Here is a 72,089-nt window from a genome sequence, read left to right as displayed (position 1 = left end):
GTAATCCCACCTATACTGTTGAGTTGCTGCCAGGGATCCCTCTCCTAGTTTACTCTGACTCCCTTGCTGTTTTCTGATTCTTTGGCTGGGACAGCCCTTACTGTCAATCTTCTTTGTACTTGACCACTCTGTTCTTTGTTTAATGGTGAGGGAAATAAGATGGTTTCCAACAAAAGAAACAACTAAATAAAGCAGAGGAGTTTATAGAGCATAGATTCCACATGGGTAGAATAATTGGATTTTGGCCACAAAGGATCACAGATAATGTTGCTTACCAGATAAATGGATTCTGTATAGGTTTATATACCTGAAACATTAGTTCCAAATCTACCTTTGGTGAATCTACTGGTATACCCCTCAGTACTCACTGTCTGGTGTACCCCTCAATACTGACTGTCTCTGTTACCAGAATATGAAATATATAGGTGTTTCTAAAGAATCCAAGCCAAAGAAATACTCTAGAACATCACAAAGAGAAAATACAGCAAATAACACGGTAAGAGTGATAAACTCTATGCTTTTAAGAGTGAAATCCTCTTTGGGACTAGAAGATATTACTGCTCTTAGATGGGGTTAAGGGATGCCCTACCTTTAAACCAATATTCTTACAGAATGAAAATTAGAAACCCTGAAGCCAGGCCTTGTCTGAGTCAATGGAGTAGAGGGCTGGGGTTTTCTGGAAACTTCAGTTCTGCTTAGTTCTGCTAAACAAAACTCTCATAATTTATTCCTTCTAAATTCCAAAGGAAGGTAGGGCTTAGTTAAAATTGTGCTTGTTGAGGCTAAATAATGTATAGTGGCTGAAAGCAGAGAATTTAGTCAGACTCTTTTGTCATAGTCCTGGCTTCACCACTTACTGGCTGTCTAATTTTGATCAAACTACTTCGCTGTTCTGCCTGTTCCTTTTAATTACCTGGAAAATTAGGATAATGATATTATTTACTCTTAAGTGTTTTTTTAAAATTAAATGTGATAGTTAATCTAAACATTCAGCATAATGTGTAGCACATGATAACTTCTCAGTTAAAGGTTAGCAATTATTGAGATGGGATGATGATGATGATTTGAAAACTTGATACGGGTTAAAAGTCCTGATGAAAACCTGAGTTTTAATACATGTAGAACACATATGTGATGAGCACTGGGTGTTATATGCAACTAATGAATTGTTGAACACTACATCAAAAACTAATAATGTACTTATTATATGTTGGCTAACTGAATATAATAAGAAAAAAAGAGAGAAAAAAAGAACACATACTTTATATGTTGATGTATTTTTGTCCTTTTGAAGGGACTCTGGATTTTTAGCTTGTTCAGGATACTTTATATGGCTTCACCCAGCAACTACTCCATTGCTCCTGTTACTGAATTTCTCCTCATCTGCTTCCCTAACTACCAGAGTTGGCAACACTGGTTGTCCCTGCCCCTCAGCCTCCTCTTCCTTCTGGCCATGGGGGCCAATATCACCCTGCTGATCACCATCTGGCTGGAGGCCTCTCTTCATGAGCCCATGTACTACCTGCTCAGCCTCCTCTCCCTGCTGGATATCGTGCTCTGCCTGACGGTCATCCCCAAGGTCCTGTCCATCTTCTGGTTTGATCTCAGGTCCATTAGCTTTTCAGCCTGCTTCCTCCAGATGTTCATCATGAATTGCTTCCTTGCCATGGAGTCCTGCATATTCATGGTCATGGCCTATGACCGCTATGTGGCCATCTGCCACCCACTGCGATACCCATCCATCATCACTGACCAATTTGTAGTTAGAGCTACCATATTTATTGTGGCCCGGAATGGCTTCTTTTTTCTTCCTGTTCCAGTTCTTTCTTCTCGGCTCAGATACTGTGCAGAGAACATCATCAAGAATTGTATCTGCACTAACCTGTCTGTGTCCAGACTCTCCTGTGATGACATCACCTTCAACCGGCTCTATCAGTTTGTGGCAGGCTGGACCCTACTGGGCTCTGACCTTGTCCTTATTGTTCTGTCATACTCCTTCATCCTGAAAGCTGTGCTAAGGATCAAAGCTGAAGGTGCTGCAGCCAAGGCCCTGAGCACATGTGGTTCTCACTTCATTCTCATCCTCTTCTTCAGCACAGTCCTGCTGGTTCTGGTCATCACTAACGTGGCCAGAAAGAAGATTCCCCCAGATGTCCCCATCCTGCTCAACATCCTGCACCACCTCATCCCCCCAGCTCTGAACCCCATTGTTTATGGTGTGAGAACCAAGGAGATCAAGCAGGGAATCCAGAAGCTGCTGAGAAGGCTGTAAGAGGTAAAATGGATCAGATACACCTTTGGAATTGTTAGTAGATCTCAGGAATTATTTTTATGTTGGAAAGGAAATTTTACTTTTTAAACCCAGAATGGATTCTGATTCTTTTTATCTCAGACAACAATGAAAAGATTCTGTGAATCCTTGTTTCCTCCTGCTTCAAAGGAAACCATCTTTCCTGGATTCTGTGGTCACTTGCAAATTTGCCCTGACTGACTCCTTAACTGAGGGTCTTGCCAAGCCTTAGCCAAGTGGAGCTGGATTGGAGTGGGAGTGTTCGGCCCCAAAGGAACAAACTTTATAGTTAAAGAAATCTGCCTGTCCCGATTTGCAAAGAACACAGATGACTCTCCTGCCTCCTGTTTCAGACATGGCTTTTGTGTTGTGAGGGGTTGATTGGGCTGAAGTAAGGACATTCAATCAGAATTTTGGTTTTTGGGGTTGAGTGCTTTATTGTGAATATCCCTGACTCTCTTTTTTGGCACCTGTGGCAGATGTGTCATCTCCTGGCTCCTCGGATCCTTAATAGGGGTTGACCCTATTAAGGTTTTCCATTTGTGCAACTTCCCTGGGAGCATCTTCTCCTACTCACCCTCCCTCCTTCCTCCTCTTTCTTTCTTTCTTTCTTTCTTTCTTTCTTTCTTTCTTTCTTTCTTTCTTCTTTCTTTCTTTCTTTCTTTCTTTCCTTCCTTCCGTCCATCCTCTCTCTCTCTCTCTCTATCTCTCTCCCCTTTCTCTTTCTCTTTCTTTTCCTTCCTCCCTTCCTTCCTTCCTAAGATTTTTTGTTGAGATTTTTATTTGTAGAGGAGGTAGAAAATCTTTTAGGGTTTTTTTTTTGGGGGGGGGTAGACTTGTATTGTTTGAAGTGTCTTATGTTCTTTACCTCATTATCTTCATGACTCTGTAATCCTCACTTTATCCCATATACCTCCTATAAGGAACTTAGAATGCTACATCACATTTCAGGCACCATCCCTCCCCAACTATGACCTGTGCATCCTAGGCACAACTCAGCTGTCCAGTTCATTCCTTCTATTGCCATGTTTGCTTCAGCCTTCAGCCTGGGCTGGTATAGCTGTTGACAGTTTTTCCAGGATGACATAGAAGCTCTAGACTCTGATTTTCATGAATAAATGTGTTCCGCTATTTTTCTATCCCCTTCATGATGCCACATGTTAGTCCAATGTTTCCAAGGAACATTTTATAATAACTACCTGTCTCTTTTGTGGATGAAAATTAAGAGTTTGTAGTCTGTTATTTTACCAAGCATCATTTGAAGAACATTCCCATTGGACTATCCTACTTTCTTTTGTGTCAAAACTTTTCTTGGGGTGCCTGGGTGGCTCAGTCAGCTAAGTCATGATCCCAGGGTCCTGGGATTGAGCCCTGCATTGGGTTTCCTGCTTCTCTCTCTCTCTCTGCCACTCTCCCTGTTGTGCTCTCTTTCTCTCTCTCTCTCTCTGTCAAATAAACAAGTAAAATCTTAAAAAACAGAAAAACTAAAAAAATATTTTCTTTGATGAATGACTTATATTTAAATTTAATATTTCTGTACTATTTTAAAAAGTTATATATTTTGCAGCAATTATTCTCTTTTCTTCCTTAGAGACCTCTATGTTTTGGCTCTAACAGACTTTCAGACTTACCTCAAACTTTCTTTGTTTCCCCTACTGAGCTAAAGTAAACTGCTCACTTTTCCCTGAACATCCCCTCTTTGTGTTTGCTGTCTGTCTTTAATCATTTGACCCTTTCAACACAAACCTTCATTTACTAGTATCATCACTGCTGAACCCTATATTTCCCACGAGGCTGAAGTCAAGCAGCACTTTGCACAGGGGGACTTCTTTTAATGACTCTCACCTGGAATCGCTACTCTAGCATCTTTAGTATCTATATGACTTTCTCTGATAGTGTCATGAGTTTCTTTTCGGTTGAGAGAGTATTTTATTCATCTTTTTATTCTGCATGTTTAATTTTATGCTTCCTTATGTAGAGGAATTTAGAATAAAGATACATTTTATTAGTGCATATCTTGTCCCTCCTGTCCTTTGAAAACTACTAAGGAACAATGATCAAATCTTATAGTAATATGTGTTTTTATAGTACCTAATACAGAGACTATTTTTAGCCAACAATAAATGGAATTTATCTCACCCTCAGGTTGGAATAATCAGAGTAATTGGGATTTGATTCTTAGATAGACCAATCTGGCCAAATTTGCCAACTCAGGTTTTATGAGCTTTGGCTAAACTTGTTTCTTTACCTTGAAAATGGTGATAATGATCCTTATCTCTTACCATTGTCTTGAAGAGTAAATAGACTAAGTATGAAAAATTTTTCTCAGTACCTTGAATGTACATACCTTAATTACATAGACATTAAATGAATTGTTATTATTATTTTCCTAAGCACACTGCTTTCCCTGCTGCCCTCTGAATATGAAGCAGGTTATTGTTTCACACCTCATTTTCCTTGAAGTAGCAGATATTTGTGTCATTTTGTCTTCCTCTAGCTCTATAGTCATTTTATTACTAATACATTTCCTTGAGAAATCTTTTACATATGTGAAGGTTACTTTTGAAACTCCAAACTATTTGGTGCTGCATAAATCTGTCAGTCAGGCATATTCTATTCATATCTATTTCAATCTGGGTATGCCATAAGGCTACCTACAAGTGTACCTTCTGGAACTGCAAAGGCCGCCATGGGTGATACGTGGCTATGAAACCATCCAGTGCTCACCTCCTTTGAGGCTCTCTGGCTTCCAATGTCACCTGTCCCCCAAAGCTGCCTCCACATTTCCATCTGGGATAGTGAAGGGAGAAAGGCTCTGGCACACTGGTCATGAAACAGCAGTCTGCTTTCATCACACCCAGACAGCTGTTGTAGTACATTATCTTACTGACTTGAGCCCACATGGTATGCAGTTGCTCGATTGCTTTGCAGACCCTGCCCAGGGCAGTAGAAAGGAATATCACTCTCAGTTTACCTGTAAAATAACCAAAGAAATAAACAGAGCCTAAATTCTGTACCACTTATTTTCTACAGGTCCCGTAGAGTTCTTACTTTAGTCCAATTCCCCTTTTCTAGGCTATAAGGCTCTTGCAATTTCTCTCAGAACCAGCTATGACTTGGCACTTCATCTGAGAAAAGCTGCAAAGCTATGATTCTCTGCTTTGGAATTGTTCTCAGTAGAAAAGAGTGATGGTATCATTCTTTGGTGTCATCACCTTTGTTTGTATGCCTTTCTCTTTTCTGTTATGATTTCATCTGTGTGTATTATATTTCCTAATTTAGACTCTTCCTGAGTGAGGCCTTCTGATTCTGGCACATGGATGCTACATAAACCAGATGGTAGCAGGAATCTGGGATCTTCCCTTCTGTGCAGGAAGAGGTGGCAGGGTTAGAAGAATAAAGTAGAGCAGCATTATCTCAGTCCTAGGCAATAATCAGAGGCAGTGGTAGCATAGATAGTGAGGTGAGGGTGATATCAAACCCAAGATTCCCTTTGGAAGACATAAAGACAAGTTCAAAGCAAAAGAGGCAGTGTCTTACCCAGCTATGGGCCATCATCTGAAATGTGATGACAAACCCAGTCATGGGATTCAGACCTTGTGGAAATGAGAAAGAGAACCGTGTCCAGCCTCTTCTCCAGCTCCCTCACTCCTATTTCTGGTACCTAGAAGCTTTCCACAGCATTTCCCCTTTACTGCTGTGTATACTCAGATGAAGCCTATACTCACCAATAAGTTAGGTTTTCATGTTCTTATCATGCCCTCTCATTAATAATAATTTTTTGAAGTGTCCATTCCTATTTCCAATTTTAGTATATGTGCTGCCGAAGCGAGCACTTCATTCCTATTTCCAATTAAGCCACTGCACTGGGGGTAATAGAGGAAATGATATGTCCATAACATGCTAGCTGCATGGCCCATTTTTGTACAGTGGCCATAATGAGATGACCCTAGTTTAAGGATAATATTAAACTCTCATTTAATCATAATTTTTCTAAGAGTACACTTAAGACCTGAAATAAATTTCTCTCTGTTCTAAGTCTAGAAATATTTGTTTTAAAAATGTATGTGCTCTTCATTTAGAAGCACCCTTCTCCCAAAAGTTTTCCTCAACTCTCTCCTTGTTCACTGCTACTCCTATATTAGATTTTTCTTCTCTGTTTTCTCTGCTTTCTTCTCTGCCTCCTCTCCTGAGAATATGTACCTTAGGCTCTAGGTTCAGATGGCTAAAATAGTTTTAACCTCTGTGGGCTGTGGGGAGGGAAGAGAGAGGATGGGCCGTAGGGCCTTAAAAATAGCCTCTGGAGCCTCTGAAGGGCTTGGGTGGTGCAGTAAATAGTCATAAATAACAGCGGTAGAGTACAGCCTCCTCAAGCTGGTAGGTCTGGTTTGGAGGCAGGAAAATCATGAAGATAGGAATGACGCAGCATGTTGGCCTCCAGGTATTCAGTATTCAATACAAGCAGGGAGAAGGAATCTTCTGGTAGAATTGTAGCAGGCCTGGTGCTACAGATTCCGATTCTATCAAGTGGTCTGAATCTGGTTCATCACTGCTTTGCACCATGGGGTTTGAACTCATGAACCTAAGATCAAGACCTGAACTGAGAAAAAGAGTTGGACGCTTAACTGACTGAGCCACCCATGTGCCCCTGTATCACTGCTTTTATTTAGGAGCAAAATTTTTCTAGTATAAGCTATACCCTTCCCCTTTAGAAAAGCTGAGAGCAGGGTGAGTGCTCTTGAATTAAATCTATATCTTCATTATTGCTTATGGTAGCTAGAGACCCAGAGCTGATTTCCTCAACTGCAATCCTGGTTCCCTACAGAAGATTGCCATAGAAGCACTAGATTGGATAGGACCGGTAATCCCAGTTGCCTTGATTACTCCCTCTTGGCCATATGCTTTCATCCTGCCTTGTTTCCCAGTGCTCCTTCTTGCTTCTCTCACTGGGACAGAAATGATTTCTATTATTCATGTTACCATGCTCCCCAGAAGACTGAATGTGGAGTCAATTCCTTATTTTTGGTTCACTGTAAAGGAAAAAGAACATAATGACTGACTGGAAATGAAGCAGATGAATTTATAGGAATAGATTTGTTTCTTTAGGGTAACTGGAATCTAGTCACAGGTAAGTTTGTATGGTCTAAGAGGACAAACAGTTTTGTCTAGATTTATGTTTGAAGCTATAGCTGTAACCTTGAGTCTACCCTCTGAACTCTACTGCTTTGTCACCCTTTGTTAACAAAACCTAGTTCCAGGACCCGAATATATCTTATGTGGAAGAATGGTGTTCCTATAGACCACATTTGGAGATATCTAGATATTCTGGTATTCTTTGTTGACTAGTGACACTAACTGCAAAAAAAAATTTAATCACCTCATTGGTTTAAGTTAGGGGTCAGGGCAAGAGTGACAATCTAACTTGAGTCAGGGAGGTAGGGGTTGCTGGAAAGTCCTAATCTCTGATAGAAGCATCTATGTTATCTAAGCTGGGAGCTCTGGATGTGTTGATTATCTCTGTCCTTAATCATTCCCATCCTGAAGTTTGAAAGATCAATTTACTAAATAATCTCTAAAGGAAATTTGATGGGGAGTATTAAAAAAGAAAATAAACTATAAATTTGAGCTGACCCAGGGTCAAATGAATGGAATTTCCATAAATAACCCAAGATATAGATACTATTTGCCAATACAAAAAGTGAATTCATGTTAAGCAAAATAGAAAGAGGAATGTTTAGTTTCCCAGAACTCTAGATACAATGTCCAATACAGTATACATCCAGTCCACGTGTGGCTATCAGTGCTTGAAATGTGGCTAGTCAGAATTAGGATGTGCTGCATGTATAAAATGTGCCTGATTTTGAAGACTTAATGCAAAATCAAAAAGAATGTCAAAGCTCTTTAACAGTTTTTCAGATTGATATATGTTGAAGTGATAACACTTTGGCTATATTGAGGTAAATAACATATTATTAAAATTAATTTCATGTATTTCCTTTGAGTTTTTTAAGGTAGCTACTAGAGATGCAAAATTATGTATGCAGCTCACAGTGTATTTCTATTGGAATTGCTGCTAGAGATTCTATAGCAAATATGGAAACTGATAGGCAATATTGTTGATTAGGCAATATAGAAAAACAAATTTATTTTTTCCAATTTCAAAATCTGCCTTCAAATATTTACACTTACTTTACCTTCTTACCTGTCAGGAAAGACAGGGAAGTTGGCTTTAGGAGGGTTGAACACTGATTAGGACCACTGCCCTTGTTTTGTTTGTTTGTTTGTTTGTTTGTTTTCTTTTCAGTGTAATAGAATTCATTGTTTTTGCTCCACACCCAGTGCTCCATGCAATCCGTGCCCTCCTTAATACCCACCACCCGGTTCCCCAAACCTCCCACCCCCCACCCCTTTAAAACCCTCAGATTGTTTTTCAGAGTCCATAGTCTCTCATGGTTCACCTCCCCTTCCAATTTCCCTCATCTCCCTTCTCCTCTCCATCTCCCAGGACCACTGCCATTGTTGATAAAAACTGGCTTATTTTGGGCATCCTCAAAGCATGGAAAACAAAGTGTCACTGAACATGTCACTCAGCGTTCTGAGATAAGCCTTAGCATGGCAGCCATATAAAGTTTATCTCAGAAATGTCTTAAATGCTCATAACGGGTTAGGGTGTACCAGGCCAGGAGTCCATGTGAACCTGGGTTCAGTGTTTGTGACTGGGTTTGTGACTGATGGATAATCCACACGGAATCAGATGAAAACAGCAGTTGTTACTATCCCTCACTCTTTGGTAGTAGTGTTGGACTAAAACTGCTGACTCCTGCAATTTCTTGTTCTTATCCCTACTGCTTGCCCAAGATATTAGAAGACTTTTTCATACCTTCTTGTCTCAAAGTATATTCTTTTTTAGACTTCTCTAAGATGCTATTTCCTATATAAATGATAGCCATGACTCTACTGAAGTCTTTTTTTATTGTGTTATGTTAGTCACCATAAAATATATCATTAGTTTTTGATGTATTGAAGTCTTTAGGTATTTCATGTGGATGCATGTAGTCCTGATTTCTCCTTTCCCTGTGATGTCATCTCTTGGAAGAGGAGCAGGGGTATGTATTTGTGTAGGGCCTATGGTTGATCTGCTCTATCAATAGAGCCTGCATATGTGTCTTGGTATAATAGGTAGTACTAGTATAGGAGGTAGCTGTAGATTCAGACTTCATAATTTCAAAGCATGGCTACACCACTGTGATTTTAATAAAATGACTTTACTTACTTTTGCCTTTGTTTCCTCCTATGTAAAATTGGATTATCAATGGTGTTTTGTTATAAGGAGGATGATCGTGTAATTTATCAACCAAGCTGGGAAACTATTAAGAGTGTGTAAGGGCTTAAATGGGAATTATCCCAGGCAAATAGGAAATATGGTCATTCTACTATCATCCTACTTACAGGATTTTTTTTAAAGATTTTATTTATTTATTTGAAAGACAGAGATCACAAGTAGGCAGAAAGGCAGGCAGAGAGAGAGGAAGGGAAGCAGGTTCCCTGCTGAGCAGAGAGCCTGATGAGGGGCTCCATCCCAGGACACTGGGATCATGACCTGAGCCGAAGGCAGAGGCTTTAACCCACTGAGCCACCCAGGCGCCCCTAGTTACAGGATTTTTAACAGGATGGATGAGTTCATATTTATAAAGTACTTAGGAGGGGATTATACAAAGTGAAATAAGTCAAGCAGAGAAAGACAATTATCATATTGTTTCACTTATATATAGAACATAAGGAATAGTGTGGGGGACTAGCGAGGAAGGGAGGGAAAACTGAATGGGAAGAACTCTGAGAGGGAGACAAACCAGGAGAGACTCTGGACTCTAGGAAACAAACTGAAGGTTACAGAAGGCAAAAGGGTGCAGGGATGGGGTAGCCAGGTGTTAGGTATTAAGGAGGGCACGCACTGCATGGGCCACTGGGTGTTATATGAAACTAATGAAATGTTGAACACTACATCAAAAACTAATGATGTACTATATGGTGGCTAACTGGACATAATAAAAAAAAGAATAGTGCCAGACACTTAACTATTATTATTTTTAAGTGGTTCTATGAAAAATAAGTTACTTCCCCATGGGTATTCTTATTGTTTGGATGGATTTATTCTTGTCTTACCCTTTAAGGTTTTCTGAAGTGTCAGTAATGAGTAGGACACTTTATATGGCTTCACCCAGCAACTACTCCACTGCTCCAGTCTCTGAATTCCTCCTCATCTGCTTCCCTAACTACCAGAGTTGGCAGCATTGGCTGTCCCTGCCCCTCAGCCTCCTCTTCCTTCTGGCCATGGGGGCCAATGTCACCCTCCTGATCACCATCTGGCTGGAGACCTCTCTTCATGAGCCCATGTACTACCTGCTCAGCCTCCTCTCCCTGTTGGACATAGTGCTTTGCCTTACTGTCATCCCCAAGGTTCTGGCCATCTTCTGGTTTGACAATAAATCCATCAGCTTCTCAGCCTGCTTTCTCCAGATGTTCATCATGAATAGTTTTCTGACCATGGAGTCCTGCATATTCATGGTCATGGCCTATGACCGCTATGTGGCCATCTGCCACCCACTGCGATACCGATCCATCATCACTGACCAATTTGTGGTTAGAGCTACGATCTTTGTTGTGGCCCGGAATGGCCTTCTTACTATGCCTATCCCCATACTTTCTTCCCGGCTCAGATACTGTGCAGAGAACATCATCAAGAATTGTATCTGCACTAACCTGTCTGTGTCCAAACTCTCCTGTGATGATGTCACCTTCAACCGGCTCTATCAGTTTGTGGCAGGCTGGACCCTACTGGGCTCTGACCTCATCCTAATAGTTCTGTCCTACTCCTTCATCCTGAGAGCTGTGCTAAGGATCAAGGCTGAGGGTGCTATGGCCAAAGCTCTAGGCACTTGTGGTTCCCACTTTATCCTCATCCTCTTCTTTAGCACAGTCCTGCTGGTTCTGGTCATCACTAACGTGGCCAGGAAGAAGATTTCCCCAGATGTCCCCATCCTGCTCAACATCCTGCACCACCTCATCCCCCCAGCTCTGAACCCCATTGTTTATGGTGTGAGAACCAAGGAGATCAAGCAGGGAATCCAGAAGCTGCTGCGAAGATTGTAAGAGGTAAAAATGGGTGAGAGCTAACCTGGAGAATTGAAATTGATGATAGGGAATAGTTTTCATGATGCATAGGAAATTTAGTTACTTCAGGAACAAGTTTGGATTTTTCATTCTCCAAATTTTCAGTTGATTATGGGGATATTCTTATCCTGACTCCTACTTTCCCTGCACTGACTGGAACCTTAGTTTTTTTGCATTCTGGAGTTATCTGGAAGTTTCTTTAACCTCATCTGTGTGAGAGAGACTTGTCAAGTTATATATAAGTACAGGGACTTAATTAGAGTGAATCTCTTTTTCAAATAAAGAAAAAATAGTATTCTAGTCACTTTCAGTGCCTCTCAGTTTCCTCAATTGCTTAATACTTAGATACGTATTAGACCACTTGGTTCTACCTGACACAGTTCAAACTGGTTTTGTGTCATGAATGGATCTCCTGTGAAGTTACAGAAGTTGGCTCTAAACCTTTGATTCTTACAGTGAGAGAATGACATGTATCACCCACTGCCTCCTGTAAGTCCTGCCAGGTATTGTTAATATATTTATCTAATGCCACTTCTTTGGATTATGAATTTCCTGGAGTTCTTTACTTATTTTTAATGAATTAAAAAATACTAAGATGACTCATTTTTCTGTGTGTGCATTTTGTTTTAAGTGGAAGTGTGTGTCCTGTTTTCAGATGTGCTTTACTAACTTGTGTCTTCATCCCCTCCTATCTCACTTTTCCATCAGATTTCAGGCACTATCTATATCCCCATTTTTTCCTGCTTATCTTAGATATACCCTTAAGTCGACTTATTCATTCTACTTTCAGCTCTGTTGTGTCAATCCTCATAGTCTGTGCTGGTGCCAATATAACATCCTATGGGATCCGGACAACCATATTAGGGGGTTATTTGAACGAGGACAGGTGTGTTTAATTCTTTTCAGTTCCCTTCCTGATCACGTCCTGAAAATGGTGGGGATTCATGTATTAGACAATATTTTCTGGGATTAATTTGCATTGGCAACAGAGTCCCCTCTTTATTATTATTTTTTAATTATTTTTTAAATTTTTTAAACAGGCAATTAGATAAAGAAGGTATGGTCCATATTTACAATGGAATATTACACCTCCATCAGAAAGGATGAATACCCAACTTTTAAAAAAAATTAATTTTTTTCAGTGATCAAAAATTCATTATTTATGCACCACACCCAGTGCTCCATGCAATATGTGCCTTCCTTAATACCCACCACCAGGCTCACTCAACCCCCCAACCCACCTCCCCTCCAAAACCCTCAGTTTGTTTCTCAGAGTCCATAGTCTCTCATGGTTTGTCTCCACCTCCGGTTTCCCTCAACTCACTTCTCCTCTCCATCTCCCAATGTCCTCTGTGTTATTCCTTATGTTCCACAAGTAAGTGAAACCATATGATAATTGACTCTCTCTGCTTGACTTATTTCACTCAGCATAATCTCCTCCAGTCCTGTCCATGTTGATACAAAAGTTGGGTATTCATCCTTTCTGATGGAGGCATAATACTCCATCAGAATATATGTATATATATGTATATATATGTGGACCATATTGTATATATGGACCATATCTTCTTTATCTATTTGTCTGTTGAAAGGCATCTTTGTTCTTTCCACAGTTTGGTGACTATGGCTGTTGCTGCTATGAACATTGGTGTACAGATGGCCCTTCTTTTCACTACATCTGTATCTTTGGGGTAAATACTCAGTAGTGCAATTGCCTGGTGATAGGGAAGCTCTATTTTTACTTTCTTAGGAATCTCCACACTGTTTTCCAAAGCGGCTGTACCAACTTGTAGTCCCACCAACAGTGTAAGAGGGTTCCCCTTTCTCCACATCCTCTCCAACACTTGTTGTTTCCTGTCTTGTTAATTTTGGCCATTCTAACTTGTGTAAGGTGGTATCTCAATGTGGTTTTGATTTGAATCTCCCTGATGGCTAGTGATGATGAACATTTTTTCATGTGTCTGATAGCCATTTGTATGTCTTTGGAGAAGTGTCCGTTCATGTCTTCTGTCCATTTTTTGACGTGATTATCTGTTTTGTAATACCCAATTTTTGCATCAACATGGACAGGCCTGGAGGAGATTATGCTGAGTGAAATAAGTCAAGCAGAGAGAGTCAATTTTATCATATGGTTTCACTTACTTGTGGAACATAAGGAATAACACAGAGGACATTAGGAGAAGGAGATGAGAAGGGTGTTGGGGGAAATTGGAGGAGGAGATAAACCATGAGAGACTGTGGACTCTGAGAAACAAACTGAGGGTTTTGGAGGGGAGGTGGGTGAGGGGTTGGGTGAGCCTGGTGGTGGGTATTAAGGAGGGCATATATATATATTATATATAATTTTAGCAAGCAGGTATTTATTTGGGGAAATAGAATTGTAATTCAGGAGACACACATTCAGGTAGAAAGCCAAATTGCATTCCAAAAGAGACAAAGAGGTGGCAGAGTAAGGGGGAAATGTCCTGAGTGCAGTTCTCATTCAGGTCCTCTATGCACAACAGGGATTGAAACTGGATTAACTAGATTGGTTGGATTAATATGCCAATGAGGGATTGGGGGTTGTTAAACCATATTGTCTCCTTTCCTAGTGAAGGATGCTCATGATTCAGGTGTCATGATGATGAAGGAATTAAGTCCAGGCTGAGGGTTTGCAGCTGGCAAAAAGGTTTTTTTTTTTTTTTTTTTAAAGTCCACGGTTTCTTCTATGAGGACTTGTATAAATTCCCCCTCCTTTATGAAGGGAGGGCACATATTACATGGAGCACTGGGTGTGATGCATAAACAATGAATCTTGGAACACTGGAAAAATAAAAAAGTTTAACAGAGTCCCCTTTTGGATACTGAGAGCCTCACATATAAGAGCCATTTGAGAATGTCTTCTAACATAGCTGATCTATGATGTACCTAGCCATTCTTGGAAAATTTACAAACTAATTTATCATTCCTATAGCATTGTCTTTAACCAAAATAATAGCTTTGATCCACCCTCTCTTCTCTTTTCCACAGCTCCAAAGACTGATCCTAACCAAACACTGTCCTAGTCACCCATCATTCCATTTGTTCCTAGATCATTATTTTCATATTATACCCATTGATATTTTTTCTTAAAGTCTATGCTCAAGAATCTTCTTCCATATAGGAAACCAGTACCAGTGTCTTCATTTGACAAACTGCAAGTCTCAATTTAAACTCCACCTTCTTTACAATCCTTCCCTTTATTCACCCCAGCAGAAGTAATCTATCTTAAGCAACATGTGTATCTCCCTCTAACACTAGATTATGAATTCCTGAGTCTGTTGAGAGTTTTATTCATCTTCTTAACTTTATTTACTTATGGCTAGTAACACAATTATTTACGTATCTTAGTTATTTTTGTTGAGATAAAGTGAATAATTTATACATGAACCTCTTGTTTCTTATTTCCTCTGAAAATTAGGGGAAAGATCAAGTTGTTAATATATTCTCCAAAGCACTTTACAAAAAACCTTATATAACTCACGTTCAAGTTGATCTTATATAACATAGTACCTAAGATTGCTTCTCTTGGATGAAATAAGACTGAATCTTTATTTATTTGAATCTGAGGTATACCAGTTGGCGCTGACTGGATGTGTAATTTTTGATTCACTGATCTGAGCTCTCATTTTCTCATTTCAGAATAGTGATAATAGGCCTTTTATTATGTAATTTATCTGATTATTGGGTGACCCACTCTAGGAAAAGTTTTCAACCAGAGACTAAAACATCCTAAGAACTTATAAATGGGAACCCATTTTATTATTTTCTTATAAACACTGATTTCTCTCATGTCTTCAAAAGAAGATGCTCTTCATTATCTTATATACCATGACGCATTTCAGAGGTGCTCTGCCTTGCTCTGTGTGTCATTCCTGGTCCTCAGTGCAATTTCTTGATTATTGTGCATTACTAACTTGTAAAATCCTTTCCTTATTTAAACCTCATGATGTTGTGCCATGGCACAATCAGTCATTCCTTGTTCTAAGTCATCTTTTAAAATCTTGGTCCTGCTGCCTCATTTCAGATGTTGGCAGTTGCCTAAGAGTCTGGCTGGAATGCATCCAGACTAAAAGCACCTCTCTTCACAATGAAAGCCTGGAGGGATCTCAAGTGAGCCAGTGAAGAACATGTACTCACAGACTCACTGCCTGTATTTCTATAATTTTTCATGTCACTATTTCATTTTTAAAAAAATTATTAAATTAAATAAAATTTAATTTCATGTTACTATTTCATTTTTAAAGTTTTAAATTTCATTCAAAAATGAAATATGAATTTATAGAAAAATGAAATTTTCTATAATTCATCTCTTGAAGCACACAAAAGTATTTCATAGATTGTCCACATTGGCCATCTTTTTTTTTTTTAATTTCTGGATACCTAGAATTTCATATCTAAAGAGATTTTAAAGTCATCAAATCTAGAGTCTTCTTGGAATTTCCACTAAAGATTATTTGATAAATAAACATTCAAGATTTCCTTAATTTCCTTGATTGATAAGAAACTATCTTCTAACATTTGGGACTGAAAACCTCTGTTTCCATTTGGGATTTTAAAAATTCTCTCACTTGTGTGTATTTTTTTCCTTGGGCCCCTATGGAAACTTTATGATGAGTTAAATTTCTAGTACTAGCTTCAATTATTTTAACAATGTTCCATTTAAGAGCTTGTAGGCCTGATGGTTCTAAAAGAGGTATATTGCCCCCTCCCTTTATAAATAATATCTTATTTCCCTGTAATGTGCTTTCTCCTTTATAAATTCTATTAGGTTAATATTTGTCACTGATTTTTGTACTTCCTACTGAATCAAGCAGAATAACAAACACATAAAAGATGTTTAACACATGCATATGTGATAGATTAAAAGAATGTGGAATGTACTAAAATGGGAAAATGAAATGATATGTGGAATGAAGCATATAATAAAATAGAATGTGAGAGGTAAATTTTATATTTAGGAATGTGGTCCTAAATGTCTGGTATTTCTTACAGACAATAGTCCAATGCATGCATTTTTAAGATGCTCTGGGTGAAGAGCTATAAACCTTTCTTTTCTCTTTTTGTATTTAAATACATACATTTTTCCTTCACCTTTGGAAGTATGTAGGTCTGTGTAAGTGTGTCTGTAGGTACGTAGGTATGTTTGTGTAGGAGTGAAATACTTCAGGGAATGGTGATGACGAGGACAGGAAACTCAGCATCTCTATTATCTTTTGATCTACAAGAGAGACAATATTATGACTTTAGCAATCTTATGAAGCCCAGCCAAGAGCATAAGGCAACAAGAAGCTGAAGTGTCATACACTGGCAGAAGACTACTAACTGAATAAGGTACCACTTAATTTTACACAGTACCTTCAAAACATCCATTTAAAGGCTTAGCACAAGGTAAATCAGAGAAAGACAAGCACTGGATGTATCACTTATATGTGGAATCTAAAAAAAATCAAACCTGTAAAAAACAAAAAGTAGAATGGTAGTTACCAGGGGATGGAGTGTGGGGGGGATAAGACTGATAGTGTGTAAGGGTGTAAACTTGTAATGAGTGGTAAATACCCCATAGAGATCTAGTGTACAGTATAATGAATATAGATAATAATACTGTATTATAATTATTTAACATGATAAATATTGCTCCAACAGCAATCACATTGCAATATACAAATATAGCAAAGTAATACCTTCTGTATACTTTAAATTTATGTAATGTTATGTGTCAAATTTATTCAATTTAAAAAAAGTCTTAGGGGAAGAAATACTTTGGGTTAGGGTTTTCATTCCACCCTGTATATAAGAGAATGAGAATGCGCCCCTTAGATATTGGTGTTCGAGGATCCAAAAATACAGAGTTTATTATCCACCAGACATACATTATTCCACCAGATACATTATTTGACTAGACATAATTTTGGTGGAATGTCTGTGAGTTAGAACAAAACATGTGAAGTGTAGCTCAGGTTTTCCTCTAGAAGGGATGCTGAATGGAGAAGCTGAGAGAGGAAAATTATTATCCACCTTTGAGATATATAGGTGGACATATGTATCTGGGTATATTTGTGGACTCTCTAACTGTTTAAGTAGTTGGTTGGTTTGTCTGTCTTTGTGCCAATAGCATACTGTCTTAATTCCAATAGCTCTGTAATATGTTTTGAAATCTGGCACTCAATATAAGTCATCCAGTTCATCTTTAAGACTGCTTTATTCAATCCCCATATGAAGCTTTACAAATGACTTCTTAAAACAAAAGAGGGAGAAACTGCTGGGAATTTGGCTGGGATTGCTCTGAATCTGGAGATTAACTCTTGGGGGAGAGTTAACCTCCTTACAGTGTTAAATTCTACAGTCAATAATTACATTTCTGTACTTTATTTATGTACCAATTTTGTATCTTTCAGTGTAGATTATGTAATCTTTGTTTAGACTTATTCCTGGATACTATTTTTTTCTGATGTTATTATGAATGTGTTCTTTTTGATTTCTATTTGTTGTCATACATAGCTAATTTGTGTATTGACTATATTTTGAGTGACAATGCTAAATTCATGTATTAATTCTAGTTTTTTACCTTTGGGTTTTCTAAATACTCATTATACTTTACAAAATGACAGTTTTATTTCTTTCTTTGGAATCCTTCTGCTTGTTATTTGTTTTTTCCAGATTTACTATATTGGACTGAGCTGCCAGTGCTGTGTTGAAAAGAAGTGGCAATAGAAATTTTTGCCTTGTATTTTGTCTTTATTATTTAGCCATTGATTACCAGGTCTGCAGTAGGTCTTTTGGAAATACACTTTATCAGATCAAGGAAATTCCCTCCTATTTTAATCTGCTAAGATTTTAAAATGGATATTTACCTTCATCAAATGCTTTTTCTGCTTATTTTGAGAGGATCACAAGGTTTCATTTGTTATTCTGTAAGTGCATCAAGTCACATTAGATTTCAAATATTACACTTGTTTGTGATTGCTTACTATTTTCATATATCATTGCATTTGACTTGCTGATATTTGTTAAGAACTTTTTAAAAAATATTTATTTATATGAGAGAAAGAGAGAGAGAGTGTATGTATGTGTGTGTGTCGGGGGGAGCAGAGGGAGAGGGAAAGGGAGACTGAGAATCCTCAAGCAGACTCCCCACTGAGTGAAAGCCCAATAAGGGCTCAATCCCAGGACCCTGAGATCATGCCATGAGCTGAAATCAAGAGTCAACTACTTAATGGACTGAGGCACCCATATGCCCTGTTAAGAACTTTTTTATCTGTGTTCATGAGAGAGATTGATTTATTTCCTTTTCTTATTATGGTATTTATTCCCCTATTCTTTTATTTTTAATCTCTTTGTGTTTGTATATTTGAAGTGGGGTTTTCAGAGATAGCATATAATTGGTCTTGCTTTTTTACTCAAACTCATAATTTTTGCCTTTTAATTGGGTTGTTTATTTACATTTAATTTTATTATTGATATGGTTGGATTTAAATCTACCATCTTGCTATTTGTTTTCTATACAATTTACCTGTTCTTTGTTTTATGTTTTCCTCTTTTTATGCTTCATATTGGATTATTTCTTTTCACTCTTCCTTCTCCTCTTTTGGTTATTAATTAAAACTTTGTGTTTTTTTTTTAAATTTAAATACTTTTTTTATTAATCATTTTTAAAAATTTATTTTCAGCATAACAATATTCATTGTTTTTGTACCACACCCAGTGCTCCATGCAATCCGTGCCTTCTCTAATACCCACCACCTGGTTCCCCCAACCTCCCACCCCCCCACCTCTTCAAACCCTTCAGATTGTTTTTCAGAGTCCATAGTTTTTTTTATTTTAGTCGTTGCTTTAAGGTTTATGATATACATCATTAAACTACATCACAGAGTGCCTTAAAGTGATATACCATTCACATATAGCATAACAATTTTATAATAGTTTGCTTATTTATTCGCCTATGTAATTATCATTTCTAGAACTGTTTCTTTGTTTAGATCTAGATTTTCATCTGGTATCATTTTCTTTCTGCTGAAAAAAGAATTCCTGTAATATTTTTTACAGTTTGGGGCTCCTGGTGATGAATGATTTCAGTTTTCATATGCCTGAAAAAGGATTTTTTCCCTTAATTTTTGAAAGGTATTTTAACTAAATAAAGAATTTTGAGTTGACAACTTTTTTTTTTTTTGTACTTTAAAGATGTTGCTTCACTGTATTCTCACTTAAATGGCTTCTGACAAAAAAATCTGCTATTATCCTTAACTTTTTCCTTTGTGTGCAATTTGTCTTTTTTCCTATGTCTGCTTTTAAGATTTTCTTTTTATCATTGATTTTGAGCAATTTAATCATGATGTGCCTTCGTGTAGTTTTCTTCAGGTTTCTTGTGTTTGGGAGATCTTTCGGATCTTATCTTAATTATTGCTTTCCTTCTACTTTTTTGATTAGTTCTTTTTTTTCAGATGTCATAGTTAATCATTGATTTTTATTCTTTCTTCTTTTCATTCATATATAACATTCTATTTTCTCACATGTAATACATTAAAATATGCTAAATGTGGGGCGCCTGGGTGGCTCAGTGGGTTAAAGCCTCTGCCTTTGGCTCAGGTCATGATCCCAGGGTCCTGGGATCAAGCCCTGCATCGGGCTCTCTGCTCAGCAGGGAGCCTGCTTCCTCCTCTCTCTCTGCCTGCCTCTCTGCCTACTTGTGATCTCTGTCTGTCAAATAAATAAATAAAATATTAAAAAAATGCTAAATGTAATATATAATACACATATATATATATTTGACTATAGATTTCTTTTTATGTACTCTTACTATTTGGTAGGATTGCTGATGTTTTATATTATCATCAGTTTAAAGTATTTTCCAATTTACATTTTGGGTTTTTCTGTTACTTATAGTTATATTGATACATATTATTTAATTTGTGTGACATGTGGGATTTTCAGATATGTTATTATTATTGCTTTGCATTAATCAGATTCGTATAGCTACTGTCATTCTCCTGGTTAGTATTTTAATGATATATTTTTTCCATTCTTTTGTTTTCAATCATTCTGAAAATATGTCTTTTTAAAGTGACATGAATATATTCAATCTGATAGTCTTAGTCTTTTACTTAATACTTGGTCCACTTACATAAATGGAATTGCTGATTGCTTTATAGCTACCGTCTTATGATTTGTATATTATCTCACACATTTTAATTTCCTTCTTCTTCTTTCTTGTCATTCTTTGGATTAATGAAATTTTTATGCTTTTGGTGATTATCTTTTTTGGTGATTATTTTGGTGATAATCCCAGAATAAAAACTGATATTCTTGATTTACTGCAGTCTATTTAAACACACTATTTGTAGCGTTCAGGATTCCATCTAGTTGTTTTCCTTTCAGTGACATATTTTCCCTGTGTGAAGATATTTCTAAAACTTAATATAAGTCAATGATGAGATAAGTCATCATAAAGCACTAATTTTAAAAACTATTTTTCTAGAATGTAGGTAATATGTAAGATGAAGTCATTTGTCTTCCTAAAGGGTCTTTTAACTACATCTTCCAGAACCCTGTGATATTCCAGATATCCCTAGTGATATTCCTTTCCACTACAAGTAGTACATCTCAGTTTATGTAATTCTCAGACACCTCAAAAGAAGCTATGAGCTAATCACTGCTCTTGCACTTACTCTGAGTATAAATATAGAAATCTCTTTTTAACATTAGAAATGTGTGTGTATCTGCTGGGAGGCAGGAACCCATGGGAGCAGGATGCCCCAACCAACTCTTCATATTTCCAGCCACAAGAGAGTGGTGGCTATTATAGGGACAATATCTTCATAAAGTTGTCCAAAGTCACAATATTCTGGTTTCTCTTCAGGCCACATAAATCTTTCCCATTCAACCAAATCCATAAGGAGAAGTCACACATTGCCTGACAGCAGTTGGGTGGTCAAACTGTCATTTGGAGCAGAATTTCTCTGTAAGTATTTTTGGGAACAGTACACTGAAAAGCCAAGCATAAGTGATACTTTGAATTTGGTCTTCAACTTAATTCACTATTTATTTAAAAGAATGTTATTGTGCCCTCAGATGTTAGTATGTGAAGACCCTGAAGATCACCCACATCAGGAAACTATGAGGATGCTAGGGTGTGGGTCAGCTCAGCTCTGTCTCTGATTATTAGAGGCATATTTTAAGTGTCTGGATTTGTGCTAACTGCCACAAAGAAAAATTATGCATACCTTGTTCTTGACCTTAATGAGCTTTGGTCCTCCTAGGAAAGGTGGCTAAGAACTATAAATCCAGGCAGAGAGATAAAACCATGAAAAAGGAACCAATAGAATTCCCAGAGTGTCCCTGGAGGAAGACCATTCCATGCTCATGGATCAGAATAATATACATTGTTAAAATGTGTATACTGCCTAGAACAATCTATACTTTCAGTGCCATTCTGATCATTTTTCAAAGCATTTTTCAAAGAGCTGGAGCAAACAATCCTAAAATTTGGATGGAATCAGAAGAGACCCCGAATTGCTAAGGAAATGTTGAAAAAGAAAAACAAAACTGGGGACATCACATTGCCTGATTTCAAGCTTTACTACAAAGCTGTGGTCACCAAGACAGCATGGTACTGGCATAAAAACAGACACATAGACCAGTGGAACAGAGGAGAGAGCCCAGATATGGACCATCAATGCTATGGTCAAGTAATCTTTGACAAAGCAGAAAAAAAATATACAGTGGGAAAAAGACAGCCTCTTCAATAAATGGTGTTGGGAAAATTGGACAGCTATGTGTGGAAGATAACTTTTGAATTAGGAGACCAGAGATTGGCCAGAATTGTGCTCAGTTAAGTAAAGATAATGGGAGAAGCAGCCAATGTGATATTGAAGCTGAGCAGAGCTGAGGTTAGGACTGGCAGCACGAGGTGGCAGTCTTGGATTAGGGTTAGACTAAATCAGTGGTTAGGTCCATTATGACAGGTGGGTGTAGCTTTGTCATTCTCAAAGCATGGTCCCTGGAAAAGCAGTGGGCATTACCTGGGAACTTGTTAGAAATGTAAATTCTTGGCTTTTCCCCCCAGAACTATTGAATTGGCAATTCTGGAGGTTGGTATCAGCAATATGTGTTTCAACTAGTTCTCCAGGTGATCTAATTTGAGATCCACTGGTCTAGATAAAGGAGAATCCTGATGAGAAGCCCACACTGTAGATTCAAGAAAAAAAAAAAAAAACAGCTCTAAACCTTGATTGGGAGGTGTGTGTGTGTGTGTGTGTGTGTGCGCGCGCGCACACACACACACGCGCGCAAACACCTGGGGGCACCCCAATAACATGCTGCAAAATCCATCTGTGAGTGATGGTTTTTCCTCTGCCTCAGAGGAGAACACAGCAGACCCCTGCAACTTCTTCCCATCAGGGTCCGGAATGGTTAAGATACTTGAAGAGAACTGAAGCTTCAGTTGTGCAATGTCCTGTCCTGGGGGCATATTTCAGTATTCCTTTAGTTCTTCTCTTGTTCTAGAGGCCTCATTTCCTTATTTTTTTTCCCTACCCATGAAATACAGTGTTTTTTATTTTATTATTTTAAGTTACTTGCCAAATACAGATGCAAGTAAGATACTTGCAAGTAAGAGGCAAGTAAGATATCTTTTGTATTTATTATTTTTACTCTGAGGTTTTACCATTAATTTTTTTCCCCATTCTGCTTTATTCAGCTTTTTACTGAGTGTTAAACAAGACTACTGGTGGTTTGCAGTACAGAAAGATATGGAGATGCTAATTTAAAAGAATCAAGGGTATTATGTTGCTTTCAATAATCTATCAGTTTCATATATCTGACTTGTACTTATTCAGTGCCTGTGATGTCAGCAGAGGCATGGGGTCCTTTTCTCTGAGCTATGATAAAAAGATAAGACTCCCTTGCTGACAGATGGAGCACTGACTGTTTGGAAGACAAATAGGAAATATTATTTGTATAGGAGAGTTTTTTAAAATGTTTTAATAGCAGCATGCTCAGGATATTTAAGAATCATAGAGAAACAATGGAAAGGGAAAGCGTCTAGAGATGGATGCAGAAAGAGTAACAAGAAAAAGCGTTCCTAAGACCTGTAACTCTTGGTCCAGATAGAATGGGACAAGCAGAAGTTAGTTATTTGAGGGCAAGAGAGTTGATGTAGGAGGAGGATATGACTTGTAAAAACACAGAGGTGAGACAAAGTGTAAAGCATGTTCTATCAGTGGCTCGGTCTATGTGTGGAGTTGGAATATACTTGTGAAGGGAGTTATTCTTTATTCATAAATTATGAGTGCTAAGGACATTGTTTTAACAAAGAGTAACTTGTACAATTTAAACTTTAGACAGATTTTATGTCACCAGAACCATGGAGAAACTTGACAGCCTAGATCAGAGGTAGGTACATTGGTTAAGAGGTTACTAATGAAACAGTCAAACCCTGAATTCATGTCTTTTCTTTCAGCCAGTTTCAGGCCCACCTGACAGTCATGGTACTATTTCTCAACAACACAGGCACCCAGGTGACTGAATTCCTGATGATCTGCTTCCCAGGAATGCCGGACACACAGCACTGGCTATCTGTTGTCCTGGCTCCTCTCCTGGTTTTGGCCATTGGGGCTAACTCTGTGTTGTTACTCACCATCCAGCAGGAGACATCTCTGCACGAACCCATGTACTACCTGCTTGCCATCCTCTCCATGCTGGATATCATCCTCTGCCTCACTGTCATCCCTAAGGTCAGACTCCACTCTAGATTGACTTCCAGGCATTCATTCATCTTTCTGTGAATAGTGTTGTTTTGCTACTGTAAATCCTCCTACCCCTGAAGGCAAATCCTCAAAGAGTTGTCCATACCATCACACTGGGTCCATCACATCTCCCACACATGTCCCCCTTCTCATTCTCAGTGTCCACTATTTTTTTTTTAAGGTTTCATTCTTTCCCAACTGATGAGTCCTCTCTCAATGTTTGAGTCAGTGATGTGCCAAGTTTTGACCTTCTTTTTACTTCTAGGGAGAGATTCTTCTTGACTCAGAATGACCCCACATTTACATCCAAGAGCTCTAGAATTTACTTTCTAAAAATGTAACTGGATGTATGTTTACATCATATGCCGTGATAAGAATAATAATTGGAAGAGGTTTCTTTCTTTCTTTCTTTCTTTCTTTCTTTCTTTCTTTCTTTCTTTCTTTCTCTTTCTTTCTTATTTCTTGGAAGAGGTTTCTTATGTGTACAGAGAGATTGGAGGGTATTCAAATATAAGTATTAGACTTACTGAGTTTTGATGTTCTTGTGATGCATTTAGGTGGGCAGATGTGTTCAGCTGGAGTTTGGATAAGAACTCTAAGGTTGACCAAGAGAAGACAGCCTAGAAATAAATATTTATAAACAAAAGGCATGGTCTATAGATGGAGAGAAAAGGGTATAAATCTGGCTCTACTTGGGATGCCCATAGAAGATACTTGAAATTAGGATATTGTACCAGCTGGGATTATGGGGGCTGTGGCTTGGGGATATAGATGGTTGTTGAAACCATGGGGGTTTAACCAAGGTTAGGTACCCTGAGATGGGAATGGATGCAGTTTTTGAGAATAATGATTCTGGCAGGTCCTGCTCATCTTCTGGTTCAACATGAAGACCATCAGCTTTGCAGGCTGCTTTCTACAGATGTTCGTCATGAATACATTCCTTCCCATGGAGTCCTCCACATTTCTGGTCATGGCGTATGACCGCTATGTGGCCATTTGCCATCCTCTACGCTACCCATCCATCATCACTGAAAAATTTGTCATTTATGCAGCCATCTTCATTGTCTTTCGCAATTTGCTAGCCACATTACCTACACCAGTTCTGGCTGCCAGGCTAAACTACTGTGCCAGCAATGTGGTAGAGAACTGTATCTGTGCCAACATTTCTGTAGCAAAGCTTTCCTGTGGGGATATTCACCTAAATAAGCTCTACCAGTTTGTAAGTGTTTGGTGTCTGCTGGGTTCTGACCTGGTGCTAATCTTGCTATCCTACTGCTTTATCCTGAGGGCTGTAATGCATCTGCAGTCAGGAGGTACAGCCACCAAAGCCTTGAGTACTTGTGGTTCCCATCTCATTCTTATACTTTTCTTCTATACATTGCTGCTAGTATTTATCTTCACAAACAAGGCAAGAAAGAAGGTGCCCTCAGAGGTACCCATTCTTCTCAATGTCTTACACCACCTAATCCCACCAGCCCTGAACCCCATTGTTTATGGAGTACGAACCCAGGAAATCAAGCAAGGGATTATCAAGATACTCAAGTACCAGTTCTGAGAGATAGGAGTCAAAGACCAGGGATTATTAAAATTTGTTTTAGTGTTGGTTTCATTTGAATGCCACAAGGAACATATTTACATCCATGATGCTACCCTCATCTTGAACTTAAACCTTCTCCAGCCACTATCACAATATTTATACTCACAACTCCTCCTCAAACCTCATTGAACACATGTTTGGGCATCAAATGTTCTTTTATTCTAACCCCTTGCCATCACAGTCCTTCAATTCTCTCTCACTAAAACCTTTTACATACTTCTCAGTCTTTACATTCTAAATCCCTGTCACAATTAATTCATAGGGCAAGGATGAGACAACACTTTAAACAGAACATGGGAAATATGACTCGGGTCAGGGGAACCAGTGAGGATGTAATTTGAATAGTCTAAGTGAAAAGTAATAATGACTTGGATTAAGGTGGTGAGTAAAAATTGAAGTGATGGGTCACAAGATTTGCTGAGAGTCTGTATTTACGGTATAAAAGATGGAGAGGAATAAAGGATGACTCCAGGGCTTTTGTTCAAAAAGTTTAAAAGTTTTTTTTTTTTTTTTAATTTAAATTCAGTTTAGGTAACATATAGTGTATTATTTGTTTTAGGGGTGAAATTTAGTGACTCATCAGTTACATATAACACCCTTGCTCATTGCCTAAAGTGCCGTCCTTCATGCCTATCACCCAGTTACCCCATCCAACCACCCACCTCCCCTGAAGAAACCTCAGTTTGTTTCCTATAAAGAGGCTCTTTATGGTTTGCCTCCCTTTCAGTTTCTTTCCCATTTTATTTTTCCTATGCTTTCCCCATATGCATCTGTTTTGTTTCTTGAATTCCACACATGAGTGAAATCATATGATATTTGTCTTCTTCTGACTTATTTCACTTAGCCTAATACCCTCTAGTTCCATCCATGTTGCTGTAAATGGCAAGATTTCATTCTTTTTTTTTTTTTTTTAGATTTTATTTATTTGACAGACAGAGATCACAAGTAGGCAGAGGAGCAGGCAGAGAGAGAGGGGAGGAAGCAGATTCCCTGCTGAGCAGAGAGCCTGATGTGGGGCTTGATTCTTGGACCCTGGGACCATGACTTAAGCCAAAGGCAGAGTCTTTAATCCACTGAGCCACCCAGGTGCCCCTTAGATTTCATTCTTTTTGATAGATGAGTAATATTCCATTATATATCTATACCACTCTTTTTTTTTAAAAAAGATTTTTATTTATTTGAGAGAGAGAGAGAGAGAGACAAAATGAGACAGGGACAGAGAAAGAGAGAATGGAGGGGAGGCAGCAGAGCGGGGGGAACAAACTACCCCCTTGAGCAGGGAGTCTGACATGAAGCTCAATCCTAACACCCTGGGACCATGACCTGAGCCGAAGGTAGATGCTTAACCAACTGAACCACTTAGGTACCCCTATACCACATCTTCTTTATCCATTCATCTGTTGGTGGACTTCTGGGTTCTTTCCATATTTTTTAAAGTTTTAATTTAAATTCCAGTTAGTTAACATGCAGTGTAATATTAGTTTCAGGTGTACAGTATACTGATTCAACACTTTTGCACAACACCCAGTGCTGATCACAACAAATACACTCCCTGATCTCCATTACCTATTTAACCCATTCTCCCACCCACCTCCATTCTGGTAACCATCAGTTTGTTTTCTATACGTAAGGGTCTATTTCTCCAAGGCTTTTTGCAAGAGTAGTTGGAAAGTCAAAAGTGCCATTAACTGAGGATCCAGTTTTATATGTGATATTAGAAGTTTAGCTTCGGACAGTTAACTCTATTTCCATATCAAACTCCTACAAATGACACCTTTTAAAATGAATTTTATAATGACTATTAAATACCCAAATGGAGAAGTAAAAGTAAGCAACTGGACATGTGGCACTGTTCAGGGACCTGTTCTAAGCCAGAGACAGAAGTTTGAGTCATCAGAGTATAAAGGTTGCATTTAATCCCATTTAAATGTGTGATACAAATTATGTCAATGAATTATCCACCTATTCTTATCCCTTTCTTCAAGAAATTTGTTCACATGTTGGGTATTCTGGATGCATACTTGGCTGCCACCTCCCAAAGACTATAATCCCAGCAAGATCAGACACTGTTTAATTTTTCTTTGTATCTAGCACTTTGTAGGTGCTTTTTCAACTAATAAATAATTTTGACTCTCAAAATTTTGTTCTCACTATGTGGATCTGGATTATGGAGACTTGATCCAAAAATGGTAGTATTTGTGGATAAAATTTCATGTACTGTTTTTAGTAAACAATAAAAGTTACATCATTTTTTTTAAAGAAGAAAAGCATTCATTAGCATAGTTTAGCAGAGTAATGGGCTTGTTATAGTCAAAATTGATGATAGAACTTTAAAGTAATATTTAAAAAGTTGCAAAACATAAGCAGTAAGCTCCTTGACGTCAGCTTGGCAGTGATTTCTTTGGATGATACCAAAAGCAAAAATGAACTATTGGGACTACATCAAAGTAAAAAGCTTCTGCACAGCAAAGGAAATCATCAACAGAATGAAAGGCAATCTGTTAAATGGGAGAAAATATTTGCAAATCATATTACCTGATAAGGGGCTAATATTCAAAATATATAACAAACTTGTACAACTCAAAAGCAAAAAAAAAAGGCAAAAAAGAAAATCTGATTAAATAATGGACAGAAGATCTAATAGACATTTTTCCAAAGAAGACATACAGAAGGCCAAGAGGTATATGACAAGGTGCTCAGCATCACTTATCATCAGGGAAATGCAAATCAAAACCCCAGCGAGATATTAAGTCACACCTGTTAGAATGGATATCATCAAAAAGAGAAGAAATAAAAAATATTAGCAAGGATGTGGAGAAAAAAGAAAACTTGTGCATTGTTGGTGGAAATGTAAGTTGATACAGCTCCTATGGAAAACAACGTGGAGGTATCCCAACAAATTAAAAAAATAGAACTGCCTAACAACCCATCAGTTCCACTTCTGAGCATTTATTGGAGGAAAATGAAAACACTAACTCAAAAAGATATGTTCACTACTATGTTCATTGTAGCTTTGTTTGTTTGTTTGTTTTATTTATTATTCAATAGGCTCCATGCCCAAGGTGGGGCTTGAACTCAAGACCCTGAGATCATGAGTCTCATGCTGTACTGACTGAGCCAACCAGGCCCCCAGAAGCATTATTTATAATAGCCAAGATATGGATATAACCTAAACGTCCATCGATGGATGAATAGATAAAGAAAATGTGATACACGCGTGCACACACACACACACACACACACGAGAATATTGCTGAGCCAAAAAAAAAAAAAAAGGAATGAAATCTTGCCATCTGTGATAACATGGATGGACTTTGAGGGCATTATGCTAAGTGGAATAGTCAGGTAGAGAAAGACATACTGTATGATCATACTTACATGTGAAATCTAAACAAACAACAAACAAAAATCCCTGTGCTTGTAGAAACAGAGAACAGATCCATAGTGGCCAGAGGCAGGGGGAGTGAGGGGTGAAAGGAGTCAAAAGGTATAAACTTTCAGTTGTATAACAAATAAGTCATGGGGATGTATAGCTAATGAACTTGTATTGCATACTGGGAAGTTGCTTTGAGTGTAGATCCTAAAAGTTCTCATCATAAAAAAACACAACAAAACAAAACAAAACTCTTCTAACTATGTATGGTGACAGATGTTAAGTAGACTTACCGTAGTGATCATTTCACAATATATTCAAGTATCAAATCCTTATGTTGTGCACCTGAAATTAACATGTTGTGTCAATTACTCCTCAATAAAAACACAAATTAAATAAAGACATTCACACAGGAGGATGTTATTAAACGTGTTGTCAGTAGGGAAAAAACCTCTGACTGGGCAGGCTGAATGTGTCCCTGCCCCCACCACTCCAAGTGAGATCCCAGAATCCCTGGTAAAGTGTATGGGGAAAGGTGATTGTTTTAGGTCTCCTTTATTTACAGCTACCCCGGCCAGATTTAATAATCTACTATTCAGCTCAGATCTGCCTCCATTGACCTCCAGTCTAGGAGTAATGAGGATGAAATTATGCAATCAGTCCATATTTGAAGAAGATACTTCATGTTGGGCACCATTGCAATTAAACTTGCCCAATGCATAGTGTTCTCTCTGTTGTAGCATTCCAGCTATAGTATTGTTATAATAATAGGATCTAGCCTTTAAACTCTAGCCTCTTCTCCTGTATGTCTCTAGTTTGTAGGATTGGGTCCCTGTCTGGTTCTTTGGATGTGAGTTCCCCTTTACTAGTTTTACATTGACCTCTAGTCCTTTGTCAGGTCTTGACTGATAGTCACCTTTTAATAGCCATTTGTTCTTTGTCTCATGTCTTGCTGCTTGCAAGTCTCCCCACTGGCCACTGCCCTGGGCTTCTGCCTTAGCCTCCCTCTGGCTGTACCCTACCTACCAGCTAGGATATCCACTACCTCCTGGACTACTTCTTGCTCTCTGCTTTGGCCTCTTTGCTTACTGTTCCACCTGACTGGAACAGTCTTATAGGTTCCAGTGATTAATTTATCAACTTTCATAACCTCAGTTCAAAAATGACCTACGCAGAGAATACCTCCTTAACAATTACATCCAAAGTGACCTCCTTCTCCTGTTTCAGGTCACTCTAACACATCATACCATCTTTTTTCTTTATATCACTTACTGCTTCCTGGAATGGTTTATTTATTTAAACTCCTAGATCCTGATATTTCTGGCATATATCAGGTGTTGAATATATATTTGATAAAGGAATAAATCATCCCCAAATTTGTCATGCAGGGCCACGCTCATAGGCTGTGGACATTCTGAAATACAGTCTTAGATCAATCTCCAGTGTCAGAATATCCTCTGAGATATTTGTCTGATGCACCTACCAGCAATGGGGGAAGAGTCTGTGGTTCCTAGTAATGTTAAAGTTATCAACAAATCCTTCATTTATCATTATCTAGGTAGTTGCTCCATGGTTCAGAGGGCTAGATTTCCTATTTGTGTTTCATTTTGAATGTTAGATTATAAAGCTTTCTATCTCTAATGTCTCCTCCAAAAATCTTAAAAAAATTAAAACTAGTCAGTTTAAAATAGTGATTGTATAAAATTGTGAAAATCTGTTCAAGGCAAGATTTAAGCTAGGATAAAAGAAATGTGATGTGGTTATTTCCTTTTTGATAAACTCATAACATGAACAACCATTGCTTATTATAAGGTTAATATTCCTTATTATGCACCAATAAAACTAGTTTGGAATAACATTTTCCTGGATTTGTTTATGGCTCATCTTCAGCTTTCGTCCTCTCATTGCAGGATTTACCCTAATTTCCTGGCCTCCTTTTCTCTTTGTGGTAAAGCATAAATGAATGGGAGACATTTCTTTTATTACTCGGGCTATTTTTAAGAGTATTTTTCTTTGTCCAATTAAGGCTTTTTCTTTCAGTTTTCCTGAATTTTACATCAGTGTCTAGAGAAAAACCCAATTCATGTCACACACCTTGAATAGGATACAGGCACGGTTGTTCTCTACATCTGTTTGTCACATACAACTTGGGCAAATTTTTTTTTTTTTTAAGAAAGTCAGAATTTCTCTTCCCAGATTTAGAAAATTATTAAGTAGACAAAAATAGAGTTTTGAATAATTAAAAAAAATTCAGAGATCTGTTTCAAGTAGCAAACTCTTGTGATAAATTCCTCTGTTCTGGGGAACCACTTAATACAATTTTTATTCTGACATTGTATTGAAAAATCTGTGTTTCTGGTGGACCCGCGTGGCTCAGTCAGTTAAGTGTCTGCCTTCAGCTCAGGTATTAATTCCAGGGTCCTGAGATTGAGCCCCATGTCAGGCTGCCTCCTCAGTGGGGAGTCTGCTTTTCCCTCTCTAACTTTGCCCCCCACCCACCCCTGCTCGTGTTCTCTCTTTCTCAAATAAATAAATAAAATCTTTAAAAAGAGAAAAATTTGGGTTTGCTCTGAGGTACATTGATGTGATTCTCAATTAGAAATGACTTTCAGATGATTGATGGAAAGATGCTAGAAAATATATATAGGTTGTAAGAATTATCTATTTCATAATAGTAGTTGATAAAATTTGCTTTTAGAAGTAAATCCCACTTTTATTTTGAGAAGCCTCACTAGTATTTAGTTACAAGTATGTTGAATTAAGGTCTTTCTCTGAAATAGCAATATTTCAACAGTGAAATTTTAGTTGGATATCTGGTCTATATAAAAAAGGTGTATAATGTGAATGGAATTTAGACCTAATATTCCCTGCAATTATTGTTTATTATTAGGGTGATGTACATGTATTTTCGTTTTCAAGGATATGATAATAGGAGTCCAATAGTAGCAAAACTGAAGACCGTTAGAAGAAAGACTTATACTGAATGGAGGATTAAAAAAACAGACAATGTGTGGCAGACTAAACCTGACATAGGTCAGTGATTTGTCAAATAGCTTCTTTCAAGACAAATGGTCTAGATTTTGGAAACTGTACTGATAGTAGACTTTGAGGTACTTCCATCTTAGGGTCAGAAGGCAGGAACCCATAATTTTAGGTATAGTAGGACTTCCCGGAATTGATATCTCCCCCATCAGTAATTCTGGGAACATGTGAATCCTAAAGACCAGATGAAGACTCAGATAGTATGACAACTTTTTCATTATGCTTTGTCTGTGGGGGCCCCCCCTGGCTCTTGCACCAAGAAGTCAACATACATGGAGTCGGGCCATTAGGTAGGACCATAGATTTCCTTTGGCCAGGTGAATGCAGGATGGGACCTGTAAATGATGTACATGTACAAATGATCTTCCAGGAAGGCTTGGATTTCAACCTGTGAATGAAGTTATCCCTAATACAATGTTTATATTTCCCATTTAGTTTCGACTATCATGGTTGGGGGGGATGTCAATAGGGGAAGTGTTCATGCCCATGCTTAAAGGCAAGAAGTATGGAAACAAGACTCAATAGCAAGCATGATACCTATCTTAAGGCAGAACATGGTTTCATAGACCTTCATAGAATGAGACTTATATTCTAAAATAACTTGTTCATTGTTTTCATGTAACAGAAGAAGATGCTGAACCTCAGTGAGGGAACTAATTTGTTCCCAGACACAAATCTCATATGTGACTATGCAAGTACTCGAGTGCAGAATTTCTAACTCACCATCTCAGGATTTTTCTCTTTTTCAAGTTGCTTACTGTACTTATTTATACCTCATTTCTTTATACCTCATTTCTACTTCATTCTATGAAGAGGAAAATATGTCTTCAATTTTAGGGGGTCCAGATTGCATTATATTCTGTCAGCATATGTGTTCTTCAATGACTGTACATTTGTTCTGTGCATCTTTGTGCCCTTGAACTCTAACAAAGTTGCTATACCAGAGCAGTTGCCTAGAAACTCTTTGTTCAATAAGTAGTAGTCTTAGTATATTAAAGTTTCATTACTGGAACATCTGATGCTGTGACATATTTGTACACCAAGCGGAACCCTATATACATATCACACATTTGAATCCAGAAAATGAAGCTTCATGCACACAATGGTGTGAAGACAGTGAAGATGAGGCTTTGTGTGATAACTTCTCTGAAACCCAGGTAATCCCATTTCTCCATATGTGAGCAATTCTTGCAAGGGCTGAAGACCGTTAGAGGTCTTTGGAGAGTTGCACCAGGAGGACACAATCTTTACTTGAACAAGGATAGGACGAGAAGAAGATTGGCTTGTTTGGCAGTAACTGAAAGAGCTTTACATATGAACTCTAGCTATGTTTTTGTCTTTCAGAGCTGACATTTAAATACTGTGGTCTTATTCAACATTTAATATCCACAGTTATAAGTATATGTATTTTAAGGATTTGTTTTTTGGAAAGAGAAAGAGAGAGAGCACAAGTGTAGTGGAGAGGGACAGAGAAAGAGGGAGAGAGAGAATGAAGCAGACTCCCAGCTAAGCACAGAACCAAATGCAGGACTTGATCTCATGACCCTGAGATCATGACCTGAGCTAAAATTGAGCTGGATGCTTAACTGACTGAGCCACCAAACACCCGCACAGTTATATAATTTTTGAAAAATTACCTGTACAGAAATAGTAAATACAGTATTAACTGGGATTTAGTTTTCAACTAGAATTCATTCTCCTGAGTTTTCATGTTTTAGACAAAATAGAACTATAAGGATTGGGGGAAAAATTTAAAAATTCATAGAAATGCTACATTTTTCTTGGGGAAGTATCAATACTTGAAGCATAGGAATAGAGTCAAGAAGTTGTTTCAGATTTAAACTTACTTCTTTCCTTATTTTATATCTCAACTTATGTGAAGCTATGAGTTTCAACCTAATTTTCCATTAACTGATTTATAAGTCACCTTAATTTAGGAATGCAGAGATTCAATTGTCCTTATTGCCACCCTTTGTTCAGTAATCTCTGGATTCCTTGCTTGATCTCCTGGGTTCTTACTCCATAAACAATGGGGTTGAGGGCTGCAGGGATGACATGGTGGAGGACATTGAGCAAGACTGGCACATCCGGGGAGACTTTCTTCTTCACCACATGAGTGAGCACAAAGACCAGAAGGATGGTGCTGAAGAAGAGGATAAGAATGAAGTGGGAACCACATGTGCTCAGGGCCTTGGCCACGGCACCTTCTGCCTTGAGTCTCAGCACAGCTCGAAGGATGAGGCTGTAGGAGAGGAAGATGAGGATGAGGTCAGATCCTAGCAGGGTCCAGCCTCCCACAAATTGGAGGAGGCGATTGATGGTGACATCATCACAGGAGAGCCGGGAAACAGACATATTGGCACAGATGCAGTTCTCAATGACATTGCTCCTACAGTATTCGAGCCGGGCAGAGAGGATGGGAATTGACACAGTAAGAAGTGCATTCCTCGCCAAAATGAAAATGGCAGCCTTGACTACAAATTGGTCAGTGATGATGGATGGGTACCTCAGTGGGTGACAGATGGCCACATAGCGGTCATAGGCCATGACCATGAATGTGCAGGACTCCATGGCAAGGAAGCAATTCATGATGTACATCTGGAGGAAGCAGGCATAGAAGCTGATGGACCTGAGATCAACCCAAAAGATGGCCAAGACCTTGGGAATGACAGTGAGACAGAGCACCATGTCCAGTAGAGAGAGCAGGCTGAGTAGGTAGTACATAGGCTGGTGTAGAGAGACCTCCAACCGGATGGTGATTAGGAGAATAGTATTAGCCCCCATGGCCAAGAGGAAGAGGATGCTGAGGGGCAGGGATAGCCAGTGCTGCCAGCTGGGGGACCTGACAAAACAATTCAGGAGGAACTCTGAAACCCCATTGGAGCCATTTCTGTGAGGTGTCATCTTGTGAATTTTGCTTCTACAGATTCTCTTTGATGACCTAAAAAGATAGGATTAGAATTAGTTTCTGACTGTAGTTAACATGGAAGATAAATTCAGCTTCATTGTAATTACTTTAGTGCTCAAGCAGGTTATCTTGCTTTCACTGGAAATTTTGCATGTTATATAGAGAAAGAAATTAATTTCAGTCTTTAGCAAATTTTATTTCTTCTCATTTCTTGAATATTTCTAATTCCTTAATGAAGCAATCTTATAAAATAGAATTAGCAATTTCAGTTAGCTGTGAGTCAGCATCCTCACTTTTGGAAAAATAGGCCCTCTGTTTTCAGTAGTGTGAAGGTGGTGAGATTGGTCTTCAGTTAGTCCTCTCTGTATCCCTTTACCCAGTTGCCCAGCTAATGTTCCCAACTTCCACAGCAAGTACTGCAGAGTGTTGTCACTCCTTTCTTCCTATGTGCCTTTTTTACACCATTTACATACAGGAGACACAAAGATTAAGTATTATCCTTATTCTCAAGAAAGTGACAATCGATTGGGGATGAAAAAGATAGATAAGTATGAAGACAATGATAAGTATAATGACCGAGCAGTATGCAGAATATTTTGGGAGTGTAGGTGAAGATTAACTTCATTCACGTGGAAGTTAAGTGTTACCAGGACTCCCCTCCTTCTGAATTTTTTTTTTTAAGATTTTATTTATTTGACAGAGAGACACAGTGAGAGAGGGAACACAAGCAGAGAGAGTGAGAGAGGCAGGCCTCACCTGGAGCAGGGAGCTAGATGCAAGCCTAATCCCAGGAGCCCAGGATCATGACCAGACGCAAGCTGACAGCTGACGCCCAATGACTGAGCCACCCAGGTGCCACTCCCCTCCTGGTGAATATTAAAGGGAAGCCCAAAGAAGGCTGTGAAAAAGAGTTACCTTTTTCAGGGATACAAGCCTGCAAAATGACATCAGCATTACTGGAGTCTTTCAAATCATGCTCTGTAGGGCCCCTAGATTTGTCCCTCTGGTACTGATGTTCTGCTCAGGTGTCATCCCATGATTGGAAATTACTCTGCTTCATCAGTGTTTAAACCACTGTTTTGCATTTGTTTAGCTAGCAGGAAAATAAAAATGTCTGCAGTGTATTGAACGGATTTTCAGTACTTAACAGGCACTGTGTAAAAATATATTAGGAACAATATCTCACTTTACAATTAAAACAACTATGTGAACTCTGTCTTAATATGACTTTGTGAGTGAGGAAAATGAGGTGAAGAAAATTGCAAGATCACAGATAGTAAAACTTTCAATCTAGATGCAAAATTCTATTTTATATTAAGCCCAGTTTTCAGTCAACTGTACTATGCTACATCTAATCAGCAATGGAACACAGAATTCCTCTGAGCCCTGGGACACCTGGGTGGCTCAGTGGGTTAAACATCTGCCTTCTTGTGATGAGCACTGGGTGTGGTACACAACTAATGAATCACTGAACACTACATCAAAACTAATGATGAACTATATGGTGGCTAATTGAAAAAAAAAAAAGTAATAATAGCATCTGTCTTTGGCTCAGGTCATAATCCCACAGTCCTGGGACCGAATCCTGAACTGGGCTCCTTGCTTGGCAGAGAGCCTTCTTATCTCTCTACCTATTTCTTCCTTTGCTTCTGTTCTCACACACTCTCTCTCAAATGAATAAATAAATAAATAAACTCTAAAATAATTCCTCTGAGCCCTGTAATGCCATGATATTGTTTGGTTCCTCAATCTCTGTAAAATAAGAAATCTATACCTCCAGGGTAGCCACAATTTTTGAAAATTGATTACAGTAGTAGAGAGGTAGTTTTGAAATGGGGGCTTAGGAGATATGAAAATATTTTTAACAGAAGTATGAACGGAGAACTGAAAATTGCTCTCAATAATCAGAATCTATTTGATGTAGTTGTTAAAATGGCACACTTGTTTCTGTGCATGTCCTTGCTCCTACACTTCCAGTACTGATCACTTTGTGTTTTTTTAAATTGTTGTTGTTTGTTTGTTTTTAAGACCCGGACCTTCTTACCAATGGTCCTGGGAACTGCTGGGGCAGAGAAAGATAGTGAGAATTACCCTTCAGTTCCCCCTACTCCTCTCTTCATTCCTTTTGATATTCTGCTTTAAAGTCAAGCAAGTGTTGTCCTATTAGTGTATGGCAGGAACTGTGTGTCTCTCTCTGAAGGCAAAAGTAATTTCCAGACACTTGGAGAGTTTACCTTACCTCCCACTTCTTTCCCTGGTATTAATCATAGCATATGTTAACAGTGCTTCCATAGATTTCAGAGTGGTTTCATAGTTGTCTCGTTTGTGCCAGTGAGACACAGCACACAGGCAGATTTGCTAGTAGAGCAGCTAATTCCATCACAGCACATTCAAAAATTTCAATGTTACATTCTGACACAGTTTCCTCCTATCAGGACTTGTCTTTTGCCCTTAATTTTTTATTTCAGCTTCTCCTCTGCTCACAACTTATACAGTAACATTATAGCACTTTCATTCTTAGCACAGCCTCAAATCTCACCTTAGTCAAGCTGGATGAAGGATCCCTGCCTGCTTTCTAGAGGATCCAGCCACATGGAAGCACCCCTTCTGCAGGAAGAGAGGATCCATAAGGAATCCTAGAGGAAGCAGATTTTATTTTTTCAATTTTCTAAGTAATCGTGGAAAGATTTCAGTTCTAGGATAGAATTTCTGGAGAGCACAAAAGAGGTATTTCCCATCATATCTTCCTTCCTTCCTTCCTTCCTTCCTTCCTTCCTTCCTTCCTTCCTTCCTTCCTTCCTTCCTTCCTTCTTTCTCTCTCTTTTTCTTCCTTCTTTCTTTCTTTCTTTCTTTCTTTCTTTCTTTCTTTCTTTCTTTCCTTCCTTCCTTCCTTCCTTCATTTTTTTCTTTCTTCTTTCTTTCTTTCCTTCTTTCTCTCTTTCTTCTTTTCCCTCCTGCCTCTTTTTCTTCAACCAATGATCTATTCAACTCAACTCTGGGCTAAAATACTTGGATATACATATATGTTTTTCATTTCCTTTTTCAATCTTCCTCTGGAATCAGAAACCATCTACGGCAAGTAGGACTGAGACACCAAAGCTATGTCTTGGCCCCATAGGGACAGGGTGAGGAATCCTACTGAAGTTGGAGACCAAGGTAGGGAATTAACTTAAGCCCTTTCCCGAGGCTCTGCGAAGTTACGGTACCCTGGAAACACAGTGTTGGAAATTTGGAGGGGATGAAAAGATCTCCTGGGCTCAAGGTATTTGAAGAAACTTGTGAAATAGTCCCACCAGTCTAGCCTTCAAATTATGGACCGGATCTAGAGATAGAAATGAAATTACCTTTTTTTTTCCTTGCAGCTTTTTCTAGTATTGGGATTCCAGCTTTTAGAAATTCTTTATCTTGAGCTAATATAAATTATTCTCCCTCTCCTTGCTCTTATACACATCCTTATTTTCTTACCTTTGTCATAACATAGAGTGAGCTTATTTCTCCCTCTAAAGAATCTAGTGCATACACACAGATTTCCTCTTGTATGGCTTCTAGATCTACCAACTTCACACTAAAAACATGAATTCATTTTACTGGGTCCTATGTTTCAGCTATCCCAAGACATTGGTTAATATTCCATGGACAAACTCCAGCTTAAGTATATTCGTGGTACATGAAGCCCCAGATTTGTTCAAGGCAGTTAAGAATGTCCTTTCATCACACAGGACACACTCTCTATTACCTCTGTTTAGACAACTCGAACACCCTTGACTCAGGAAAGGACAGGAATACACATCTGGATTGAAGAGATGGGGCCCTGTCCTCTGGCAAATCTTGACATCTGTGCGGTGCAGGTGCCTCTCCAGGCTTTCCTTCACAGACTCACTTTCAGAGGTTGTGATAGCATGGGTTCTGCCTCCATTGATGTTGGAGCTCAGACTCTAATAGCCTCAGTGGCCTTTGGGACCCTGCCCTGGGGTAACCTGTCCATTCTTATTCCCTTGAGAGGGAGATGGAAATCAAGAATAGCAATCTCATAAGGCCCTACTAGGATGGATAGGCATGTAGTTAAGGAAGAGAATGGTTTTCTCTGCTTGAGAAAAGAGTCTTGGGGAGCCCATCCCTAGAGGCACTATGTTGTGTCTATGACCTGCATTGGATCATTTATCTGAATGTCAAAGATTTACCTTTACACCTGTGCATTCATTTGTGTACATGTATGGCATCATCTCCCTCCAAGGATGTGCTAAGTCATCTGCACGTTCTTATGGATTTCAGGCATGTGCTCAAGGAAGGACTGGTATTGTCTGTCCATGCTGTTGAATGAATAATCACTTATGGTGACTTTAACCATGACATTATAATGATAAAAGGGACGTGAAACAAAAATTTTACCAATTGAGAAATGAAATGCATTTTCCAGAGAGGATATCCACATAAAAGTATTTTTGTTACAATGAAAATGTAATTTGATTTTAATTTTTCACTCAAAAGTCTCTAAATAAAAACCGATCCAAGGTACAATGTACAAATATAGTTCATTTCTTTTAACTTTGAATGGTACTCTATTGTATGTATATAGATTTTTATTAATACAAGCAACATTTCATTTATTTACTTATATTTAAAGATTTTATTTTTTTAATTTTTAATTTATTTTTATAGATTTTATTTATTTATTTGGCAGAGAGAGAGATCACAAGTAGACAGAGCAGCAGGCGGAGAGAGACAGGGAAGCATGTTCCCCGCTGAGCAGAAAGCCTGATGCGAGCCTGGATCCCAGGACCCTGAGATCATGGCCTGAGCTGAAGGCAGAGGTTCAATCCTCTGAGCCACCCAGGAGCCCCTTGGTTTCAATTCTTAATCTACATCTTTGATCCATCTGCATTTTATTTTTTTAAACGATTTTACTTATTTATTTAGAGAGAGATCACAAGTAGGCAGAGAGGCAGGCAGAGAGAGAGGGGGAAGCAGGTTCCTGACTGAGCAGGGAGCCCAAGGCGGGGCTCAATTCAAGGACCCTGAGACCATGACCTGAGCCGAAGACAGAGGCTTAACCCACTGAGCCACCCAGGTGCCCCATCCATCTGCATTTCAGTTTGCTTTGAGGTGCGCATTAAGGATCCAATTTTTTTCTCTCTCTCACATGTGGCTACCCAATTAGATAAGGCCATTAAATGTATAATCTATGTTTTACAGACATGTCCATATTTAAACATGTCCTATAAATCGGCATTCTCTAATACAACCACAATAAAGGCACTTGGGAAATTCAGCAGTTGATCACACAATATTATATTCTAATATAGTACATATTCAAATTGCTCCCAATTGTCCCAACAATTCTTTTTAAATTTTTTTTTAATTTTTATTTTTAAAATTTTATTTATTTCTTTTCAGTGTTCTAGAATTCATTGTTTATGCACCATACCCATTGCTCCATGCAATACGTGCCCTCATAATACCCACCACCAGGCTCACCCAACCTCCCACCCCTCTCTCCTCCAGAACCCTCAGTTTGTTTCTCAGAGTCCACAGTCTCTCATGGTTCATCTCCCCCTCCAATTTCCCCTGACTCACTTCTCTCCATCTCCCCATCTCCTCCATGTTATTCCTTACGCTCCACAAATAAGTGAAACCATATGATAATTGACTCTCTCTGCTTCACTTATTTCACTCAGCAAAATCTCTTCTAGTCCTGTTCATGTTGATACAAAAGTTGGATATTCATCCTTTCTGATGGAGGCATAATACTCCATAGTATATATGGACCATATCTTCTTTATCCATTCGTCTGTTGAAGGGCATCTTGGTTCTTTCCACAGTCCTGGTGACTGTGGCCATTACTGCAATGAACATTGGTGTACAGATAGCCTTTCTTTTCACTACATCTGTATAATTTTATATTTATTTATTTATTTATTTGAGAGAGAGAGAAAGAGCACACTTAGAGAAAAAAAGCAGAGGGAAAAGCAGACTCCCTGCTAAGCAGGGTGTCCCCATGTGGGACTCGATTCCAGGACACCCTGGGATCATGACCTGAGCCAAAGGCAGATGCTTAACTGACTGAGCCACCTAAATGGCCCATTATAGGCAACATTTAGGTTGGGACCTTGGTGTTAATACATTAGGAGGAATATTGGCATTTAGCATTTTCTTAATGTACATGTGAAAGTTTCCCTATGGTGTATACCTAAGCATAGGATTACTGAATCAGAGGGTTCAAACATAATTCTCTCTTAATTCTGGATACTTATGCAATCCTACCAAAATTAGATTAAGTATCTTGATTTGTTATATCCATGACAGTATTAGATATTATCCAATTTCTTCTTTACAGATATGATGGTTGAAGGTAGTCCTCATTATTTTGTTTTAATTTTTGATTGCTTAGTGTTTATTTCTTATTATTTTTCTTAGTGTTTTTTAAATAAACTTTTAGTCATTCTGGCTTTCCTTTCTCTGAATTATCTGTTTATTCTTGTTCCTCTTCTTTCTTGATGACTTACAGAATTTTTTATTTAAATTTTAGAACATTTAATTCTAGTTTTAGATTTTGCTAATATTCTCTCCTTATCTCTCACAAATTTGTCTATTTTTGAACATGATGTCTTTTGTTAAGTAGGAGAGCAATCTGCTTTATTCAAATTCCACTGATTTAAATGTTAATCTCATTGAAAAACTCTCACAGAAACACCCGGAATATATTTGACTAAATATCCAGGCATTTCATGACACAGTCAATTTGGCAAATAAAACTAACTATCACAATCTGTTTTGGTAATTTGTGTCAGTCAAGAATTTATCCATTTTGTATAGTTGTCAAATAGTTGTGAAATTTATTGGTAGGAAGTTCACAATTTTCTTTTATCTTTTTACATTTCCTGTAATGATGTCCTTTTTTTTTCATTCCAAATTTTGGAAATTTGCACTTTTTTCTATTTATCTTTTTTTTTAAGTGTACAAATCAATGTTTCTTTTAAAATTTTTATTTAAATTCACTTTAGTTAACATATACTCTATTATTAGTTTCAGGGGTAGAATTTAATGATTCCTCAGTTACATGTAACACCCAGTGGTTATTACATCACATGCAGTCCTTAATGCCCATCACCCAGTTATCCCATCTCCCCACATCTCCCCTACAGCAACACTCAGTTTGTTTCCTGTAGTTAAGAGTCTCTTACGGTCTCCCTCTCTATTTTCATCTTATTTTATTTTTCCTTCCCTTCCCCTATGTTTGTTCATCTGTTTTGCTTCTTAAATTCCACATATGAGTGAAATCGTGTGGTATTTATCTTTCACTTACTGACTTACTTCACTTAGCCTAATACCCTTTAGTTCTATCCACATCATTATAAATGACAATATTTCACGTTTTGATGACTGAGTTAATACCACATTTTGTGTGTTTGTGTGTGTGCGTGTGTATATGCACACATCTTCTTTATCCATTTGTCAGTCAGTGGACATCTGGGCTCTTTCCATAGTTTGGCTATTGTGGACATTCTTGCTATAAATATTGGGGTGCAGGTGCCCCTTCTGATCACTTTGTTTGTATCCTTTGGATAAATACTTGGTAGTGCAATTGCTTGGTCATAGGGTAGTTCTATTTTTAAATTTTTGAAGAACTTCCATACTGTTTTCCATAGTGGCTGTACCAGTTTGTATTCTCACCAACAGTGTACGAGGATTTTTCCTCTTTTTCCACATCCTTGCCAACATTTGTCATTTCCTAACTTGTTAGTTTTAGTCATTCTGACTGGTGTGAAGTGATACCACATTGTGGTTTTGATTTGTATTTCCCTGATGCCAAGGATATTAAGCATTTTTTTCATGTGTCTGTTGGCCATTTGCACGTCTTTTTTGGAGAGATGTCTGTTTATCTCTCCTGCCCATTTTTTGACTGGATTATTTTTTGGATGTTGATTTGATAAGTTCTTTATAGGTTTTGGATACTAGCTCTTTATCTGATATGCCATTTGTGAATATCTTCTATTCCATAGGTAGCCTTTTAGTTTTGTTGAGTGTTTCCTTTGTTGTACAAAAGCTTTTTATCCTAATGAAGTCCCAATAGCTCATTTTTTCCTTTTTTTTCCTTGCCTTTGGAGATGTGTCCTGTAAGTAGTTGCTATAACCAAGGCCAAAGAGGTTGCTGCCTGTGTTCTTCTCTAGGATTTTGATGGATTCCTGTCTCATATTTAAGTCTTTCATCCAATTTGAGTTTGTGTGTGTGTGTGTGTATAGTTTAAGAAAGTGATCCAGTTTCATTCTTCTGCATATGGCTGTCCAATTTTCCCAGCACCATTTATTGAAGAGACTATCTTTTTTCCACTGGATATTCTTTTATGCTTGTCAAAGAATAGTTGACTGTAGAATTGAGGGTCCATTTCTGGGTTCTCTATTCTGTTGCATGGTCTGTGTGTCTGTTTTTGTGCCAATTCCATGCTGTCTTGATGATTATACCTTTATAAAACAGTGTCAAGTCCAGAATTGTGATGCCTCCAGCTGTAGTTTTCTTTCTCAACATTCCTCTGGCTCTTTAGAGTCTTTTCTGGTGTAATACAAATTTTAGGATTATTCCAGCTCTGTGAAAAATGCTAGTGGTATTTTGATAGGGATTGCATTGATGTGAGGTTGCTTTGGGTAGCATAGATATTTTATGATTATATAAATACTGATTATTCCAATCCATAAACATGGAATGTTTTCTCATTTCTTTGTGTCTTCCTCAATTTCTTTCATAAGCATTCCATAGTTTCTAGAGTATAGATCTTTTACCTCTTTGGTTAGGTACATTCCTAGGTTTCTTATGGTTTTTGGTACAATTGTAAATGGAATTGATTCCTTAATATCTCTTTCTGCCTGCTTCTTTGTTAGTGCATAGAAATGTGACTGGTTTCTGTGCATTGATTTTATATGCTGTAACTGTGCTGAATTCCTGTTTCATATATTCTGGCAATTTTTTGATGGAGTCCTTAAGTTTTCTATATAGAGTATCATGTTGTCTGTGAAGAGTGAAAGTTTGATGACTTTTTTACAGATTTAGATGTATTTTATTTTATTATATTATTTAATTTAATTTAGTTTAATTTAATTTAATTTTGTTTTCTGACTGTTGGAACAAGGACTTCTAGTATTATGTTGAACAACAGTGGTGAGAGTGGACATCCCTGTACTGTTCCTGACATTAGAGGGAAAGCCCTGTTTTCCCTCAGTGAGGATAATATTTGCTATGGGTCTTCCTCTATCCCTGCCTAGTGGAGGGTTTTTATTAAAAAAGAATGCTATACTTTGTCAAATGCTTTTTATGCATCTATTGAGCAGATTATATGGTTCTTGTTCTTTAAAAAAAAAAATTGATGTGAGGGTACCTGGGTGGCTCAGTGGGTTAAACCTCTGCCTTCGGCTCAGGTCATGATCTCAGGGTCCTGGGATCGAGTCCCTCATCGGGCTCTGTGCTTGGCAGGAGCCTGCTTCCTCCTCTCTCTCTGCCTGCCTCTCTGCCTACTTGTGATCTCTCTCTGTCAAATAAATAAAATAAAATAAATCTTTAAAAAATTAATGTGACATATCACATTAATTGATTTGCAGATGTTGGACCATGCTGCAGCCCAGGAATATGTCCCTCTTGGTCATGGTGAATAATACTTTTAATGTACTGTTAGCAACATACTATTAGCTAGTTTCTTGGTGAGAAGTTTTGTATCCATATTCATCAGTGATATTGGTCTATAATCCTCCTTTTTAGTAGTGTCTTTGGTCTTGTGATCAAGGTAATGTTGGCCTCATAGGATGAGTTTGGAGGTTTTCTTTCCATTTGTGTTTTTTGGAAGTTTCAGAAGAATAGGTAGTAGTATATCTTCTTCAAATGTTTCATAGAATTCCTCTGGGAAACCCTCTGGCCCCGGACTCTTGTTTGATGGGATATTTTTGATTACTGATTCAATTTCTTTGCTGGTTATGGGTTTGCTCAGGTTTTCTACCTCTTTCTGATTCAGTCTTGTTAGTTTATAGATTTCCAGGAATGCATCCATTTCTTTCAGATCTCCTCATTTGTTGGCATGTAGTTGCTCATAATATATTAAAACAATTGTCTGTATTTCCTTGGTATTGGTCATGATGTCTCCCTTTAGTTCATGATCGTATTAATTTGGGTCCTTTCTCTTTTCTTTTGGCTAAGTCTGGCCAGAGGTTTATCGATCTTACTAATTCTTTCAGAGAATCAGCCTTTAGTTTTATTGATCTGTTCTACAATTTTTCTGGTTTCTATTTCATTGATTTCTGTTCTAATCTTTATTACTTCTCTTTTTCTGCTTGGTTTAGGTTTTATTTGTTATTCTTTCTCCAGCTCCTTTAGGTGGAAGATTAGCTTTTGTATTTGAGATTTTTCTACTTTTTTGAGAGAGGCTTGTATTGCAATGTACTTCCCTCTTAGGATCATCTTTGCGGTATCCCAAAACTTTGAACAGCTGTATTTTCATTTTCATTAGTTTCTATGAATTTTTAAAATTCCTTTTTAATTTCCTGGTTGACCCAGTTCATTTTTGAGTAGGATGATCTTTAACCTCTGTGTGTTTGAATGCCTTCCAAATTTCCTCTTGTGACTGAGTTCAAGTTCCAAAGCATTGTGGTCTGAAAATATGGGAAATAATATCAGTCTCTTGGTATTGACTGAGATCTGATTTGTGACCCATTGTGTGATCTATTCTGAAGAATGTTCCATGTGCACTTGAGAAGAATGTGTATTCTGTTGCTTTAGTGTGGAATGCTGTGTTTATATCTGTGAATTCCATCTGGCCTAATCTGTCATTCAAAGCCCTTTTTTCCTTGTTGGTCTTTTGCTTAATTGATCTATATTGCTGTGAGTGGGGTGTTGAAGTCCCCTACTATTATTGTATTGTTATCATTTTTTTTTAAACTTTGGTTATTAATTGTTTGCTATAACTGGCTGATCCCAAGTTAGTTAGGAGCATAAATACTTATAATTGTTAGGTCTTCTTGTTGGGTAAACACTTTAAGTTTCTCAAAGTATCCCTCTTCATCTTTTACTACAGTCTTTGGTTTAAAATCTAATTTATCTGATATGAGGATTGGTGCCCCAACTTTCTTTTTAATGTTCATTAGCATGACAGATGGTTCTCCACCCTCTCACTCTAAATCTGGGGTGTATTTTGGTCTAAAATGAGTCACTTTTAATCAGCATATTGATGGGTCTTGTTTTCTTAATCCATTCTGATACCCTATGTTTTTTGATTAGAGCATTTAGTCAGTTTTATATTCAGAGTAATTATTGAAAGATATGAATTTAGTGCCATTGTATTATCTGTAAAATTGTTCTTCCTGAAGGGTGTCTCTGTTCCTTTCTGATCCTTGTTAATTTGGAGCTCTCTCTCCACTCAAAGGATCCCCTTTATTATATTTGCAGGGCTGGTTTAGTGTTCACAAGTTCTTTCAGTTTTTGTTTGTCCTGGAAACTCTATCTCTCCTTCTATTCTGAATGGCAGCCTTGCTGGATAAAGTATTCTTGGCTGCATATTTTTCCTATTTAGCATGTTGAATATATTATGCCTGTCCTTTCTGGTCTGCTAGGTCTCTGTGGACAGGTCTGCTGACAGCCTTATATATACCCTTGTAGTTTAAGGACCTTTTGTCCTGAGCTTTTTTTTCAGGCTTTTCTCTTTTTCTTTGTAATTTCCAAGTTTCACTATAATATGTTGGGTTGTTGAACATTTTTTTATTTTGAGGGGGTTTCTCTGTGCCTCCTAGACTTGAATGCCTGTTTACTTTCCCAGATTCAGGCAATTCTTAGCTACAATTTGTTAAAATAAACCTCCTATCCCTTTTTACCTTTCTTCATTTTCTGAGACTCCTATAATATGGGCATTATTTCACTTTGTGGAATTGCTGAGTTCCCTAAATTTGCCTTCGTCATTCACTTGTTTTCTTTCCCTTTTTTTTTCTCAGCCTCATTATTCTCCATTATGCTTTTTTGAAGCCTGGCTAGTATCTTTATAATCATTATTTTAAATTCTAGTTCACACATCTTACTTATATCCATATTGATTAAATTCATGACAGTGTGTACCACTTCCTTTTTTTATTCTGAGGTGAACTCTATTTTCTCATATTGTACAGAAAAGAAAGGAAGAAAGGACAAGAGAGAAAGACGCTTAGATCTAGAGGGTTTTTGTTTGTTTGTTTGTTTTTGTTTGTTTTTGCAAATGTTTTTAACTACTAATTTAATTCTTTAATAGATATAGATTTATTTAGGTGATCATTTTTTCTCAGGTGAGCTTTGGTAGTTTTTGTGTTTTGAAGAATGTCCTTACTTCATCTCAATTGAAGTGTTTATTGTCATAAAGGTGTTCATAATAATCCATTATTACTATCTTTTTAATATGTATAGGATCTGTAGTGATGTCACCTATCTCATTCCTAATACTGATAATTTGTATCTTCTCTCCCTCTCCCTCCTTTCTCCCTCTCTCCTCCTACTCCTTACCCTTCCTTCCTCCCTGTCTTTCCCTAATTTGTTTGGCTTATTCTTAGGATTTTGTAATTTTTTTTACTCTTCTGAAAGTAAAATATTTTGCTTTGAATAATTTTCTCTATTGTGTTTTGTTTTTAATTTCATTGATTTCTGTTCTGATAGTTATGCTTTTGGTTTAGTTTATTCCCGTGTTGTTGTTGTTGTTTTTAATGATAGAAGTTGATCATTGATTTGAGACATTGTTTCATTCTTTCTCCTTTTTTCCTTTCTTTATTTGTTCTTTTGTTTTTTCATTTTTTTGGTTATTTTTTTAGGGAGAGAGAGGCAGGGAGAGGCAGAGGGAGAGGAAGAAAGGGAATCTTAAGCAGGCTATATGCCCAGTATGGGCTCAATCTCACAACTCTGAGATCATGACCTCAGACATGAGTTTGGATGCTCAAAATTATGAGTTGGACGCTTAATCAACTGAGCCACCAGATTCCTTGAGACCTTGTATTTCTAATAAAGACTTTAATAGTATATCTTTCTAAGTACAACACAGGTAATAACACAGGTTTGAACTCTGTGGGTTTGATTATACAAGGACAGTTTTTTTTAAATGTATTTATTTATTTACTTATATCTATCTATCTATCTATTTATTTATTTGTTTATTTTTAAATATTTTGTTTATTTATTTGAGAGAGAGAGCATGAATGGGGAAGGGGCGAAGGGAGAGGGACAAGTGGACTTCCCGCTAAGCAGTGAGCACATGTGGGGCTCAATCCCAGGACTCTGGGATCATGACCTGAACTAAAGGCAACCATTTAACTAACTGAGTGAGCCAGCCACCTCTGGACTATTTTTTTTTTTAAGATTTTATTTATTTGACAGATAGAGATCACAAGCAGGCAGAGAGGCAAGCAGAGAGAGAGAGGGGGAATCAGGCCCCCTGCCAAGCAGAGAGCCTGATGTGGGCTTGATCCTAGGACCCAGAGACCATGACCCAAGCCAAAGGCAGAGGCTCAACCCACTGAGCCACTCAGGCCCCCTATTTTTTTTTTTTTATCAATACAGTGGAGTATTGTAAATCTATTTTCCCTCTCATATAATTTTCTTAACATTTTCTTTTCTCAAGCTTATTTTGTTATAAGGACATGGTATATAGTACATATAAGATATAAAATATGACTTAATCTGTTATCTAAATTGTTGGTAAGGCTTTCAGAGAATAGTAGGCTATTAGTTAATTTTTAGAGCATCAAAAGTTATATGTGGAGTTTTGACTATGTAAGGGGTCAGTGCCTTTGATGCTTATGTTGTTCAAGTATCAACTGTATTGGTTTAGCAGCATTTCAAAAATTTTGATATCTTGTATTTTAATTTTTTCTCAGTGCAAAATACTTTCTACTTTTCATTGTGATTACTTCTTTATCTCATGGTTAATTTATACATTTGTTTTTTTGCATGTGAATACCTTTTTTGAGTGTTTATTACATTTTTTATTCTTTAGCACCAAAAATTAAACAAATAAAATTGAATTTTTTGATGTGCTTTTAGGAGCATTAAGACTTATATAGATTCACAACCACTGTTGTAATAAGGATGCAGAATAGTTCTGCCACTTTAGGAAAGTTTCCTTGTATCTACTCCCTTGTAGCGTATTGTTTACCTTTTAATGTTTGGAATTTTTTTCAGAGATCACTCTATTATTGATATCTAATTTAATCCCACTGTGGTCAGAGAATATACTTTGCACCCAAAGTTGCTTTGGGATTTATTTTATGACCCAGAATATGATTTTTTTAAATAAAAGTTCAGTGTGCACTTGAGAGAATGTACATTCTTTGTAGAAACTCATCTTTTCTGGTTAATGTAGCCATTCCCATTTTATTTTGATTAGTGTTGGTGTGGTATATATTTCTATCCCTTTATTATTTTATTTTTATTTCTAACTTCTTTCTTTTTTTTAATTTTTAAATTTATTTTCAGTGTAACAGTATTCATTGTTTTTGTACCAAACCCAGTGCTCCATGCAATCCGTGCCCTCTCCAATACCCACCACCTGGTTCCCCCAACCTCCCACCCCCTGCCCCTTCAAAACCCTCAGATTGTTTTTCAGAGTCCATAGTCTCTCATGGTTCACCTCCCCTTCCAATTTCCCTCAACTCCCTTCTCCTCTATAATTCCCCTTGTCCTCCATGCTATTTGTTATGCTCCACAAATAAGTGAAACCATATGATAATTGACTTTTTCTGCTTGACTTATTTCACTCAGCATAATCTCTTCCAGTCCCGTCCATGTTGCTACAAAAGTTGGGTATTCATCCTTTCTGATGGAGGCATAATACTCCATAGTGTATACAGAACAACATCTTCCTTATCCATTCGTCCGCTGAAGGGCATCTTGGTTCTTTCCACAGTTTGGCGACCGTGACCATTGCTGCTATAAACATTGGGGTATAGATGGCCCTTCTTTTCACTACATCTGTATCTTTGGGGTATATACCCAGTAGTGCAATTGCAGGGTGATAGGGAAGCTCTATTTTTAATTTCTTGAGGAATCTCCACGGTGTTCTCCAAAGTGCCTGCACGAACTTGCATTCCCACCAACAGTGTAAGAGGGTTCCCCTTTCTCCATATCCCCTCCAACACACTATCCCTTTATTTTTAACCTAATTGTCTTTATATTTCTGGTGTGTTTTGTATGGTTGCATTTTTTTGTGTGTGTGCTAAATTGAAATTTATTTATTTATTTATTTTTAGAATTAATTTATTTATTTTTTAAAAAATTTTTAATCACTTTTTAAATTTATTTTCAGCATAATAGTATTCATTGTTTTTGTACCACACCCAGTGCTCTATGCAATCCGTGCCCTCTCTAATACCCATCACCTGGTTCCCCCAACTTCGCACCCCTCACCTCTTCAAACCCTTCAGATTGTTTTTCAGAGTCCATAGTCTCTCATTGTTCACCTCCCCTTCCAATTTCCCCCAACTCCCTTCTCCTAACTCCCCATGTCCTCCATGCTATTTGTTATGCTCCACAAATAAGTGAAACCATATGATAATTGACTCTCTCTGCTTGACTTATTTTTAAAAATTTTAAAATTTATTTTCAGCGTAACAGTATTCATTGTTTTTGTACCAAACCCAGTGCTCCATGCAATCCGTGCCCTCTCCAATACCCACCACCTGGTTCCCCCAACTTCCCACCCCCCCCTTCAAAACCCTCATTTAATTGAATCTTTCCCCCCCCAATCTGTCAAGCTCTGCTTTATAGTTAATGTGATTTATGGATATAGCTCACTGTATGTATGTATGTATGTATATATTTATTATGTTCAGTTAGCCACTGTATAGTACATTAGTTTTTACTTTATTTTATTTTTTATTTCTATTCAGTGTTCCAGCATTCATTGTTTATGCACCCACTCAGTGCTCCATGCAATACAAGCCCTCCATAATACCCATCACCAGGCTCACCCAAATCCCCACTCCTTTCTCCTCTTAGTTTTTGATGTAGTGTTCAATGATTCATTAGTTGCATATAACACCCAGTGCTCATCCCAACATGTGCCCTCCTTAATACCCATCACCCAGTTACCTGCTTCCCCTCTGAAACCCTCAGATTGTTTCCCAGAGTCCATAGTCTTTCATGGTTTGACTCCCTCTCTGATCCCCCCGCCAACCTTTAGTTTTCCCTCCTGTCTCCTATGGTCCTCCATGCTATTCCTTATGTTCCACATATGAATGAAACCATATGATAATTGTCTTTCTCTGGTTGACTTATTTCACTTAGCATAATCCCTTCGAGTTCCATCCATGTTGTTGCAAATGGTGGATATTCATCTTTTCTGATGGCTGAGTAATATTCCATTGTATATATGTACCACATCCTCTTTGTCCATTCATCTGTTGAAGGGCATCTTAGCTCCTTCCACAGTTTGGCTATTGTAGACATTGATGCTATGAACATTGGGGTGTATGTACCCCTTCTTTTCACTACATCTGTATCTTTGGGATAAATACTTAGTAGTGCAGTTGCTGGGTTGTAGGGTAGCTCTTTTTTTAATGTCTTGAGGAACCTCCATACTGTTTTCCAGAGTGGCTGTATGGGCTTGAATTTCCACCAAGAGTGTAAGCATGTTCCCCTTTCTCCACGTCCTCTATAATTTGCTTTAAATAAATCGCTTGGGCATTTGTTCTCTCTTTCTTTTCCCTTCCTTTTCTTTTACCTTTTAGATTACCTGAATATATATTTTTAATTTATTTATTTTTAAATTTAATTTTATTTTTTCAATGTTCCAAGATTCATTGTTTGTGCACCACAACCATTACCTGAGTATATTTTTAAAACTGCATTTTAATTTATCTTTTCTCTTAGGAGTTTTAACTATTGTATTTTGGGGGCTTGCTTTAGAGATTATAGTACGATCTCTAAATAATCCCAGTCTACCTTCAAGTGATAACACATCATTTCACATATAATGTAATGATTTGCCATGATGCAGTTCCATTGCTTCCTTCCTGTTTTGTGCTTTTATTTTCATACATTTTATAAACTGCATGCTGCATTGTTATTACTTTTGTTATAGACAATAATTTTTAAATAACTATAAATATTTTTCAAATCTTACAATTTACCCATGTATCAACAACTTTTGATGGTCTTTAAAACTTTCTGTACAACTGCATTTATATCATAATATTTTCTTTCTTTCTCTTGAAACTTTTTGAACATTGTTTGCAATATGAATATGATGGTGAAAACTATTTCAGTTTTTGTATATTAAAAAACACATATCTGGTTTTGAAAAGTATTTGTGGGGGATAGAATTGTACTTGAAAAATTTTTCTCTTTCAGTCCTTTAAAGATAATGCTCTATGTTTTCTCACTTGCATTGTTTTTGATAAATCTGCTCTAATGTTTAATATAGTCCATTGGTTTTTAAAAAGCGTTTATTTATTTGAGAGAGAGAAAAAAATTATTTGAGAGAGAGAGAGAAAAAAAAATTGAGTGAGCCACCCAGGCACCTCTTAATTTAGTCCTATGGTTTGAAATGTGTCATTTTTTTCCCCTGGCTTTTAGAATTTTTTTCTCTATCATTACTTCTGAACAATTGGCTTATGATGTACCCTAGTATAGTTTTCTTCATGTTTCTTATTCTTGGGTTTCACTGAGCTTCTTGGAACTCTGGATTTATGAATTTTATCAGATTGGAAACTTCCAGCCATTATTTTTTCAAATATATTTTATGTCCCTTCTTTTGTCAAGAAATGGTGTTTTGATACCACAAAGAATCTTTATGTGCACTGAGAGGATAATACTCACATATGTAAGAATTTCTTCTGTATCTATTTATAATGTTGATTGATAAACCCATGTGTTTTATAATGGGCATGCATGAGCGCATCCATTTTGCAATGCATCTTGCATATTAAGTTGATTATACAGATAGGGCCTCCACACGCTCTACAGGGGGCCTTAAATAAGGTTACCATGGCCTCTTGAGTGAATACAGTCCATTTTGAAGTGCTTTATTCTGTGACTCTTTCATTTTTCCTTCCTTTTCCTGACTACTACTACTTTGAGTTCTCTCCAAGCTACACTCTACAAACCAGAAGGTAAGGATGATATGGGGGCTTTTAAGGACTTTTTGTTGGATTTTCTTCTATTCTATTTCATATTCTTTCTCTAGGTCTTTCCGCCTGTTTTCTCATTGTTTCAATAATGATATGTAGTCAGTTCCCAAGTATACATTTTATTTGAGGGCAGAACTTGTCAGTGCAACTGTTTAATATACACTATCACTTGGATGTTTCAGATGTGTTCAAACAAAGTCGCTAAAAATTTACTTCTGGTCTTACCTCTAAGCTCTCCTATGTCCCCTGGTTGTGTCTATACAACCCATAAGACCATGGAATATTGCATGAAATATGGTCTCTCTCACTCTTGATGTCTAATGTAAAAATTAGGAGGACAAGGACCATGTCTGAATTATATTCCTACTAACTAGCATGCATTCAATCATTTATTCAATGTATATTCAGTCATTAATTTCACAAACATTTATGGTTTCTACTATATACCCAGCCCTGTCTGGGCACTGAAAATACAACAGTGAACATATCAGGTAAAAGTTCTTGCCCTTCTACTGCTTAAATTTTAGTAAATTAGGGCTGACTAAACAAATAAATGAGCAAAATGTACCATCAGTAGATAGTGATTAATGCTATGCAAAACAGGGGAGCAGAGGTGTTAGGACATCATCTGTGCTTTGGGGGATTATTGTTGGATACTATTTTTAATTTCTTTCTTTCTTTCTTTCTTTCTTTCTTTCTTTCTTTCTTTCTTTCTTTCTTTCTTTCTTTCTTTCTTTCCTTCTCTTTCTTGTCTCTTCTTTCCCTGTGGTCAGGGAGACCCAATGGACCTGAGGAAAGGAGTTATGTGTCCAGAGGAACAACGAGCAAAAAGTCCCAGAGACAAGAATGTGGTTCATGTTTTTGAGAAGCTTTAGGGAGGCCGTTCTGACTCAGGGACTGGAGGGGATCAGATATATAAAGGAGTCCCCACCTACAGAAATGAATTCTTCTCTCCTCTGGGCTTATTTATGTGTTTTAATCTAATTCTTATTACAGTGATTTTACATGTTTTTGGCTTTTCCCCTAGGCCTTTAGAGTAGGTCTTTAGATCAAGATTTATGTATGTTTGAGTTCCATTTTCCGGTTCTGTGCTGGATGTAAGATAACTTTCATTAAATATATATGAGGGCCTGAGGGAAAGGTTAAAGCATAATGATTATTCTTACCACTTTTGAACAGTTGCTTTTCAATCTCATTTTACTTTTTCGAAGTCAATTCACTGCCTTTAAGTTCTGGTACTTCCCATCAGCCACACATTTTTAAGTGAGTATGGATTTTCCATCACACTGACTCTAAAAGGAATTTAATCAGGAGAAGACAGTGAAGTATGATGCTTGGCTCATGAAAATTCATAGCCCCTGGTCTGGGTACCATGATGAGACTTTTACATCTATATCCTTAGTCACTTTCTGAAAATGATGGAAGGTGAAAGGTGTGATATGATATATCACATGTGTGATATGTGATAGGTAAGAGGGAAACCATGCAGTTCATATCTTCAGGCATGTCTAGAGAGAAGATTAGGATTGTAATTTTTTCTCCAAGTTCCTGCCTTTCAAATGTAATTAGAGCATTCATGGTTGAGAAAAGTCGAGCTAGAACACGATTAGTTACTGCTCTTTCCTGCTCTCCTCAGTAATTTCCCAATCCCCTCTTTAATCTCCTGGGTTCGTACCCCATAGACAATGGGGTTGAGAGCTGCAGGAATTACATGGTATAGGACATTAAGTAAGATGGGGATATCAGGAGAAATTTTTTTCTTGGCAATATGGATAAAAACAAAAACCAGAAGGTTGGTGCTGAAGAAAAGGATGAGAATGAAGTGGGAGCCACATGTGCTCAGAGCTTTGGCAACTTCCCCTTTTGCCTTGAGTCTAAGAACAGCTCTTAGAATGAAAGTATAGGAGAGGAAGATGAGGATGAGGTCAGAGCCCATAACAGTCCAGGCCACAGTTTACTGGTATATTTTGTTAAGGACAACATTATCACAGGAGAGCTTGGACACAGAGAGGTTGGCACAGATACAGTTCTCAATTATATTTTTTCCACAATAATGGAGGCAGGCAAAGAGGATGGGAATGGACATAGTAAGAAATGCATTCCTGGCCAAAATAAAAATAGCAGGCTTAGCTACAAATTGATCAGTGATGATGGATGGGTACCTCAGTGGGTGGCAGATGGCCACATAGCGGTCATAGGCCATGACCATGAATGTGCAGGACTCCATGGCAAGAAAGCAATTCATGATGTACATCTGAAGGAAGCAGGCATAGAAGCTGATGGACTTGAGGTCAAACCAGAATATGGCCAGGACCTTGGGGATGACGGTGAGGCAGAGCACAATATCCAGGAGGGAGAGAATGCCGAGTAGGTAGTACGTGGGCTCATGCAGAGAGACCTCCAGCTGGATGGTGACCAGGAGAACACCATTGGCCCCCATGGCCAGAAGGAAGAGGAGGCTGAGGGGCAGGGACAACCAGAACTTCCAGCTGGGGGACTTGACAAACAATTCAGGAGGAAGTTTGAAACCTCAGTGGAGATGGTGCAGTTTGGATGTGCTGTCATCTTTTGTCTTTTTAGTGATCTGTAAAATTAAGGTAAAAATTAGTTACTGACTCAAGACCCATGAATTTACAATAATCTCCTTCACCTAGGTGATACTCATGACTCCTAGCAGGTTGTCCAGAGCCATGTGAATTCACCTGTGTATTCTTTGTGACATGGTATTAGGAGATTCCTATCACTTTAAGCAGTATAGAGGACTGGGAAAATATGGCTTGTTTATACAGGTTTGATTACTTTAAGGTTTATTTTTAAATGAATTGTTATTTCTTTTTTTAAAGATTTTATTTATTTATTTGAAAGAGAGAGAGAGAGAGAGAGAGCATGAGAGGGGAGAAGGTCAGAGGGAGAAGGAGACTCTCCGTGGAGCTGGAGCCCGATGCAGGACTTGATCCTGGGACTCCGGGATCATGACCTGAGCCAAAGGCAGTGGCTTAACCAACTGAGCCACCCAGGTGCCTCTGAATTGTTATTTCTTAACAGAAACGAAAGAGAAGGAATTACTTAGTAAACTACTTTTTGACAGTTTTGTTCCCAGATTTGCATGTGTAAGTTTATTCCTTTTTGTTTTTTGTTTTTGTTTTTTAATGATGATATAGACTACCATATGACAATTTAACTAGAAATATGCTCAGATAAGTAACAGAGCCTGGCACAAATAGGGACTCAAATCCATGTCCCTAGTTCTCTGTGCCATACCCATTCAGAGTTTCTGGCTGTAGTTTGCCTTCAGTATAGACCTAAAAGATGATACCCTGGTAATAAAGTTAGTTAGTCTTCATGATATCTAAGCAGTCATTTAATGAAGGAGGTGTGGATCCTGACAAATAATCCTATTTCCTCCCTCTCTACATCTTCATATTGGTAGGATTCTTAACTTTGGGAAGAAATAACCTTAAGAGGAGAAGGATCAGTTCCACACAGCTATGTGAGAGCCATACCTGCCATTAGACAAGGTGAAAATTTGATTATTCTGCTTGTAGTAGTGTGAGGGTGATGAAGACTTATCTTTAAAGTTTTTGCATCCCTTTTCTATTTTATTTTTCCATCTTCAATTTAACAATCCAGGGACATATCCCCCTGCTACCAAGCACAGTTTAATGTTGCCAAGTTCTCTTATCACTTAACCTCCTCCCCTGGCATTCTGTTAGGTAACATTGACAAAGAAACTGTCCTTCCTCTCGGGAGGTAAAAGTAAAACCACTCAGGGGACAATCAGTAATAGTGAGAACAGATGACAGGATCTTGCACAAACCATGAGAGTGTAAGGCTGGCTGAGTCACTCTGATGTGGGACTTTGGCTGGTGAAAAAGGAATTGTAAATAAAGTGAGGTGATCCTCTCCTTTACATGAAGGGTGAAGGATTCTAAGGTTCTCGTTTCCCTGAATTGTGAAAGGAAGTTGAAAGAACGCTGTAGGTTAAACAAAGGTAAGGGTCAGGTCTTTCTGGAGTCCTTCAAATCATGCAGTCCATTGTAGCTAAATCTGTGTACATGCACCAAGGCCTCTGTTTAAGTGTTATTTTCTGGATATAGAAAAACTTTTTTCATTAGGAATTTAAGTACTTCCCTCTTTATCACTCTTTGGATTCATTATATAACAATGTATATTAGTTTGGGAAATTTTTCCATTTCCTGTAGTTCTACTCAAATATGCTAGGGTTTTATCCCATTGAATTTTTGGCATCCAATGAGATATGCTGTAATATCACATTACCAACAAGGGAATTTTTATCTCCCAATCTTGTCCACCCATACTGTATCACTCTGATCTTACTACTTCTACAGTGGGCTGGGTTGGAGTAATTTCTAGGATTCCTCTGAATCTCATGAATAATTGTATGATAATCTGTGTACCCCATCAATCTTATAAAAAGAAAACAAACCACACCCATGATACAGTGAATTTTTTTGACCGTGGAATTTGATGGAGGAGAAGGAGTATTGGAGTGGGGTTAGGGTGGTGAGAAAGGGGGTTTTATTAAAACTGCGAACCCAGATCTGAATGATATTTTATACCTTTGGGAACACTTTTTTCCCCTTGCAGGGGTTCAAATAGTACTTTTGTTTCCAGGTAAGGTTTTTCTTTTCCCAACTGTTGTTTCAGTCCTGCTCAGCTGGCTCCTGTTAGGTTCTCCCCATGAGAGAGATCCTGCTAGTGTCTGGGGCTTCCTCTCAGAGGAGGGAGGACTGGCATTCCCTTCCAGGGCTCCTCTCTTCACTCCTGATCCTCTGCCTCCCCAGGCAAAGGTTTGTGCAGCTGGTGTCTGCCAGGCATGGCTCCCATCTGATATGAGAAGAGATTTAGATGGCCTTCCAATTCTTGTGTTCTCGCTGATAAAATACATTGATAGTGACTTTGGTAAATTTGGGATGAATTTAAAACATATTTCATTTGTGACTGAAAGCACTTTGCAGTTGGTAGGGTAAGTTGACTTTTTTTTTTTCCCTTAAAGATTTTACTTATTCATTCATGAGAGACAGAAGCAGAGGCAGGGGGAGGAGCAGGTTCTCTGCTTAACATGGCACCCAGCGCAGGACTTGATCCCAGAAGCCCAGGATCATGACTTGAGCTGAAGGCAGGTGTTTAACAAACTGAACCACCCAGATGCCCCGTACATTGACCATTTAACATTTTATCTTTTGAAATGGGCCGATTGAGATTCAGTGGTACTATATTTTTACTGTTTAATTATTAGGGTTTGATGAAATAAAATTTAAAAAAGATCCAGAGCCAGTGAATATATGAATATATCTGCGTCCTGTGTTACCACAATGAGGTGGCCGTGCATATCTTAGATGTCATTTTATATTATACATTTTTAGGTTTCTCTCTTTTCCTTCACAAACCCCCTCTCTTGCCCCCACACACATACAGTCTTTGGACAGTTTTCCTAAAATCTGGAATTTGTCTTTTTACTGCATTTACCACTCTGACTCCCGCTTCCACTTATCAAAGTCCAATGTTCTTCTTTCTTTCCCTTTATTTTGTGTATCTAACAATTGTTTTCCCTCTAGGGAGCAACCCAGTGAGGGTTCAATTAATATTCTAAAACAATTTCCACAAGCATATTCTCTGTTTTATTTTTCTGTCACAAAACTGTATACCCTCCATTCCCTAAGTCAGCATCTTGTCTATTCTTTGCCTTGGTTGAGTGTCTTACAAAGACTGGGAGACACTGAACATGCAGTAGGTCATGAAGATTTAAAACCCAGAGAAAAATGACATCTGGTTTTGAGTCGGTGACCAAAGAACCTTCTGTATATCCTGGGCAACATGTTCATTCAACTCTGTCTTTTCCTCTCTCATTCTTTTTGAATACTTTCACTTGTATGTTTGCGGCATAAACTGATAGCACCTGCCCAACTCAGATCTTGCCACAATGACCCTCCACATGTACAACTGCAGGCTGCCAAATTCCAAATATTTCATCTAAAATCTACTTTCATCATTTAGGTTTTGTCATTATGTATTTGCTCATCACATTCTCTGTTCCTACTCTGCAAAGGTTTACATTTAATCCTTGTAAGTCATAGCCCCAGATCTCGCCATCTCCAAGAAGCTTTCCTTCTCCAGGATATTCAAAGTATTCTTGGAAAGAATTAGGGAGTCATTGCATGGAAATAGTGGAAATCTTGAAATGACCTTTGGAGGGCACAGCCACATGGAAGAAATGATAATTCAGACATGAATGTGCATGGAGAAGTACAGAGCAAGAAGTATATTCTCTTTGTCTCCTGAAGAACCTTAGGATAATTATTTCTAGCACCAGGATAAAATTTCTGAGTACAACTTAAGGGGATTATTTTATCTTTTTTTTTTTTTCCCCACTCACTAAATCTTCCTTTCTTCTCTTTTATTTGGAATGTTCCAACATGTTCTTCAATGTATAATTCATCCAATAAACTTTAAATTACCTACTCGGCTTAGAAGTAAAGCATCTGAGACCATATATGTCCTTCTTCCCCTCCCATTTCAACTTTGGATTGCAATCCGAGCTAGCAAGTGACATCACTAGGGCTGAGGACCTAGAGCTAATGACTACTGGTTCCAGGTAGGGACAGGATGAAGAAGCCCATGAAGCTGAAGGGCAATGACAAAAACAGAGACCCAGCAGGACAAACTTTTCCCCAGGCTGCAAGACAGGCTCCCAGCATAGCACTATGGAGGCCCTGTTTGAAGAAGTAGAGGGGCTATTAAGGACCACCTAACTCTATAAACACACACAGAGATGTGAGACACCTCTCTGAAGTATCATTTCAGACATCATTGATCTGAACCAATCTATGACAGATACCTCAATGATGTATGCATTATTTTCCATTTTTATAGCATAGCTTTTAAAAATTCTTTAGATTGAGCTTAATTTGAGGAACTACTTTTGTACTCCCACTGACCCCCATTTGTCTCTGTCCTCAAGTTATTTAGATTAAATCTTAAGTTAGAGTTTCTCAATTAGTTATTTAGTTATTTAGATTAAATCATTAGTTATTAAGTTATTTAAAGTTACTAAGTTATTAGATTAATGTGAAGTTATTTTAGATTAAAGTTATCTTAATCTTAAATTATTTAGATTAAATTTAGTTCCCACACCATGATTCAAATATCTGTGTACAGAATCTTTGCCCCAAAGTCCCTACATTTCAGTATGTATGGTTGAAAACCCCAAATCATCTAAACTAAGCTGCAGATGATGGACTTTCTAGGTTCCCAACCCCCACCCCATTTAATCTCCTATGGAGAAATTTCTGCTTCTCTGAAGGTCAGGTACCACCCAGCAAAAGATCTGAAAAGGCAAGAGGGTCCCAGAGCACAGGCTGTCACATGTATCTCTTCACCTGAGACAGGACGTAGTCTCCACTTACCCATTTTTAGACTACTTCGGATCTGAACTGAAGAGAAAGGTTCCCCTTACCCCTACACTTTGCTCCCCATGTTCTGGTTAATATTGGTATAGCTAACATAAATAGGTAGCTCTTAGCTACCCTTACCCAGGCTCACTTACAGAGGATGTGAAACACAGGTCCAGTGATATTGTAGTTCTGGTTAGTTCCTGAAGTATCTGGTGCAGTTATAACTCCAGAGCCTCAGGGACTTTACACTCTGGGAACTTCTCCATCCCTAATTCCTTGGGCCCATGAGGTCCTCTTAGGACAGATAAGTAGGCAGGTGTGAGAAGAAAATGACTTTGGTTCTCTCTAAAAGGAAAAAGCTTGGAAATCTGACCCTATGTTGACTGTGTATCCTGTGAGCAGTTAGTCTCCTGGTTGTAGGGCTATTGATTGATGTTAACTTAACAACTTTTATGATGGCATTATGATAATAATGCAAGAAAAACTTGAAACAAATATTCCTGAGGAAATACATTGTTATTCAGAGAGATAGTCCTACAGAAATTTTTGTTGTACTAAAGATTTTTAAAATATGAAGTATATACAACTGTATACTAGGAAACATCATTTTAAAAAGCTTTAGTTTGCAACTAAACTTTGAACTTTGTGTGAATTAGTCACATCCCCACATTAAGGGAGCAAGCGTCATTGGTTTCTTTCTTTATTTTTTATGAATTGTTTTACTTGAGTATGGTGGATATATGATGGGTTTTTTTAAAAAATATTTTATTTATTGGGGTCCCTGTGTGGCTCAGTAGGTTGGGACTTCTGCCTTTGGCTCAGGTCATGATCCCAGAGTCCTGGGATCAAGCCCGCATTGGGCTCTCTGCTCACTGGGGAGCCTGCTTCCTCCTCTCTCTCTGTCTGCTTCTCTGCCTATTTGTGATCTCCATCTGTCAGATAAATAAATAAAATCTTTAAAAAAAAAAGGTAAATAAAATCTGATCTCCATCTGTCAGATAAATAAATAAAATCTTTTTAAAAAAAGATTTTAAAAGATTTTATTTATTTATCTGGACACATGATGTTACATTAGTTTCAAATGTATAACATAGTGATTTACCAAGTTTATATTTTATGCTGTGTTCACTGATGTAACTACCATCTGTCACCATCCACTGCCATTACAATGTCATTGATCATATTCTCTATGCTGTGCCATCATCATCAGTTTCCATAAAGTCCTTATTTTTCTTTCTTTATTTTTTAAAAGAGAGCATGAGCAGGTGGAGGGGCAGAAGGAGAGGGACAAGCTGATTCCCTACCTAGCAGGGAGCCTGAGGGGCTCTCTCCCAGGATCCTGAGATCATGACTTGAGCTTAAGTCAGGCACTTAACTGACCAAGCCACCTAGAAGCCTCTTCTTTTGGTTTCTTTTTCTTTTTCTTTTTTTCTGCACATGTCAACATAGCTTCTTTTCTCTGCTCTTCAGAAAAGTGTAAACTTCAGTGTTCTTAAAATATGCCTTTCTAAATAATCTCTATTGTTCTCATTTAGCTGCATGTTCATTTATAAGAGATAGGTTTCAAAATTGAATTTATATAAGTGGTAATGGGTTATAAATGTGAGGTTATTCTTTGATTTCACTCACACTAAATTTTAAATGTCTGTCCATATTGCTCTGTGTAAGTCCACTTCATTATTTTTAACTGTTGTTCAGTTTCCATTTGTGCATCTTCCTTCTTTAGTCAACACTTCAGTGACCCATTATTTATTGTTAAAGAAAAATAATGTTGCTGTCAATAACCTTGTACACTTCTCTTTATAGACCTAAAATAGCTCTATGTGCAGGAGTTTATTTTTTTCAGTTATGGTGTAAAAATATTTAATTTCACTAACAATTATCAAATTTCTCTCCAAAATATTTACAAAATATCCCTAGAAGTTCCTAAAGTTTTTTTTTATTTTTTATATTTCTTAGATCATTTGATGCTTTATTTTTTTTTAAGCTTGCTGGATATAAAATAGTTATCTCATTACTTTAATTTGAATATTTCCTGAAAACTGAGATTTTTTTTCATATACCATTTAGTCATTTGAGATTTCCATGCTGTGAATTTTATGCTGACATTACTCGCCTTTTTTTTTAATTAATTTCTTTCTTTCTTTCCTTCTTTCTTTCTTCTTTCTTTCTTTTTTCTTTTTCTTTTTTTAAAAATTTCTTTTCAACGTAACAGTATTCATTCTTTTTGAACCACATCCAGTGCTCCATGCAATATGTGCCCTCCCCAATACCCACCACCTGGTTCCCCCAACCTCCCACCCCCCGCCCCTTCAAAACCCTCAGGTTGTTTTTCAGTGTCCATAGTCTCTCATGATTCACCAACCCTTCCAATTTCCCTCAACTCCCTTCTCCTCTCCATCTCCCCATGTCCTCCGTGTTATTTGTTATGCTCCACAAATAAGTGAAACCATATGATAATTGACTCTCTCTGCTTCACTTATTTCACTCAGCATAATCTCTTCCAGTCTCATCCATGTTACCTTTTGTTTTGCTATCAATTTTTGTTTTTCTTGTGTATCTACAAAACCTTGCATTTTTAAATATGAGAGCCCCTTTCTGGCTAGCTGTTGCTAGTATCTCCCTTAATCTGTCATATACTGTGAATTTTAGTGTATGCTGTCCAGTATTCAGTAAAAATTCCTTAATTCGATCAAGTGAAATTTTATTCTTCTATGAAAAGATTTTCTCTCAGGTTCTTATGTAAGGAACATTCCACAAGATCAAAAAAGGTGGTTTTTTTGTTTTCGTTTTAATTTTTAAAAAACTTAATGTGTTATGTTTCACACTGATGTGTTTATATCTGTTTATGGCTTATACTGTCAAAAGTAAGGTGTGGTGTTAATTTAGTATGCACTCCTATGTTCCCAACAACTGGGAACATATGAAATAGTGTCTTGTCATTTTTATAAATATCTTCTACTTTGAACCCCCACCATCTCAACACTACTGTGAGCACTCTCATGGTGTGTCCTAGAACTCCCTGTGTTCCATCAAGTGTGGGTTACTGCCCGTAGAGTGGGGTCCATCAGTGCCAGGCTCCAGTGTATGTTCTAAAACTTTGTTTTGTTGGTGGAGGTGCTGTTCAGGATATTAAGTATTTTTGAATAATTCCTCTGTATATAGTGGTAAGTAACTTTATTTTTCTCCATATAGAGATAAGTGATTGATTCTTTTCTCACTGATTTGAGTGTCACCTTTATTACATACAAAGTTTCATGCACACATGGCTGCACTTCTGTTCCATCATAGGCTTCTGTTCCATCACTGATTTTACTTACAACAATCCCACATTATTTTTTATTACTATTGATTGGTAATAAATACTATAATATGGCAGGGTGAATTTACATTTGAATTTGATCCAAACATTTTTAGGGTTTTTCCGTATGCAGTTTTTTTGTTTAGAAAGGGAAACCTTCTTACATTGTTGGTGGGAATGTAGAGTGGTATAGCCACTCTGGAAAATGATACAAATGTTCCTCAACAAGTTAAAAACAGAACTATCCTATGATCCAGGCATTGCACTACTAGGTATTTCCTCAAAGGATACAAGGGTACTGATTTGAAATGATGCATGCACCCCTTGTTTATAGCAGCATTATCTATAATAGCCAAATTATGGAAAGACCCCAAATGTTCATTGACTGATGAATGGATAAAGAAGAGGAGGCATATATATACATATATATACAACAGAATATTATTCAGCTATCAATAATGGAAATTATTATTCAGCAATTATTTCCAATAATGGAAATCTTGCCATTTGCAATGTTGTGGAAGGAGCTATTCAGTATTATGCTAAGTGAAATAAGTCTGTTAGAGAAAGACAAATTGCATATCATTTCACCCATATGTAGAATTTAAGAAGCACAACAAATGGACATAGGTGAAAAAGAGAGGAAAACCAATAAATAGACTCTTAAGTATAGAGAACAAACTGATGGTTCCCAAAGGGGAGGTGGGAGGGAGGATAGGTTAAATAGGTGATGGGGATTAAGGAGGCACTTGTGATGATCACTGAGTGTTGTTCATACATGTTGAATTACTAAATTGTACACCTGAAACTAATATTACACTGTATGTTAACTAGCTAAAATTTAAGTAAAAATTTGAAAAATAAAAATTTAAAATCTGAGCAAAACAAACAGCCCCAGACATATTTGTTACAGGGCACTGTCTTCCAAGTTTCTTGGAGTGAAGCAAACCTGTAACAATCCGTGGCCCTACAGAAGAACTGAACCAACATGAGCACATTGAAAAAACTGGGCTTAGGGGAACCCTCTTACACTGTTGGTGGGAATGCAAGTTGGTGCAGCCACTTTGGAGAACACTATGGAGATTCCTCAAGAAATTAAAAAGAGAGCTTCCCTATCACCCTGCAATTGCACTACTGGGTATTTGCCTCAAAGATACAGATGTAGTGAAAAGAAGGGCCATCTGTACCCCAATGTTTATAGCAGCAATGGCCACGGTCACCAAACTGTGGAAAGAACCAAGATGCTCTTCAACGGATGAATGGATAAGGAAGATGTCCATATACACTATGGAGTATCATGCCTCCATCAGAAAGGATGAATACCCAACTTTTGTAGCAACATGGATGGGACTGGAAGAGATTATGCTGAGTGAAATAAGTGAAGCAGAGAGAGTCAATTATCATATGGTTTCACTTATTTGTGGAGCATAACAAATAACATGGAGGACAAGGGGAGTTAGAGAGGAGAAGGGAGTTGAGGGAAATTGGAAGGGGAGGTGAACCATGAGATACTATGGACTCTGAAAAACAATTTGAGGGTTTTGAAGGGGCGGGGGGTGGGATGTTGGTGAATCCAGGTGGTGGGTATTGGAGAGGGTATGGATTGCATGGAGCACTGGGTGTGGTGCAAAAATAATGAACACAGTTACGCTGAAAAAATTAAAAATTAAAAACAAAACAAAACAAAACAAAAAAAAACTGGGCTTATGGTATGTGTGCATTTTTGTATCCGAGTTTGTTTTCCTTAACGTTATATTGTGAACATTTCCCATATCATTAAAATATATTTGAGATCTCCAAGATATAGAAATATTTTATTTTATTATTAAATTTTTTATTATGTTCAGTTAGCCAACACATAGTACATCATTAATTTCTTTTAATCATTAGTTTTTGATGTAGTGTTCAACGATTCATTAGTTGTGTATAACACGCAGTGCTCATCACCACACATGCCCTCCTTAATACCCATATAAATATTTTAAAATTAGTGTCACTTTTACCAGATTCTGTTGGTTGTGAATGAGTCACTGAAACCAGCTGAGATCCAGTAGAAGGGAAACTGGCCTGGACTTTTTTCTGTGAGGAGTGTGAAAGAATGTGTGGCCATCATGAAGTCCTCTATACATGATGTTAATTTTTCTCCATGATTTTTGTTTATTACTAAAATTGCTTTATTTCTGATTTATTTTTGTTTCTCTGTCCATCCTTTTATTTTCCACTTCAACTCCTCAAAATACCACCAACATACACCAGAATCTTGGAGTCTGTTTCAGAGTCTGTTTCGGAACCCACTCAAGATCACCTAGATCACTAGGTGATCTGCACATAGTGTTTAGAGTGGACTCTATTCCTCCAATATCACAGTATCTAGGTGACTTCATTTTTCACTATCTAATTTGTCTCTCTGCAATACCTTTTAAGAGGCAGTCTTGTTTTTTAAAAATTAATGAGAAGTTTTCATTTCTATTTCTTCAATTTATATTCCATTTCTTTAATACCCCATGTGACTCTTCTTTGACAAAATTTACATTGTTACATCCTTGCATATTATCTCTTACAATTCCTCCTCCTTTCTATATGTTCTGACCATTATCTAACAGGACTAGGAAATTTTCTTGGCCTTCTCCAGCTCATTAATATGCCAGTCAACTACATTTATTCAGCTTTCACTCATCCACTGACTGCTTTATATTACCTATTTTATTTTATTTATTATTTTATTTATATGTTCAGTTGGCCAGCATATAGTACATCATTAGTGTTTGATGTGGTGCTGAATGATTCATTAGTTGCATATGGCAGCCAGTGCTCATCACAACATGTGACCTCTGGAACTATTTTATTTTTGAAAACAATTAGTTCTTGGGGCACCTGGGTGGCTCAGTTGGTTAAGCATCCAACTATTCATTTCAGCTTAGTTCATGACCTTGGAGTCATGAGATGGAGCCCTGCAGCAGGCTCCATGCTCAGATGGTAGTCTGCTTGAGATTCTTTCTCTCCCTCCACCCCTCCTGACTCACATGCTCCCTTTTTCTCTAAATAAATACATAAATAAATAGAATCTTTACAAAAATAACTAGTTATTTATTATAAGCGAATGTAGCAATTTCATATTTCTGATATCCATTATTAAGTCTCTGATGGTATTAATGGTTTTATTTTTTAATAAATACTTATGTTGTGTTTACACACTAAGCATTGTTAATTTATCCTTGGTTGTTATTCTTTCTAACCCATTAATTCTGATTGCTATGATATGGCTGTTCATTTCTTTGCCTTTTTTCCTCAGTATTATTATTTTCTTATTTTATATCTTGTATGCAAATGTCCCTGAGACAATAATTACCTCCTGTAGAAAATATACATGGGGTTAGGGGAAGAGAGGAAGATCAAATTCTAGACTGCAAATCCTCCAGGTGGGTTTTGTGATGATCAACTCAGAGAAAGTTTATTACTATCTGGACTTTAATATTTCTCGTTTCCTACACTCTAGATAAACCATCTCCTCAAGGTAACCCTCCATTATCCTTGCTCCGGCATTCCTCTGGTCCAGGAATTATTCAGTGAAATTAGTGAAATTGCATAGACCCCAGATGGAACAAAAAAGGGGCTTCTCAGTGCTTACAAGTATCTGACCATGACAAATGCTCTGCAATTTTTTCCCTCCTCAATAGCTTCAAGGGCTTGTAAAGGTATTCTCAAGGTAAAGCATGGGAGAAATAAGGAGCAACTAAAATCTCTCCCATTAATCCATTTGTGTGTGTGTGTGTGTGTGTGTGTGTGTGTGTGATATTTGCTGTATCCATGTATTTTTTTATTTCCTATTTTATTTGTTTGTGTTTTTCCAAATTTTTACTTATGATGGTTTTCAAAGTTCATACCATTTTCATTGGAAATTGATATGATCTCAATCTGCTTAAATTTATTCAGAGCTGTTTTGTGGTCTAATGTGTGATGTATCCTGGATAATGATGAATGTGCACTGGAAAAGAATGTGTATTTTTTTTTTGATGGAATATTCTGTATATATTTCTTATGTCCATCTAATCCAATGTGTCATTCAAAGACATTGTTTCCTTATTGCTTTTCTGCTTGAGTGATTTATCCATTGATGCAAGTGGGTTGTTAAAATCATGTACTATAATTGTATCACAATCAATGTCTCCCTTTATGTTCATTAATATTTGCTTTATGCATTTAGGTGTTTTGGTGTTGGGCATATAGATATTTACAACTGTTACATCTTCTTGGATTGATCCCTTTGTCATTATGTAATACTCTTCTTTGTCTCTTTTTACAGTCTGTTTTAAAGTCTTTTATCTGACATAAGTATTGCAACCCTGGCTTTTTCTTGGCTTCTATTTGTATGGTAACTGTTTTTCAGTCCTTCACTTTCAGTCTGCATGTGTCTTTAGGTCTCCTGTAGGCAGCATATAGATGGGTCTTGTTTTTGTAATCCATTCTGCCACTTTATGTCTTTTTATTGTAGTATTTAGACTATTCACATTTAAAGTAACTGTTGATAGCTTTGTACCAATTGTCATTTTGTTAATTTTTTTTTTTTTTTTGGTTTCTTATGTTGTTCTTCTCTGGTTTGTTTTTGTTTGTTTCTTTGTTTTTGTCTCCTCATCCTCTTTTCCTTTGAAATTGATGATTTTCTGTAGTGCTATGTTTGGCTTTCTTTTTCTTTCTTTATTTTTTGCCCATTTATTTATTGTATTTATTTATTTATTTATTTATTTATTTTTAAAAAGATTTTATTTATTTATTTGACAGAGAGGGATCACTACTAGGCAGAGCAGCAGGCAGGGAAGGTGGGTGGGAAGCAGGCTCCCCACTGAGCAGAGAGCCCCACCCTGGGCTTGATCCCAGGACCTGAGCCGAAGGCAGTGGCTCAACCCACTGAGCACCCAGGCTCCCCTTTTGCCTATTTATTAATGGGTCTTGGGTTTGTGGTTATCACAAGGTTCAAATAAAACATACTATGTTTATAGTAATCTGTACTGATAACCTTATCAAATAGAATGTTTCACTGTAAGTTTTTTCCTTTGAATATATCAGTACTTTGAATATATCATAATCCAGTGCAGGCTTGCAACATTTCTGCTGAGAAATCAGCTGATAATCTTATGGGATTTCTTTTGTAAATAACTTTTTGTTTCTTTTTTGTGGCTTTTAAAATTCTCCCTTTATCTTTATCCTTTGATATTTTAATTATTATGTGTTGTGATGTGAACCTTCTTGCATTTATCTTCTTTGAAGCTTCCTACACCTGGATCTCTATTACCTTCCCTAGCTTAGGGAAGTTTTAGCTATTTCTCCAAATTAGCTTTCTGCCCCCTTTTCTCTCTTCTTATTCTGGGATCCCTAAAATGTTATTGTTTGTTTGGGTGATGTTGTTAAAGAGATTCATTAACCTATTCTCATTTTTTTCAAATTTCTTTTTCTTTTCTTCTTCAGCTTGGGTGATTTCTTTCCATTATCCCACCTTCCAGACTGCCAATCCTTTCTTATACCTCCTTTAATCTACTGTTGTTTCCCTTAGTGTATTTTTCACTTCAGTTACTGTATTCTTCAACTCGGATTTTTAAAAAAATATGTATTTTCTATTTCTTTGTTAAAGGTCTCACTGAGTTCTTCCACTCTTCTCTCAAGGCCTTTGGGTGTCTTTACGATTATTACTTTATACACTTTATCAGGCATACGGCTTTACTCTCTTTCAATCAGTTATTTTTCTGAGGTTTTATCTTCTTCTTTCTTCTGGAGCATTTTCCTCTGTGTCCCAATTTTCTTTGACTTCAGTGTTTGTTTCTATGAATTAGGTGGAACAGCTACTTCTCTTAAACTCAAAGGAATAACCCTAGCTATGGTCATCTTTTATGTGGCCCATGTATGCTTGGTTACTGGCTGGCTGGAGCTGTGGCCATGAGCTGAGAATTGGGAAAGACTCCATGCTGGGGCTGCATGGTGGGATGGCCACAGCTAAAGTGGGCATGTTTTGGGATAAGGCTGCCTGTTCAGAGGTTAATCAGGCAGGACAGGTGAAGCCAGGTGTAGGCTGTGAGATTCTTAGGCCTTTATATGAAGAGGGCACCATGTAGAATAGCTGCAGCTGAAATGGGTGCAAGCTGGGGTGGGGTGGGGGAGCCTGGTGTCTATGCAAAGAGTGTACCTTGACAAATAGCTGAAGTGGAGGTGGGTATAAACCAAAGCATTGGGAAATTCTTTTTTTTTTAATATTATTTTTTATAAACATATAATATATTTTTATCCCTAGGGGTACAGGTCTGTGAATCGCCAGGTTTACACATTTCACAGCACTCACCATAGCACATACCCAATCAGCATTGGGAAATTCTATTCAGAAGGGTCCCTGGCAGGGCTGTGGGGCTGCTGGGATCTGAAGGTGAGCTATGGGATGTGTCAAGTCCTGGGATGTTCTGTGCAGAGGTTCCCAGGACAGACCACAGTGGTTTAAGTGGACATGAGCTGGGGTATTTTCTGTGCAAGGGGTACCCTGGTAGGAGAGCTGAAGGCGGAGTGGGTGGAAGCCTGTGTGTCTTGTGGTTTTCCACATGGAAGGCACTCTGGAAGGACTGCTGTAACTAAAGCAGATGCAGTCCTGTATATCCTGGTGTGCTCAGCAGAGGGATGAACTATTGGAGTGGCTGGATCTGAACCTGGTGTGGGTGTGGGTATCCCAGGGAACTCTGTGCAGGGGGTGTCCTGACGGGGTGGCTGGAGCCAAGGCAGGCACAAGATGAATAGCTATCATTATAATATCATACAAAGTATTTCCATTATTCCTCAAATCCTCTGTGCCCAGCCTACTCCTCTCTCCTTCACTCTCCCTCCCTCATACAGCAACATCTCATCTTTTTTTTTAAAATTTCTTTTCAGTGTAACAGAATTCATTGTTTTTTGCACCACACCCAGTGCTCCATGCAATACATGCCCTCTCCAATGCCCACCACCTGGCTCCCCCTACCTCCCATCCCCTGCCCCTTCAAAACTCTCAGATTGTTTTTCAGAGTCCATAGTCTCTCATGGTTCATCTCCCCTTTCAATTTCCCTCAAATCCCTTCTCTTCTCCATCTCCCCATGTCCTCCATGTTATTCGTTATGCTCCACAAATAAGTGAAACCATATGATAAATAACTCTCTCTGCTTAACATTTCACTTAGCATAATCTCCTCCAGTCCTGTCCATGTTGCTACAAAAATTGGGTATTCATCCTTTCTGATGGAGGCATAATACTCCATAGTGTATGTGGACCACATCTTCCTTATCCATTTGTCCGTTGAAGGGCATCTTGGTTCTTCCCACAGTTTGGCGACCATGGCCATTGCTGCTATAAACATTGGGGTACAGATGGCCCTTCTTTTCACTACCTCTGTATCCTTGGGGTAAATACCCAGTAGTGCAATTGCAGGGTGATAGGGAAGCTCTCTTTTTAATTTCTTAAGGAATCTCCAAGGTGTTCTCCAAAGTGGCTGCACCAACTTGCATTCCCACCAACAGTGTAAGAGGGTTCCCCTTTCTCCACATCCTCTCCAACACATGTTGTTTCTTGTCTTGCTAATTTTGGCCATTCTAACTGGTGTAAGGTGTTATCTCAATGTGGTTTTAATTTGAATTTCCCTGATGGCTAGTGATGATAAACATTTTTTCATGTGTCTGATAGCCATTTGTATGTCTTCATTGGAGAAGTGTCTGTTCATGTCGTCTGCCCATTTCTTGACATGATCATCTGTTTTGTGTTTGTTGAGTTTGAGAAGTTCTTTATAGATCCTGGATATCAACCTTTTATATGTACTGTCATTTGTGAATATCTTCTCCCATTCCGTGGGTTGCCTCTTTGTTTTGTTGACTGTTTCCTTTACTGTGCAGAAGCTTTTGATCTTGATGAAGTCCCAAAAGTTCACTTTCGCTTTTGTTTCCTTTGCCTTTGGAGACATATCTGAAAGAAGTTTCTGTGGTTGATATCAAAGAGGTTACTGCCTATGTTCTCCTCTGGGATTCTGATGGATTCCTGTCTCACGTTGAGGTCTTTTATCCATTTTGAGTTTATCTTTGTGTACGGTGTAAGAGAATGGTCGAGTTTCATTCTTCTACAT

General features: G+C 37.7%; 4 protein-coding genes and 1 pseudogene across 4 annotated transcripts; 3 read left to right on the top strand and 2 right to left on the bottom strand.

The window, feature by feature from the left end:
- The first annotated feature begins 1,318 nt into the window (after positions 1-1,318).
- On the top strand, positions 1,319-2,272 carry LOC116865402 (olfactory receptor 56A4). The gene has a single exon (XM_032853672.1). The coding sequence runs from the start codon at positions 1,331-1,333 to the stop codon at positions 2,270-2,272; it is 942 nt and encodes a 313-aa protein (XP_032709563.1). The 5' UTR covers positions 1,319-1,330.
- An 8,208-nt stretch (positions 2,273-10,480) lies between these two features.
- LOC116865401 (olfactory receptor 56A4-like) lies at positions 10,481-11,440 on the top strand. The gene has a single exon (XM_032853671.1). It carries the CDS (start codon positions 10,481-10,483, stop codon positions 11,438-11,440), a length of 960 nt encoding a protein of 319 aa, XP_032709562.1.
- A 12,521-nt stretch (positions 11,441-23,961) lies between these two features.
- On the top strand, positions 23,962-25,777 carry LOC116865400 (olfactory receptor 56A4-like). Its single transcript, XM_032853670.1, has 2 exons — positions 23,962-24,210; positions 25,082-25,777. The coding sequence occupies exons 1-2, from the start codon at positions 23,962-23,964 to the stop codon at positions 25,775-25,777; spliced, it is 945 nt and encodes a 314-aa protein (XP_032709561.1).
- Positions 25,778-34,193: 8,416 nt separating this feature from the next.
- Positions 34,194-35,138, bottom strand: LOC116864909 (olfactory receptor 56A3). Its single transcript, XM_032852719.1, has one exon. It carries the CDS (start codon positions 35,136-35,138, stop codon positions 34,194-34,196), a length of 945 nt encoding a protein of 314 aa, XP_032708610.1.
- Positions 35,139-54,859: 19,721 nt separating this feature from the next.
- On the bottom strand, positions 54,860-55,818 carry LOC116864908 (annotated as a pseudogene).
- Positions 55,819-72,089: the final 16,271 nt, after the last annotated feature.

This window comes from Lontra canadensis, unplaced genomic scaffold (genome assembly GCF_010015895.1).
Source record: "Lontra canadensis isolate GAN:19392208 unplaced genomic scaffold, GSC_riverotter_1.0 scaffold7, whole genome shotgun sequence".
NCBI classification, from domain to species: domain Eukaryota; kingdom Metazoa; phylum Chordata; class Mammalia; order Carnivora; family Mustelidae; genus Lontra; species Lontra canadensis.
Note: the sequence above shows the minus strand (reverse complement) of the source record. Positions and strands in the feature narration are given on the sequence as shown.

Excerpts from the sequence above, each read along its gene's own strand:
- LOC116864909 (XM_032852719.1), bottom strand. The coding sequence starts at position 35,138 with ATGACACCTCACAGAAATGGCTCCAATGGGGTTTCAGAGTTCCTCCTG.
- LOC116865401 (XM_032853671.1), top strand. The coding sequence starts at position 10,481 with ATGAGTAGGACACTTTATATGGCTTCACCCAGCAACTACTCCACTGCT.
- LOC116865400 (XM_032853670.1), top strand. The coding sequence starts at position 23,962 with ATGGTACTATTTCTCAACAACACAGGCACCCAGGTGACTGAATTCCTG. Across the intron at positions 24,211-25,081 it reads GCCTCACTGTCATCCCTAAG|GTCCTGCTCATCTTCTGGTT; the intron begins GTCAGACTCCAC and ends TGATTCTGGCAG.
- LOC116865402 (XM_032853672.1), top strand. The coding sequence starts at position 1,331 with ATGGCTTCACCCAGCAACTACTCCATTGCTCCTGTTACTGAATTTCTC.